General features: G+C 35.9%; 1 protein-coding gene and 1 long non-coding RNA gene across 2 annotated transcripts; both read right to left on the reverse strand.

Annotated features, from left to right (window-relative positions):
• Positions 1-26,460: 26,460 nt before the first annotated feature.
• Positions 26,461-45,960, reverse strand: LOC101885896 (uncharacterized). The gene is made up of 13 exons (XM_073922371.1): positions 45,782-45,960; positions 41,995-42,157; positions 41,777-41,808; positions 41,616-41,681; positions 41,406-41,477; positions 41,192-41,281; positions 40,977-41,048; positions 38,874-38,945; positions 38,652-38,729; positions 38,442-38,513; positions 32,101-32,206; positions 28,119-28,558; positions 26,461-27,835 (listed from the first exon to the last, which is right to left on the reverse strand). Exons 2-12 carry the CDS (start codon positions 42,044-42,046, stop codon positions 28,500-28,502), a joined length of 771 nt encoding a protein of 256 aa, XP_073778472.1. The 5' UTR covers positions 42,047-42,157; positions 45,782-45,960; the 3' UTR covers positions 26,461-27,835; positions 28,119-28,499.
• LOC141377636 (uncharacterized) lies at positions 44,231-45,356 on the reverse strand. Its single transcript, XR_012390076.1, has 3 exons — positions 45,247-45,356; positions 44,419-44,435; positions 44,231-44,307 (listed from the first exon to the last, which is right to left on the reverse strand). It is a non-coding gene; the product is annotated as an uncharacterized lncRNA (long non-coding RNA).
• Positions 45,961-72,089: the final 26,129 nt, after the last annotated feature.

The raw sequence follows: 72,089 nt of genomic DNA on the forward strand, positions 1-72,089 counted from the left end.
TGAATCAGTCAATCATATATTATTTTTTTAAACAATGTTAATTAGGTTAAAACTATTTTTTTTAAATTATTGTACAATTTATGCTGAATCTATACACTGTATGATTTTAAAAATTGTCTGATTACATCAGTTTTCACAATGTATGACTATCTGGGCATTCAGTTGTTGTTGTGTTCACACTTTGTGATGGATTAGTGACTGAGGTTACAAACTAATTGACTACAAATCAAAATCATCAACAACTGTGTCTGATTCACAAAAACATGCAAAAAATATATAAGAAAATAATGTGACTACATGAAAGATTGGAAATGATACCCTGCAATAAGCATTTTAATGAATAGTCATTGAAAGGTTAAATTAAAAAAAAAACATTATCTGAGTGATTTGTTTATTTATTTCTGTATTTTTCTTTAGTTTGCGGGCTTTCTCTTCTTTTTTCCAGACCAGTTCTAAACCTAATTTATATCTTCTGATTTTGAGGTGAAATACGCCCCTCATATGTCCTTGACATGTTTTATGAAATCCACCCATATATATTATATATGTTTCAAAGTAAAAGTGTCTTTCTTTACAGAGACTTTAATGGAACATTAGATCCAGCATCATCTGACAGCTCTCAATATGACAGCCTTTAAACACGGAAAATCATGGACAGAGTTCAGCTCAAGTTCATCTTCTGACAGTACTGAAATGATGCCAGGTCCTCTATAATTTATATCACTTTTCAATAGGATTGTGAAATTGTGTCCTTCAAATGTTCTTCTGAAATCTCTGTGCAGCACAACATCCAGATTTCAGTTGATGACCCACAACATCACAAATGAGACTGAGACAAAACACTTGGACGCTTATCAGAGAATCAATGCCAGGGCTCTGCTCTAGGGAATTGTTTGTTTGTTAGCTAACCCTGTTCCAGTATCATGAGCCCAAAGATGGGCAGATGAACAATGAACACAAGGTAATGCAGAGTAAAAGAGACATAAAAACTGTTGAAATGAAAGTAGACGAGTTTGACATTTGTGTAGTTGATGGTAAATTGCTTGAAGCAGAAAGGATTTTAAAAAATAATAATAATGAGACTTTGTTCAGAGAAGAGCAATATGTTTCCACCCAGAAAATAAGATTTTTTAATAAAAAATAAACTTATATTTCTCTATTATTTTCTTCACAAGTCTATATCTATCAATTCTAACATTTATCCATAGGGAAAAAATTACTCTCTTTCATTTTAAATGTATTATTATTATTAATTATTTATTAATTTGTTCATTTTTCTTTGGCTAAAGCCGCCTTTCCACTGCGCATGGCATTTGGACACGACTGTCGGAATACGCCTCCTTGTGGCAGTCGCACAGAATTTTCAGTTTTGCCATGCACCATGGGAGAAAAGCTGTTCTCACAGGGTCTGAAATAAAGGAGTGCAAAAGCAAGAGCCTTTATTCTCTGTGCATTGAATAAATGAATAATAGAAACTCATAGTCTGCTAAAAATTTTGGAGGGAATGTAGAGACGACATAAAAACTATAAGAAACGATTCATTTATGAATAGAAATGTTTTTTTTTTTAATATAGATTTTTAAAAAAAAATTTTTTATGTGATTTAAAAAATAATTTAAAAAAAAGTATTTTGCATCTTGCGTGCACAGACCTGCTTGAGCAACATTGGAATACATCACATCCTGTCGGCCAGTCGTAAACGCTCTAGTCGCAGGTGTTCAAATAATTTGATGCATCCACAGCTCAAATTGGATCTGAATTTTCCGCATACGGAGATGATTGGAACTCCAAGCAGCTCTGTGACTACTCTCCATTGAAAATGAATGATTTCCGCCATGTTGCTTGTCATGTGCAGTGGAAAGGTGGCTTTAGTGCGCAGGTGTCAAACTCAGTTCCAAAAGGGCCGCAGCTCTGCACAGTTTAGTTCCAACCCTAATTAAATACACCTGATCAAACTAATTGAGTCCTTCAGGCTTGTTTGAAACCTACAGGTAAGTGTGTTGGAGCAGGGTTGGAACTAAACTGTGCAGGGCTTGAGTTTGACACCCCTGCTTTAGTGCCTTATATATCAGGGATTGCCACAGCGGAATGAACAACTTTTCCGGCATATGTTTTACGCAGCAGATGATGTTCCAGTCACAACCCAGTACTGGGAAACACCCATACATCCTCACAGTCACACACACACACTCTTGCACAACAGTCAATTTAGTCCAATTCACCTATATAGCACATGTTTTTTGGAGAAACTAGAGCACCCTGAGGAAACATGAACACATGAACACGGGGACTTTTATTATTACTTTACTGTAGCTATTATATCTCACAGATTGTAATATTTTCTTGTAATTGTGAGTTTACATGTCTATTTTATTTTCATTCATTCTTTCTTTCATTCATTCAAGTCAGTTTAATAATTAAATCTTATTTTATTTCTTCACAATTGCTTCATTCATTCATTCATTAATTTTTTTTTTCGGCTTAGTCCCCTTATTAATCTGGGGTCGCCACAGCGGAATAAACTGCCAACTTTTCCAGCATTAGTTTTACGCAACGGATGCCCTTCCAGCTGCAACCCATCCCTGGGAAATAATTGCTTCATATTTCAAATATTTACTAACTGATTGTTTTAAACCACTTCATTTGCATTATACTGTACATGAACATCAGGTCTCTTTAGATATTTAGCCAGATAAATATCTCATATTTCTTTAGTATTGTGTAACCTTGCCACTAGTCATGATATTGAATAGACCTTTTCGCCTGCATAATGCTCTATGAAGCCGCAATATTTAACATCCTGTGGCAGCGATGACAAGAGTCACTGCAAAGAAAATAATTTACAAAATCCTTTTGCGCTCTCTCAATGTGACACTGCACAACTCTACTGTATATTATAGTGTCAGGATAGATATTGGTTTCAGGGATCAAGGATCATGTGCTGCAAGGGCTGGATTCAAACTGAATTTATTTATATTTTCAATTTATTTGTAACCATTATTTTCACACCTTGTTAGATTTAACCACATGAATGTGTTCCACAATATGCATTTTCTATCCGTTTTGCCTCAAGCTCAATTTTGGAGATATTCTGGCCTGCTTCGTTTGACAGTCATGAGCAAAGTAAATTAAGCCGTAATGGATGTCAAGTTGAAGGGTACTTACAGATATACAAAATGTCACTGACAGCTGTCTGTTTAGTGTACTTCTGAATGTACTCAAGGGAATGAAGCAGAATTTGACTTTGATCTATTCACTCTGCTATGGAGTGGTGTGGTTTCACTTAAGTAACCAAACCAGAGATCCAGTTACTGGAAAATACTTTCATACAATAGAAGATTGGTTTAACAGTAAGGTCAAAATGTTAGAACATCTAGCAATGTCTTTAATCTTGTGGTCGCTGCTTTTACCTATTTAATATTAAAGCGCCTGCATAATGCTCTATGAAGTGGTTTCACTTAAGTAACCAAACCAGAGATCCAGTTACTGGAAAATACTTTCATACAATAGAAGATTGGTTTAACAGTAAGGTCAAAATGTTAGAACATCTAGCAATGTCTTTAATCTTGTGGTCGCTGCTTTTACCTATTTAATATTAAAGCATGACTAAATAAATAAATAAATTATTATATTAATAATAAAATACAACATTATTTTATGTAGTGCAATTATACAGTAAGTAGTGAATGAAATTTTGTTACATACAGTACATATAGAAGTATAGATGTAAAGGATACATTCAAGGATACGTGCAGTCAATAATAAAGATAATAAAAACAAATACATATTTTAATTTATCTAAAAGATATGGTCATAGTTTGTTTTGATGAATTTAAGGTATATTGCATCTATATGCCAACTTATTCTCATTAGATTATAAGTAGACTTTTAGGTTGGGGTTAGGGTTAGTGTAAGTTGACATGTACTTGCTAAGTTTCCCTTTGGTTGGGGAACTTCAGTGCTATACAAAGGATTTGATCTTGGAAAATCCACGTATGGGAGGATTCGGTTCAGAAGCCGCTTGTCTGAAAGAGTATTGAACGGGCCAATGAATGCAATGAATTGGCAGCGTAAGCTTGCGTAGGTGTGCTTCATCGCCAATTATCCCACCATATAAGCACACCTGGAGCAAGCAAACACCATCCTTTTCGCTTCAGAGACTTTCTGATCGAGTCGATGAGGGTTCCTCCTGCTGTGATCCAGCGATTCAGAGCGAATGAGAGCATTCTCCCTTTCCAGAGTGTGTACACACAGTGGCAGACGGTCGAGCTGGGTTTCTCCCTTGCCTAGCGTTCTTTGGGTCCGGTCCTCCAGAGCGGTGCGTATAAAGTTGCAACTTCACAAAGAGAGCAACACAGTCGTGCAGCATGTCCTTTTCAGGACGGCGCTCTGATTGTGCGTTTCTGTATGCGGTGGTTTCCTGTCCTCGGATGATAGGCACGGGCACTGCGTTGCATGCCTGGGGGGTCCAGCATGTTAATGCGCTGCTCGCGGGCAGTTTATGTCGTCATTGTGATGCCATGACTGTTGCGCAGTAAAGATCGCGGCTAGCCTTTGCAAAAGGGCAAACCACCCCAGTTGTCCCCTGCTCTGCAGCGGGCACTCGGGCAGATCTGAGGGTTTCAGCAAAAGATAATCCGTCGCCCACGGGCCCGCGGACCTCCCGCTCCTCCAAGCGATCCATCCAAGCTTCGGGCGGGGGAAGAGATCCGTCTAACAGATGGTAGACCTTACGCTCGATGACACTGGAGACCAGACATCCACCGCGGCATCGGAGGGTGGGCTTTCATTGTCCGATGATGATCCAGACCCGCTCGCCCCCTCCAGGCAGGTGAGCTCTGTCAAAACGGATCCTGAAATGGACATGTTAGCTGTGCTTTCCCGGGCTGCTTCTGCCGTGGGTTGGAGATGGTTTATCCCCCAGCTCCGCGGCCACACCGACTAGAGGGGCGTCCCCTTCTTCCCAGAGGTGCACAGTAGGCTCACGCGATCTTGAACGGCACTTTTTTCTGCTTGTGCTGCGTGTCCCTCCACCCTCATTACTCTTGACGGTGGAACGGCCAGGGGGTATGTGGCAATTCCTCAGGTTGAGTGCGCGATGGCGGTTATTCCGCGCGGCGCCTCTTCTTGGCGAGGTCCGCCTCGTCTCCCATCCAAAGCCTGTAAGTTATCTGCCTCCCTCGGAGCTAGAGCTTACAAGGCTGCGGGCCAGGCTGCTTCCGCCTTGCATGCGATAGCCACCTACCAGCGCTACCAAGTGCAGGCACTGGCCGAGCTGCACGAATGTGGGTCCAACGAATGTGGGTCCAACCCAGGCTTATGAGCTTCGAACCGCCGCCGACTAAGCTCTTTGGACTACTAAGTCCGCTGCGTGTGCGTTGGGGAGGACGATGTCCACACTAGTGATCCAGGAGCGCCACCCCCGGCTGATATGCGTCGACAAAGTCCGCTTTCTTGACTTTCCCCATATCCCAAGCTGGCATGTTCGGCGACACCGTCTGTGAATTCACCCAGGAATTTGAGGCGGCGAGAGAGCAGTCTGATGGGTGATGTCTTATCGTCGGGTCCGTAAGCCGGCGGGCCAGCTCTTCGCGGTGGCTCATACGCACAATCAGACTCGGTTCGCGATTTAGTTCACGAATCGGCCCCCAAGTTCACGGGCGTGTATTTCACCAGGGTCAACCCCCTATCTGCCCCTGTCTTGCGAGAGGAGATTGCTGCCCTCCTGGCGAAGGGTGCAATCGAGCCAGTTCCTCCAGCCGAGATGGAGAGTGGGTTTTACAGCGCATACTTCATCGTACAAAAAAAGGGCGGTGGGTCACGACCAATCCTAGATCTGCGCGTTTTGAACCGCTGTCTGCACAAGCTGCCGTTCAGAATGCTCACGCAGAGGCGCATTTTCCAATGCATTCGTCCTCGGGATTGGTTTGCAGCCATAGACCTGAAGGACGCGTACTTCCATGTCTCCATTCTTCCATGCCACCGCCAGTTTCTGCGGTTTGCGTTTGAACGTCGAGCGTGGCAATACAATGTCCTCCCCTTCAGGCTCTCTCTGTCTCCGCGGGTCTTCACCAAACTCGTGGAGGGTGCCTTAGCGCCCTTCGGCTCTCGGGCATCAGCATACTCAATTATCTCGACGACTGGCTGATTTTAGCCCACTCACGGGAGCAATTTATTATGCACAGAGACAAGGTGCTTCGGCATCTCCACCTATTGGGTCTTCAGGTCAACCGAGAAAAGAGCAAACTTGCCTCCGTGCAGAGGATCTCTTTTCTTGGGATGGAGCTGGACTCGGTCACCATGGTAGCACACCTCTCCAAGGAACGCGCTCGCCTGTTGCTGGGCTGTCTGAGAGAGCTGGACAGCAAACTAGTGGTCCCACTGAAGTTCTTTCAGAGGCTTCTGGGGCATATGGCATCCGCAGCCGCCGTCACACCGCTCGGATTGCTCCATATGACACGCTGGCACACACCGAGTCTCTGTTATTGCACTGTGTCGCCGCGCCCTCAGCCCTTGGAACAACCCCTCGTTCCTACAGGCCGGTGTGACTCTAGGACAGGCGTCCTGCCATGTTGTTGTTTCAACAGATGCTTCCAACACGGGTTGGGAGGCCGTGTGTCACGGGCATGCAGCTGCGGGCCTGTTGAAGGGTGCCCAGTTGCATTGGCATATCAATCGCCTAGAGCTGTTGGCAGTGTTCCTCGCTCTCCACCGCTTTTTTCCGGTGCTGGAGCGGCAACACGTGCTGGTCAGGATGGACAGTACGCCGGCGGCAGCGTATATCAACCACATCGCAGGTATGCGCTCTCACCGCATGTCTCAGCTCGCCCGCCGTCTGCTCCTCTGGAGTCACCCGCAGCTGAAATCGCTGCGCGCCATCCACGTTCCCAGACTCGTCAGCGCTATCAAGCCGACCAATCACAGAGCTTGAGCTACACGTCATTGCGACGTGTAGTTACAATTTTTGAGAGGTGCACGTCAGCGACGCCGACGGCTACGGCGAAGGGCTATGCGTCAGCGCCGTAGCATACACCGCCGTTTGCGCAGAAGTATAAATCAGCCTTTTGGTAACCTACCGAGTGCGGTGGTTAATACCATCACTCAGGCTAGAGCCCCCTCCACGAGGCGCGCCTATGCCCTGAAGTGGAGTCTATTCACTGAAAGGTGCGTCTCTCGCTGATAAGACCCCCGAATTTGCCAGATCAGTGTTGTGCTCTCTTTTATCCAAGAGAAGCTGGACAGCAGGCTGTCGCCCTCCACTCTTAAGGTTTACGTGGTCGCCATCTCCGCTTATCATAACGTGGTAGCTGGCGGCACCATGGGAAAGCACAACCTCATCATCCGGTTCCTCAGAGGTGCTAGGCGAATTAATCCATTCGCCCCCTTCTCATGCCCTCTTGGGATCTCGCCCTCGTTCCTCCCTATGAGCCTCTCGATTCAGTATCTCTAAAATTTCTGTCCCTGAAGATAGCTCTGCTGGTCGCGTTGGCCTCCATCAACACGTGCGCCCCACTAGGCGATCCCATATGCTTATTCCTGCCCGGTTAAGTCCCCCCCCTGGGTGGACCCGTGTCTTCCCTGTCCGCTAACCACTTTTTCTATGCGCACTCCCCCTTCTTAGGGCTAGTCCATATGTAAATTTTGCCATCTTCTCCCCCCTTGGGTAGCAGATGGCCTCCGCAGCGTCCTCCCTATCGGGATTGCACGCTTCCCAACCTACTGTCGTATTTTCCTAGAATTATCTAGACGCTCATGACTTCCCAAAAAATATATCTAAATCTATAAAACTTCTGTTGAAGTGGGATAAATTAGGGCCAGGGACACGTTAGAGGACCACGCCTCCCATGATGTGGGTGCGTCACGTTTGCTTGACTATCCCCTCATCGGGGGCGTTGGTAAGGTGCAGTCATTATGGCGTTTTCCATAGTTCTCTCATATGTGGAAGATCAAATCCACTGTATAGCACTGAAGTTCCCCAACCGAAGGGGAACGTTTGAGGTTACAGAAGTAACCCTTCGTTCCCCGAGGAGGGGAACAGAAGTGCTATACTCCGTCGCCATAATGACTATGCTGTTAACATAATGATGTAGCTGTTAGAAAGTCTCTTCAGCTTAAAAGGGTGGCGTTTGCTCGCTCCAGGTGTGCTTATATGCTGGGATAATTGGCAATGAAGCACACCTGGGCAAGCTTACGCTGCCAATTAATTGCATTCATTGGCTCGTTCAATACTCTTTCAGACAAGCGGCTTCTGAACCAAATCCTCCCATACATGGATTTTCCAAGATCAAATCCACTGTATAGCACTTCCGTTCCCCTCCTCTGGGAACGAAGGGTTACTTCTGTAACCTCAAACGTTTCTCATAGTCAGTTAAATGTCTGTTGAAGGAGCATATAAACAGATATTAAGCAGACAGTCTACTAATAGTTATATGTACCATCAAAATAAAGTGTTACCAAAGATATTATTTGAATGACTTCTTTTAAAACACTCAAGGATTCTGCATGATTTTAGTTGTGTTCACTTAACAGGTAAAAGACAAGTATCAGATGAGTGTAAAGCACATACAAGTTGTAAAAGTTTAAAAGCCATATGCTGTATGTTAGCATGATATTTAAAAGTGCAATTATTCCAATAAAATGCATATCAATATAAAAAAGAAATGTATTATAAATAAGCAAATTTAATAAATTATCCAACAGACTACAAATTATCAAATTATGTTAAAATTCTATTTATAGATTTTAGCTTTGTATTCTGCATTAAGAATATGGCAATTAAAAGTTTTAAGTAATTTGTTCTGTAAAAGGTGTCATTGAATTAGAAAGCAGTGACTGAATTTTTTTTTTTTTTTATGATCAGTGTCATCTAGTGGTCACATTGTGAAAAGCAGCAAGTAACAGGGACTTCTAGAACAAGTTCGATGCTCAAGTATTCTGGAGATGGTATACAATAACTTGTTTGAAAGTGTTATGAGTTTAACATGATTGCATGGTATAGACCAGTGGTTCTCAAAGTGGGGGTCGGGACCCCTTGAGGGGTCGCGGAACAATGAAGGGGGGTCGCCTGGTGATTTCCAAAAATCTACTTATTATTATTATTAGGCCATAAGAATTACCATATTTTATCCATAACCAACTGAAGAGAAACAAACAGTCGTTTATAGTTACTAGTAGCTTATTTACTTGTTCTATACGATTGCGACCCCTGGGGTAAATACATTATATTAAAGACAGCAATAGCTTCAGATGCAGCAGATTGATTTTATAACACCAGGTTAAACTTTCTGGCCCATTTACAGCACTGACATACATAAAAAAAATAAACGAAGAATAGACTTTGGTCTATTGGAGTGTGTGTGTTCGCCATTGCATGCAAGTTTTCTGTATTTTTAACCACCTCAGAGGATATTGGGGGTCGCGAGTCACTGGCATTGTTATTTTAGGGGTTTGGGAACCCCTGGTATAGACTGCCATACCATGCAAAAAAAGGAAAAGCAAAAACCGTGTTGAGTAGTAAAATTGCCAGTGCAATTGTGGGTAAAACACAAACACGACCAAATGAATTTGAAACATAACAATTTATTTGTCAGTTAAATGTGTATTATGCCAATTATTCAGTCAATTTATAAACAATCAATACAAAACATCAAATTCTCAAAGATAAAACTAAGATAAAAATATGCATACCTGACATCAAAATAAACCTAGTATGGAGCATAGGACCGCCACACTATGGCAAACAAACAAACAAACAAAAATTACATTACTACCTATACCTATAGCAAACAAACAGTAATTTGATTTGAAGCCTTCTACAGTAGGTAAAGGCATACCCTTAGCAATGGTTCAAAAGATACCTGAAGTTATATAGCTATTGTTTTGATTGTCTATTTCTGAGGGAATGAGACCATTGTACCAGTCACATTGATACATTTCAAATGATATCAAACATGTTAGATAAAGTCACTTGGATTGACATAGAACACTTATATTTTGAGATGACTATTCTGTGTGAGTTGAATGAAGAGAAGGGTGAGTGAACAGAAGGGAGTGCAGGAGAGGCTTCAAATGTAAATGAAGGAAAGGAGAGGAGTAAACTTTCCGGCAAAAAAGATAAATTTCCACTTAAAGAAAGAAAGCAAAGGTATTACAGACATATATTCTAAAGATCATTATAAAAATTTTTGTTTGTGGTACCCCCCTCCCCCACCCCCAAATCGCACGACAAACCTCATTTATGTGGTAGCCATACTGTACTCTCCAGTTTTCATGAGTAGGGTATAAACAGAGGTTGGAGTCAACTTCAATAGGCAGGTCAGCTCCAAACGGGCTGTACAAACCTCCTGGGGCTTTAGATTGATTTATTTATGTCTTGTTCATGACACAGAGTTCAACCTATTGTGCTTTAATAACGTCTACACCTACCCCAGCCTTAAACCTACTCCTTACAGTAATGAAAAATAAAACTGTATGTATCATTTTATAGTCACATATGTTATGCTATGGTAATGTTCAATAGTCACAGATGTAAATCTTTCCGGTCTTAACCTTATACCCGTGGTGGAAGTCCTTTCCACTTGGAGATATCCCAACCTATTTTTGGCGTAAGTCCCTGCCACCTGGAGGTCTTTGTGCTGCAGTGATATATACATGGTTTTCAATCATTTTGTAAGATGGTGAGCCATTCTAAAGTGGCTGAAACCCTCCAACAGTAGATTGTCCAGATGTAGGCCAAAGAAATCAGCCTTTCAAAGATAGCAAGATAGGTTAGTCATTTCACTTTTATACTATTACAGCCCATTTAAGTCCCCCAAAAAAGGCCGGCTGTTTATGAAAGACAAAAAGGAAGAAGACAGTGTAATGTGGAGAATCCCAATGGGCAATTGGCCAAATACAGCAGCTGTAATTGATCGCCAGTTCAGCTCTAAACAGAGAAAGCATATGTATCTTGCCATACAGTGTCTCAATATTTAAGAAATTTTGAACTGAACATTTTCTCTGCAGAGACCAAACCTCTCATCAGCAAAAATAATCAATGAGACTAGATTGATCTTTCCTGGTCAAAATGTAGTTTGGAAAGAGATCTGATCCAGAGTTTAATGTTAAGTGATAAAGGCAAGTTTACTTTATTTGATGGGAAATCTTTTTTTTTTTTTTTTTATTCCATCCATCTATTTTATACACATTTTAAAATGTTGCCTGAATAACATATGGGCAGGATAAACTTTCTATTCAATAAGAAACTATTTGGATTAACTATATTGAAAGCACTTTTGCCAAATAGGGCACAAAGGTCTCGGGTGCAAACATTTTTTTTTTTAAACAAATGTTAAATCACTGTCTTTGATGAAAATAAAATATATCAATTAATGTTTTTTTTTTTCAGATTGTTTATTTATATGCCTTTAAAATTACTATATGATGTATGTAAAATATGCCGCGTATGTCTGCTTTATTTAACATTTATCTTCAAATATCGCATTTTTTAATTAATTGTGATTAATCACATTTAATAAACTAAAACTTGTCATTTTGCCTTTTCAAGTGTAAAATTTATGTAAACGCCAGACAAAAACTATTTAAATTCAAAACATAATTGTTTATTAGAATTTTTGTTCAACTTGGAACACAGATTTCTTCAAGTAAACAACATACCCACAATACACCATCAAGATCCTGGCTTGACAGCCATATTTATTAGAGAAATTAAAACAGGCATGTTAATGCAAGTTGAATTTCAAAACAATCAATGCCAATAAGGGGAAAAAAATGATTTCCAAGTTGGCATTCTAAGTGGACTGTTAAAAAAAATTTTAAAATACAGGCATTACATATATGGAAAATGGAAAATTACAATAATAAAATATTGAATACAAACAACTGTACTCATTGTAAAGTTGTATTGCTGTGAGTAGAGAGCATTATTTATAAAGTAGAAACAATTTTGCTTAGTCCTCCTTTACATTCAGCCAGTTGCTAAAACAGTCCAGTCTGTTGACATTATCGGGGGCATTGTGAATCTTTTCTTTTGAATGAAGTGAGCTCAGAGTGCAAAAGCAATCTCACGGCAGTTTGTAACTTTTTGACAGTGGCTACGGAAAACAACGTTTAGGCAGGTGACACACACACACACACACAACGCGCACAGGACAGGGCAGCCGGAGCGACTCCCTTCAGATTCAAAACACATGATCGCATTCATCAAGTTTGCTTAAACTAAGCGTTCTAAAGTATGGCTATATTTCACAAGGATTCTGACACAATAACACGAAGCACACACTTCACAAAACTTGCGTTTAAAGGGGAAACATGTCAAACTTAATAAAACATTGGAGTGCTCATGCTTTGTCAGCTCGCAATTTAAAAATCGGTGACGTAATGCAAAACTGAAAGTGAAGTGATGACGCGTCGGTTTCTCGTTATTATTCTTTTTTTATAGCAAAATTTTCTTGTCCTATGAGAAGAGCCTGCTTCTTAATTATTCATGAGCATACGTTCTTACCGAAAGCAAAGCAGACCTGCCAAGCTGGGAGACCCAGTGGGTGTGGCCGCGGTCGTATGTTTTTTTTTTTTTTTTCCAGTTCTATAAAAATGACACCATAATGTAAATTATATTATTTCTGAAAAATCTATCAAATCATTTTAAATTGTTGAGTTTTTGACTGGCAATATTATATTCCAGATTTCTTTAAGGAGAGCATGTTGATCCATTAGTCCCATTTCAGACAGCAGTGATGTTTCAATAGATGTAGACCGTATTAGAGAGTTTCCTGTGTTCATTTACTGATGTCATGGAGGCAGAAAAAAAAGTGTGCCTTCTCAACAGTTCATAACAATGGAGAGTGTCATTTTTTAGGGATGTAAACACTGCCCAGTGGTCATGTTTGGTTTTGGACACCTCATCCACCCTGCAGAGCAAGCGGAAAAAAGTGTCCAGCTGACTCTGCTTCTCTGGTGACCTTGCCATGAGGCATTCACAGTACCACCATGATAAGCCTGGTGAAGCTCATGTGCAAATACATTTGGCCTCAAATTGGGGGTTATTTTCTTTTTTAAAAATTTAGTTATTTCTGAAAACACTTCTTCATCAGTTTCTTGCATAATACATTTTGTCATTTGGCATTTAGTATAAATAACTTGAGACCTTGCATTAGTTTGACAGTTATTGGCTTGCCATTACTATAATGCAGAAGTCGGATATGGCTTCAAGGCTGAAATAAAATTAAATACAATAATGAAAAAAAATGCATTATTAAGACAGTGAATAAAGAAATATATAATTTATTTTCTACATGTATTTATAGTTTATTATAAATACATTTCTACATGTATTATAGTTGTTATAATAATAATAATAATAATAATAATAATTATTATTATTATTATTATTATTATTATTATTGTTGTTTTTACAATTATTATTATTATTATTATTATTATTATTATTATTATTATTATTATTATTATTTCCAGATGATTTCCAGATAGAACATTTGCAACCATGTAATTAAACAATGTAAGTACATAGAACCTCTTAATTAAAATAATAATTTAAAAAAAAATCATAGAAAGACAGCTGAGAAAACAGGGTAACTGCTATTAAGTGGCTTCAGTATGATTAGGATGTAATGAAGTTATGACATATGTTTGATTAGCAGCCATTCTTCTCTGCATTTTTTAGCATTCCTTATCACACATAAAATAAGTGAAGTGCATTTTTCTCATAGAGTTTCATAGAGTGTTTGAAGATGCATCATCAATTGGCTGTTATGGACAATGTCACTGAACTGAAGAAAACTCACATATTTACATATGTTGGTGATTATTTTGCTGAAAATGATTTATTTATGACATGTTTTGTGCTTTACCCGAAGGAAGAAAATATTTAGAGTATTATAGGCTGCCAAAAATTGTAACAAATCAAGTCGAAAAGAAAGAGGAAAATGTATAAGAAACAAAATGGGTTTATGGTTGCCAAATCTGAATTCTCAGGGCAAAAAGCTTGACAACAGCTTGACGAATTTATGTTTGTTCTGCTCAAGTAAAAAAAATAAATTAATTAAAAAAATTAAAAAATTATATATATATATATATATATATATATATATATATATATATATATATATATATATATATATATATATATAATAAATTTTATTTTTTTTTTTTACTTTATATCTTTTATATATATATATATATATATATATATATATATATATATATATATATATATATATATATATATATATATAAAGCTAATATCCAACACTGGGTCAGTCTAAAAAATGTCCCCATATATACATTACTGGAGATCATGAATTTTGTAACCAAAACCACAAATGGCTGCATTTTGTCTTTAAAACGAATGCTATGGGAGTGGTATGATGCCAATCCTTTTTGCACTTACCAGCTAACTGCTTACCTCCATATGGACTGCTTTTCCGCTGTTACCAGTTTGTTCAGTGGCTCGCCGCGTATGTCGGCGGACTTGAGAAGCAGAGAGGAGTTGAACACGATCATGAGGTTCAAGTTCGAACGAAGAACGGTTCCAGAAAGTAGGTAAGAAAAAAATGGCAAAAAAGTAAATAGCCAGGCGAGAATGTGGTAAAAATCAGACGGCTCTTCTTTTTCTGCATTGCTTTTAAAAACATTGACGGTTGGGTTTAGGAAAGTGGGTCGGCGCTGGTCAACTGGTGCTTTTCAAGAAACTATCAGATGGGTTTAGGGAAGGAGAAGGGGTGGATCAGTCAATTAGTTGGTCAGTCAGTTAGTCACTCAGTCAATCGACAGCAGCTTCTGGTGGATTTAAAGGGCCATGAAACCCCCTCGTTTCAGCAGGGTGTTTTCTCACCTCTACTTTGGAAAAAGTCAGAAAAGTGGGCGTGTCCCGCTTTGTTTAGGTGGGAGTGTCGGTGGAAGAAAAGAGGCATGGTGTGGGAGAGTCTATTTGGGTGCGCTGAGTTTCAGAGTCAAAATACACAAACACAGGGGACAAAGTGACTGTGTTTACATGGATATCTGTAGTCGAATTATTTGCCAAATTATTAAATGGTTGACTTTAACTGCAGTTTGGCTCTTTCATTCAGGGATTTCATTCATGTCCTCCGCGACAAATGAGATATTTGATTCGAGGAACTGCTGTAAGCGTGTGTTTTTCATGCAATGTTTGATACCGCACTGCGAATGAGAGAAAAAAAAAACTCAACATTTGCCGGATACTTAGACACGGCAGGTAGCGTCAGAAAGCCTCGTGTGTTATTCCGGTCACAAAATGCGGTGAAAATCCTACACGAGGTTAAAGTTTGGTTGTAGTGCTTTAGTTTTCACTCGGTGCAATAGTTAACTTAGTTCGATACGAACAAACTAAATAAACAAAGAGCACTGGTCGCTGACTTACCAAATATGTAGAGACAGGACAATCACCAGCAACTAGAGACGCGTCTTTATTAAGAGGAGACTACAAACGAATCCGGATCTCAGCGTTTGCAGATGAGAACAGCTCTCAAGTAAACAATAATCCTCCTTAGACACGTAAGTTATTGTTGTCGAGCATCGCGTACACTGTTAATCCACACGTGACTCCAGCTGCGCTCTCACAGAGAGAAATTAAAAACAAAACTTAACGGCAGCAAACTTTAAAAGCAACACTTCACGCTTGTTTTGCCAACACAATGTGGCGTCTCTGTCGTCTAAACACTGTGACAGTAATGAATATTAATGAAGTTGCACAATAGAGCGCGCTGATTGGTTTGAACCAAGCTTTTCTCATGCATTAATGCATCACACTGTAAGTCGTAACAAGACACACTCTGGCACAGATGCCCAGTCTGTTCGCTGAAATACACACTATTATGTCATGGCCGTGACGCAGCTTCAAAAATTCGTTTCAAACCGGTAGTATGAATTTGCTTGAAATAACGCAGTGAAATTTTAGTGAAATATAGTGAAATATAGGTGTGAAATATAGGTGTCCTAATAGTGTTTTTAGCAGTGTGGGACACATATACTGTCAACAGCTCAAAAAATGTGTTTTGGTGTTTCGTGACCCTTTAAGTGAGAACAGCAGGCACGAATGGCACTCATGAGAGAAATTTGACATCTCAAAAAAAGCTTACACATTGGCCTCTGGTGGATTTGTGAAAACAAAAACTGCAAAAACATTTACCTCCTTTGGCGTATTTGGCGCTCTCCAGAAATGTAGGTAGCCGTACATTTTCACAATGAGCCTGGGTTGCAAATATCTTAATTGATGCAGCTATAAATTATTTAGTCAAAATATTACCCTTTTTTGTTTACTAAGTCCGGATATGTTAAATGATTTAGAAGCCTCTATACATTTGTTAGTGTGGTTTATACAGCATAAATAAGCAGAACAATGTATTTGTTGTACATTAACCTTGCAATCTATGCTTTTGTTTACATCCGACTATCCACAGTATGGCTGTTAAAACGAGTAACTGACCACATTTTGACATAAATAAGATTTAAAGGGCACATATTTCACCCTTAATTCAAGATTTAATACAAGTATTTTGTGTCTCCAGAATGTCTCTAAGGTTTATCTAAGCTGTTTTTGTTGCTTTTGCCTTTAATGCACATGAGCTGGTTTGCCCACCCACCGTTCTCATGTGCTTGTTACCGCTTGTAGCTTTCACGTAGATAAACAGCATAGGGACAGACAAGAATGAAGCAGATCTTCCTTATTACAATAATAACTTTTCCAACTGTTATTTGATGTATTTGTTGTGGAATTAATTCATCCATTCTGCAAAAATGAGTCACAAGCAATGTCAATGTAAAGTTTAAACACGCACGCACAATAATAATAATAATAATAATTCCTTACATTTATATAGCGCTTTTCTGGGCACTCAAAGCGCTTTACACACAATGGGGGGATCTCCTCATCCACCACCAGTGTGCAGCATCCACCTGGATGATGCGGTGGCAGCTATTTTGCGCCATACCGCACACCACACACCAGCTGATTGGTGGAGAGGAGACAGTGATGAAGCCAGTTGGAATATGAGGATGGTTAGGTGGCCATGATGGACAGAGGCCAGTGGGCAGATTTGGCCAGGATCCTGGGGTTAAACCCCTACTCTTTTCGAAGGACATCCTGGAATTTTTAACGACCACAGAGAGTCAGGACCTCGGTTTAACGTCTCATCCGAAAGACGGCGCTCACTGAGCAGTATGGCGTCCCTGTCACTATACTGGGGCATTAGGACCCACACAGACCTCAGGTTAGGCGCCCCCTGCTGGCCTCACTAACACCACTTCCGGCAGCAACCTAGCTTTCCCATGTGGTCTCCTATCCAGGTACTGACCGGGCACAGCCCTGCTTAGCTTCAGTGGGCGATCATGTGAGAGTTGCAGAGAGCTAGCTGCTGGCAAATAAAAAAAAAAAAAAACATTTATTTTTGCAGTGTTTTTGCAACATAAGGGAGACCACCCATCCCCCCCAAAAAAAATATAAATACGTTCTTCTGTAGCTGTTTCATTTTAAATAAATTGTTCAAAAAATTAGTAATATGTTTTATTATTTTTATTATTATTATTATTATTATTATTATTATTATTATTATTATTATTATTATTATTTACAAAGCATATAATAAAATTTACATTACAAAAAGCTGCAAACAAATGAAACAGTTAAGCCTATTAAGATTAATTGCTATTATAAAAAAATATATATATTGTTATTAATTCTCATTAACCTTTTCTTCACTGTATAATTGAAACATTCTGATTGAAGAGCAGCAAATTAATCTGTCATTTAGATTTTTAATTTCATTTGATTACATTGACAGAGGTGTCATTTTAAAAATGCACGGATCAATAATGAAAGTAATTGCTTTCGTAACTGTTAATGCTAATTTAGGACAAAATTTGATTATTTGCTTAAAAGAAAACCCACCTAGATCGACATGATAACATTATTATGTGTATATGTCTGTCCAAACACACACCTAAAACCAGAGTATTCACTTTTCCTCTGCTTCTAATTGCATGTACCGAATCCATTTATGAAACAGCATCTATTTACCAATATGGAGCGCGTCTGACAGCGTACTTACACTTTGTACAGTTGCCTTGTTCTAGGCCAAAGCACTCTTGTCCCCCTCCCGTCTCCCCCGACGGCCACTTACATTACATTCAGGCATGGGCACGCTTACATCATCAATGATCCGCTGTTCAGTAAGAACTTTCGCTCAGCACAGTGGATATTTTTTTCAGTTATATAATTATAGTAATAATATATATATATATATAAATATATATATATATATATATATATATATATATATATATATATATATATATATATATATATATATATATATATATAATATAATAATATATATATATAATATAGTCGTTTGGTATGCAGTCAATTATTTTGCCGAACAGATCAGCCACTTTTGACGCTTATAAACAATCAAAAATTCCTCTTGCTGCAGGAGGTTTGCTGAAGGTGCAGCTGTGGTGCAGTGAGAGGTTTGCGTCTTTAATAAACTATAACAGTTTGCGTTCATTTAACAGTAAAGAATGACTAATAAATCCATATCAAACAGTCCCTTAAAAGTCACATCTCGCTTTCAGTTTTAGGCTCAAGCACGTTTTGCACTCACACACATGCGTACCGCGCCAAAGCCCAAATAAACCGTGAGCCTGATTCAGAGCACTCACACTTCTCAAACGATTCAGTTTAGATAGCATAGTATGAGTACGCCCTGACAGTCACACAGTTCTTACAGTTGAAGTCAGAATTATTATCCCCCTTTTTAATTTTATTACATTATTTAAAAAATTCACAAATTATGTTTAACAGGCCAAGGAAATTTTTACACTATGTCTGATAATATATATAAATATATATATATATATATATATATTTTTTTTTTTTGGAGAAAGTCTTATTTGTTTGATTTTGGTTAGAATAAAAGCAGTTTTTTATTAAAACAATTAAAAATAAAAACATTTTAGTGACAAAATGATTATCCCCTTTAAGCTATTTTTTCGATAGTCTCTACAGAACTAACCATCATTATACAATAACTTGCCTACTTACCCTAACCTGCCTAGCTAACCTAATTAACCTTGTTAAGCCTTTAAATGTCACTTTAAGCTGTAAAGAAGTGTCTTGAAAAATGTTTAGTAAAATTTTATTTACTGTCATCATAGCAAAGGTAAAATAAATACGTTATTAGAGATGAGATACTAAAACTATTATGTTAAGATTTGTGTTGAAAAAGTCTTATCTCCATTAAACATAAATTGGGGGAAAAAAATAATAGGGGGGCTAATAATTCTAACTTCAACTTTACATGAACTTTCGAGTGTTGCAGAGGAGGGGCAACGGTGCCTGTAATGGAAAGGAAGGCAATCTCGCCTTTTTTTCTGTTTATTTCAAAGTGTTTTCATGCCTAAATAAAATAAAAGCACATTAAAAAAATCACTTTTAGGAGCAAGGGGCGTCTCCTGAGGGTTCGGCGGTATGGGTTACATATAGGGATGATTGGCTGTTTAATGTTTATTGCCAGCCTTTGTTCGAAAATACGTGAGAAATGTGATAAAATATCTTTACGGGATGATAGCTGGATAGAATTGTGAAAATTCATTAGAGTTCCAAGAAAAACGGGTTGACAGGTATGGTCAGTTGTGACTTTTTTTTAAAAATACGTTACAATATTAACAACTTACATTAATTGAACAGTTTTGCTTGAGAGTTGTGGCATTCAGTTCACAAAAAAAAAAAAAAAAAAAAAAAGATTTTCAAACCAAACAGAATGATTTTTGTACACACAATGCCCATACATTTACCCAAGAACACTGTCTCTGCATAATCAGGCCCATCGGTGTCAACAAGTGTTGATAGATGTGCCTTTAAAACCTTAAGAGAAAAAAAATATTAACCTAAGGCATTAACATGCATACATAATTTACATATTAAGCACTGACACTGACTCATCTACACATATGCAAACATTAATTAGCATATTCTGCCATGGTGCTTCTGCTACTAATGAGCAAGAAAAAAAAATAGACTGCTCTCAAACAATGATTTATTTTTATAATTATGTTTCAAATCCTATCTGCGTGTTTATTGATCCAGCCATCAATTGACCTTAAACCGCACCAGATCAAGAGAGAAAAATACTGCTAACTATAATTGTAGCGGAACATAAAACACTGTATCCTTTCATGCAAATCTTGCCTTATCTACAGAAGCACACGGTAGCCGATTATCGTTGCTGCCTTTTCTTTATGCCCGGCCATGCATTAGGCAACCCTCTTTATTTATTTAATTTCAGTCGTAATCTAGTAAGTGAAACAGTCTGTGATGAATGCCACCGTCTGAGGACTATAGCCGAGACTCAAGTAATTTGTAAATTGCGCTAATCAAACAGATTGCAGCCTGTGGGTCCCTCGCAGTGCCCACATACTCCCATGAGTTCATTACAGTAATGAGAGGTGGAGTGACACGGATATGCTGAGGACACTGGCTGTGATTTACCGCCCACAGCATCCCCCCACACACCCCTATCCATCATCGGATTCTCATTTACCTCCACACTTCCAACTGAGACCTGTAATGGAGCAGGATTCATGCAGAGCTTGGCCTTCTCCGCTGATCTGGGAGCAGGGTCTGGCCTGTGCGCGTTAGTAGAGTGATTAGAGAGGGAGGGGGCGAGGAGGTCCTGGATCAGGGTGGTTGGTGGAAGTGGTGAAGGTGAGGTGAGGATGTTCTTGTGGCCATATGGAGGCTCTGTCACTGAATGGTTGATATCTTACAAAATTTGTTTTCATCAAGTTGATAATTCAATGATGATACCACATTAAACTTTTGCAAATGCTTTGAGGTAACTATACATATTCAGTTTGATCATGGACTTTTGCTTTCAGGTGTTTGCATAATTGTTTGTACAGTAAGCAAATTGCATCATCTGTTTTTTTATGTGTGTGGATTTTTTTTTTTCTGGAAAATGTTTCCTTAATAGTTTAAGCACATATCTAATCTCTGACCTAGTTATATAAACATAATGTATGCACATTTTCTTCCCAAAAAAAATCTTGCCATTTCCATCCATCTTTTAAATGCATTGTCTTAAAATTTTATTTAAAAACAGATAGATGGACATGTACACTGAAAAAAGGGTAGACTTAACAACCTTTATTAAAGTTATATTGATTAAAATTAAATAAAAATAGTTTACAACAGTTTTGGGGTTTACTTAAAATATATTAAAAGGTCATTAATAAATGCATAAATCAATCGTCTCAAATATGACAAATTTTACTGTAAGCAGCATGGCCTACAGGAAAGTGAATTTTTATTTTTTTTTTAAATGAAAGTGTTTTGTTTCGGTTTGAGCTGTTTATGCATTACATTGCAGCCTCTGTTAAAATTTAATCAAATTTGATTGTACAATGGTCCCTCATTGTTTGTGGCAGTTACGTTCTAAAAATAATGCAAAGTAGGATTAACCCTCACCCCCTGTCTCAGCAGGGTGTTTTCAAACCTCTAATTTCATGTCAAGAAAGTCGGTGAGTCCAGATTTGTTTAGGTGGGAGTGTTGTATTGCGAAAAGAGAGAAGGGTTTGCATGAAAAGGGCAGTTTCAGTATGTTCACACGCTGATTTTTCACAGGGGCAACACAAACACAGATGCAGGGGAGATGGACAGTGACAATGTTTACATAAAAACCAGTAATCAAATTATTTGCCTTAATCTGAATAAGACAATAATATGATTGAAGTGTTTACATGAGTTGCATTTTGAATGTCCCTTTTATGATCCCTGTTTTACATGTTAAAGCACAAAATTTGATTAGCATCATTGCATCACCACACTATTCACATTTTTCTCTGGAGTTTCATATAATTTTGGGTGTTTCATTCCTAATTTGTCAACTTTTACTGAAGTTTGGTACTTTCACTTTCTTTCAGGAACATTTCATGCATGATATTGGACAAGATATTGGATGTGAGGAACGGCTAGAAGAGTGTAGTTTTAATGGAATTTTTGATACTACATGCCTTATGGGAGAAAAAAAAAACTGCGTTTCTCGGTAGATGCAGAGACTCAGTAGGTGCAGAGAATAGTGTCAAACATCTGTGCGTGTATAGGCTATCCTGTCACAAAATGCAATGAAAATCTTACATGATAGTAATAGTTTGATCAAGGTGTTTACACTCGGAGAGCAGCATTTTGGATCTTTCAGTCCATAATATTATAGTGATATTACCCTAATGTAAACTTAGTAACTAAATCATTTTGTCTAAGATATGTTTTTAAAAACTGAAAGAGTACTGCTGACGATACTAACTACCTTTTCCATCTGAATAAACACAAACAAAGAACATTGATTACACATTTGCCAAACCCGTGGAGTCTCCGCTGATTTCAAGACGAAGGCCAGTTGTTACAATGAAATACTGCCTTTTTCCTGCGCCCCTCCTCATCACATGATACCTGTCTGCAAGACTACATTTCTAAGTGTCATTTGTAAGTTTATTCTTTAAATAATTACTGTGAATACCGAATGAGAGAATGATAACTTGCGCCAAAAGCTGCTATGATGCGCGCGACTGTTTAAAAGATTTCATTATCGCACATGGTGTGTTTTTCACCTGCTTTCTTTTGCTCACAATTATTTTTGTCAACATGGATTAATTATCATTCTTTAAAATAACATTGCTCTAATATGAGATTACCAAAACTAACCCAGAATCGTATTATTATAATTTATAATAGTTAATAAACTTATACTATTCCATATATTTGTAATGTATTGTTTTTTAACCAATTTAAGATGTTTGACAATATTAAGATAATATGTTGCATTTTGGCATGTTTTTTGACTTATTTATAAATAATTTATAGACATAAAGTTAAATAAAAAATATCCTGGGATTGAAAAATACTGTGTTCCTGGACTTCTCTGAGCTTAATAGTTTAATGTATAAAATTGTGAATGAGCTTGACTATTGATGTCTCAAATAATAATGTCAAAAAACCAACATTTCTCAAAATGGATAATTCTCATTTTGCAACTAAACTCTTCATTTACAAAAAAAAAAAAAAAGTTTAAAAGTTTGCAGAGTTTTATATAATGTACTGACAAAAGTATATCCAGTTATTTTGTCTGATAAATATATTAAATAAACTTTTCTCTGATTCCTTCTTGAAACTCTTCCCTCCTAGTCACATTCTGTTACCTGTCTGATGGCTCATTATGCAGCTCATTATGCAGGTCTTTGTCTTCTCAGGTGTAACTCTCTGCATAGTAATGATAGTTCACGCCTTCCTGAATAAACCAATTTCACTCAAAAAGTGACTTAGAAATTTTTATTCATTATATTGTTTTCTGTGAGCAAGTGAACAAGATGATTCTCACATCATTTTGAAGCAAAAACACTAGACTACCAGATCTAGTTCTCAAAAGTCTTGTGCACAAATGTTCTCTGTGTGTTTCACGGCTTGTTTCGGTGATATCAAAATTTTAGTTTTTCACTAACCACGCATAAACGTTTCTTTCTCAAAAACACAAACACATACAAACATGCTACTTAGGTATGATTGTAGCCCAGCTTGTGCTGTTTGCAGTGTTATCACACTTTAGCTATTAATATGTTTTTAAGATACTGAAAACAACACAAATGTCAGTGCATGTCAAAACTTCTCCAGAGCCCCAAAACACCCTCAGACCCCAGAGGGTTAATTACCAATGGCAACACATCAAAGTGTCTCTCTGCCATCTGAACACTGTTACAGATAAAACTGTCTTCAAAGCTATATCATGCATAGTATTATAGAATAAAACCAAAGATCAAAACCTGTTGTCAGTCGCAAAGATTAATTGCTGTCAGCAAAAGGTTCGTAAAGCTTTTTTTAGCTTCTACGTGGATAATGTTGGCATTCAGTGTAATATTCTTTTTCTTGCAGTCACTGATCCACAAAACTAGCAGACTCTATCCTTACAGGGGGTCACACACACTGTATGCGCTGTGAACATGACAATTGGAGGTAACACACACACGGCTCTCACATTATTATTCAGATGGCGTTCTGTGGTGCGGCAGAAATATGAACAGTGTCCTGAGTCAATTTCCCACTAACATTAAGGCACTGTTGAGCTCGTTCTTAAACACTGATGATTTGCCATAGTATTCACCAGTGCCCAATAGAAATGACTGTGATTGGCCATGAAGGTCATCAGTTCACTGCACTTCACCGATGTTTACCGAGTGCAAACACAGATGAACAATCGACTGATCATCGCAGCTTTAAAATGCTCCAGTGTCCCTATATCTGTGTTTGCACTTGTTGAAGGGCGATGAACTGATGTCCTTCATGGTCAATCACAGTCATCTCTGTTGAGCACTGGTGAATACTATGGCAAATCAACAGTGTTTAAGAATGCACTCAGTGTGGCTTTAAATGTAATTGAGTTGCTTCTCCCCGCCCACTGCTCTGCTGTTTGTGTTTGCTTCTCATCATGCTTTACATTTGATAAACAGCACAGTGACATAGACAGACTAGGATGATGCTGTAATACAGTTTCTTAAATAGAGTTAACAAATAGAGTTTATTCAAGCTTTTCTGAAATGATGAGTCTCACACAAATGTCGTTTGCAGTACACACACACACACACACACACATACGGGTTTATGTGTGTTACAAGGACACTTCAGCTCAAACCAGTTTTTTGGTGTATTAGGGGAGCACACTCTTCCACTTACTCTAGAGAGTTGTGGTGCATATCAAAAATTTTATTTTGAGCTGTACAACACAGATTTCACTTTAAAGTTTGATTACACACAACACAACTTAAAATACAACAATCTGACTACATACTTAATTATGAGGTCATATGATAATTACCTTAAAACCCCGCCCATAACACAAACCGTTATTATAAGGACAGTAGCTATACACACACACACACTTCACAAATGTGTATTAAAGGACCAATTGTGATTTAATGGGACACAGCTAAACACACACACAAAAGTAAACGCCTTGTGTATTAAAAGGACATAAGTGATCTAGGAGGACGAATGGTTACACACACACAAAACTAAACGCCTTGTGTATTAAAAGGACATAAGTGATCTAGGAGGACGAATGGTTACACACACACAAAACTAAACGCCTTGTGTATTAAAAGGACATAAGTGATCTAGGTGGACGAATGGTTACACACACACACAAAAGTAAACGCCTTGTGTATTAAAAGGACATAAGTGATCTAGGTGGACGAATGGTTACACACACACACAAAAGTAAACGCCTTGTGTATTAAAAGGACATAAGTGATCTAGGAGGACGAATGGTTACACACACACACAAAAGTAAACGCCTTGTGTATTAAAAGGACATAAGTGATCTAGGAGGACGAATGGTTACACACACACAAAAGTAAATGCCTTGTGTATTAAAAGGACATAAGTGATCTAGGAGGACGAATGGTTACACACACACAAAAGTAAATGCCTTGTGTATTAAAAGGACATAAGTGATCTAGGAGGACGAATGGTTACACACACACAAAAGTAAATGCCTTGTGTATTAAAAGGACATAAGTGATCTAGGAGGACGAACAGTTAAACACACACACAAAACTAAACACCTTGTGTATTAAGAGGACATAACTGATTTATGAGGACATGGTTAAACAAAAAAGTCAATGTTTTGAACTTTTTCCATCTAGATACAAAGTAATTTACAAATATGCCCTTATAGTTACTTATGTGGCATCCTGATCAGTTTGTTTTTACATTATACATACACACTAATGTAAATCTGTAGAGTGTATTCAAGCAACTGTAGTTTCTTTGGTATGACAACTAAAACAATCTAATAGAACAAATGCAGAACACAGCATATGAACAAAATGCAAAGTTTAGTTTGTGCTCGTTTAGAAAATCGAATTAATACAAATAAAACATTAGCTTTACTAAGTGTATTATCCCTCTGGCGTCTGAGGGTGTTTTGGGGCTATGAAGAAGTATTGACATGCACTGACATTTGTGTTGTTTTCAGTATCTTAAAAAACATATGATTGGTTAAAGTGTGATAACACTGTAAACAGCACAAGTTGAGCTACAATAATACCTATGCAGCATGTTTGTATGTGTTTGTGTTTTTTGAGAAAGAAATGATTATGCGTGGTTAGTGAAAAACTAAAATTTAGAAGTCACTGAAAAAAGGCCATGAAACACACACAGAACATTTGTGCACAAGACTTTTGAGAACTGGATCCTTTAGCCTAGTGTTTTTGCTTTGAAAGGGTGTGAGAATCATCTTGTTCACTTGTTCACAGAAAACACAGGTCTTTCTCACCCACCAATTTTAATGCTCATTTTGGAGATGCGCATAAAAATGATTGATGGAAATGTCAGATCCACATAACTTTTGAAAATATGCATAAAAAACTTGCACATAACTGAGTAGGATAAACTTTTATTCGATAGAAAAGATGTGCATAAACTACGATGGAAACACTTTTACTGACAAATTACAGTATGTACATTAAAAAAAGATTTGTTATAAGAGATCATATGCTGATCAAACTGTGTAAATGGACAAACCAGCAGGCTAAGCACACAGTAACATCTCAAATGTTGTTTTGGTCATTCTAAAATTTCTTAACTGTTTCAATATTAATGTTATTATATTATTAATGATCTCCAGAGCGTCTGGAGTGTATCAAGAGCGTCTGTTCTACTAATTCTAATAAATAAGTACATTTATTAAATAAAGAAAAGCTTGACGCAGCTTCTTATACCGCAGTAAATTCTATTTTTACAGTTGGTATTTGGCGCCTGTTTAATCAGGAAGTGGCGATTTAGTTCTCTTTGACTCGTTGGATGGAAACGCTGCTTTATTCGCATCTTTTATGCAATATTTTAGTTTTGCACATACATTTGATTAATATTATTGGATGGAAAAATAGCTATTGCCTACATTTCAGTCACACAAAGAACAAAGTCACGTACGAGAATGGCTAGTCCTTTTTAATAAATAATTATCTTAAATTCACTGACCTTCAACAGGGACATGTAGCCTACTGTTACTCAATTAATGAGATTATTATTCTTTCTAAAAACTGTTTAGTTTTGCTTACATTCTAAATTTCATATCAACCTCTACCAATTGATCAATAATAGAGGCAGACACACAAGTGCACTTAAATTTATTAAAACTGATCAACGAGTATAATAGTGGGAATGCGTGTAAATTATTATTTTTTTTTAAACGTTGCACATAACATTTATTCATTCATTCATTTTCTTTTCAGCTTAGTCCCTTTATTTATCAGGGATTCGCCAGAGGGGAATGAACCGCCAACTTATTCAGCATGTTTTTACGCAGCGGATGCTCTTCCAGCCACAACCCATCTCTGGGAAACACACATAACGTTACTTATTTTATTATACTTAAATATTTAAATACTTTAAATGTAAAATTACGCATTAACTTGAGCTGTTTTCCCATGCTGCCTCTGTTTCACTGATGCAGTGGTGTTGCTTTTTTAAATATATGATCATATTTGCTATAACTTTGCATCTCTTTTTTAAGATGTTGCCATAGTCACTTGTAATATCTGTGCTCCATTGACAATGCCTTTTTATAGTCTCTGAGTGTGCTTAACTCTGAGTTGTCCTACTCAAAGTTTATTGACATACCTCAGATCAGCTATTTTGAAACCGAAAACTGAGTTTTTAATCTCTCGGTAAATCAACTAAGAGTTTAAGTTTAAACTCAGAGTCGTTTAAACCTCCTTACTGAAACAGGCACCCAGTCTTTGTCATGACAACCTGACATAATCAAAACAAGTAGTTTATGGTTGCCATGAGACCATTATAATTATTTCATGAATATTTTTCTAATCACTTTTTAATTTTTAATTTATTTATTTAAATTACATTTTTAAAAATGTTTTTTTTAAATGTTATTAGAAGTCAATCACAACATTCTAACAACACATTCAGCTTTTACCACTGTATTCGTGATCAAGAAAAATATGCCCTCATGACAATCATATTTGACCGATTTATTAAATGCTTTTCTCTTGTCTTGGTAATGTCAAGTTGTCATGACAAAAATAAAAAAAACGTGTGATGTATTGGTTTGTTAAGTTGTCATTTAAAATTGACATAACGAAGCACATTACATCAAATTACAACTGTCATAAGCATGCATAAAATCTCATTCATTAGTCATGACATTTGTAACAATTATATAGTTTTTATTACAGTTTTATAAACACATTCTTTAAGTCAAGTGTTATCAAAAAGACTACTTCTACCTGATTCCATTTCAGCATCAAACCTGTTTCTGACAAAGTCCCTGATGTTTTGAATGGAGCGATTTGCCAACATAGGATGCTCTGCGGATTTGCATTGTTGGCATTCTATTTTTGTGGCAAGTTTACCCTTGGAAACATGGCTTTGGAAATGTCTCAATACTGCAGCAATTTCATCAGGAGACCATGGTCTTTGTTTTTCTTCTTGCGTAATTTTCAGAAGATTTGAGAATGACTGCAAATAAGAAAACAGATTCATGGGATCAGCACCATGTTGATCAGAGCTCATCTCCATTTCCCAACCGCACCCTTTTCTCAATCATTCTTTATTTAACTTTTTTTGATTATTACTAGAAGTAATTGTATTTTCACAATACTCAAATTTGGAACTGATCAGTACTGGAATTTAAAAACATCTATTTCCCGATAATATCTGGGCTGAGCTCATTCTTAAACAGCGCTCATTTGCCATTGTGTTCACGTGCTCAACAGAAATGACTGTGATTGGCCTTAAAAGGTCATCAGTTTACCAAACTCACCAATGTTTACTGAGTGTAAGCCAAGGTTATTATAGTTAATGAAAACGAACAAAAAACGAAAACTAAAATGTAAAATAATTGTCGTTAACTAAAATAAAAATGAGTTTTTTTTAAAAACTAGACCTAACTGAAACTGTAATGTGTACATACATAACTAACTGAAACTAACTAAAGTTATAGCAAAAACCTCCTTCGTTTTCATATTTGTAAATGTATTTAATACATAATCTTACTGTAAGCCTTTTAGTAGTAAATATAATCTGCGCGCAGGTGTTTGTTTTTAACCTTTTCGCACCTGAGTCTCCTGCCGCCATTGGCCAGATTGAGCCGGTTCTTCTCTAGTCATCTTTACTGTTGCTCCCGCGACAAAAGCAACGAGTGGACATGACAGCAGCACGGTGACAGCATTAATTACAGAGACTTAAAACTATTACTTAAACATATTTGTGCTCAATAATGGATTTTATTTCAGTATCGCAAACTAATCTTTTTAACCGGATCTTCTAAGTGAACCAATTGAACAAGCTCACCAAATCAAACTGAATAATTTCAAACGAATCGCGTCTCAAGTAAGCACTTATCCACAAACTACTTACTTTATAACAAGCCTAATACCCCCCTCTGACCGTACGTTCACACCGAAAGCGGCGAGAGCATCCAAGGTCGCCCTGGCGACAACGCTGTCTGCCTTCAGCTCCGGCGGTGAGAGCGTCAAAACTCGCTACATTGATCTCGTACTTAAAGGAGCCGTTGCAGCATATCAGTTACATTCCTGCATAAGACATGTTTTTAGCGTGAAAATGTTGCGCACTTCTTATCAAATTCATATAACAATGGAAGATCAAGTTGCATGTGGTGTGGCTTTGCTCTATTTATCCAATATGTGTCCATATGTCTGAAATATCCTGAAGCAGCTATACTGTTTTGTACTGTCACATCGCGTGAGATTCCCGCTTTTTAAAGATAAATTTACATAACATTGATGAACATCAGTAACTCGCCAGTAACTTATTTAATGTATGTTCCTGTAAGAAAACATTGTAAATAATTGGAAATCCGGCGACCGCAATAATCAAACCCTTGGGAACAACTGTGGTCGGAACCAAAGTTCACAGGTCTGTGTTCCCTGAACTGCTATCAAGCGGTGGATGTCTTTATTCTGATTGCTTGCCGCCGAACCGCGTCCTAGCTCATTACCATAAAGTTGACTTCATTTCAACTCTCCTCGACGCTCACGCCGGCGAAGACGCGCCGCGCTGCTCCTCGCCGCTTATCGTCGCCTATCGCCGCCGGCTCTCATTGAAAATGAATGACTTCCGGCTATTTTGACGCTCTCGCCGCTTTCGGTGTAAACGTACGGTGACTCTGAATAATCCAATATATACTCATTCAGTTTTTAGAACAGTAACGTTACATTGAGAAGCGGTGAACCGATAAAACTGCGCATGCATGATTCAGTGAACCAAACACAAAAGGTACAGCCTGCTGTATGACTGAACTGAATTTAAAACAACTACAGCTAAACCGATGGCTTAAATGAGAGGATCTGGTGAAAAACGTAAGTTTATTTCTTAACAGACAATCGTAATGGAATTTAAATCAGTGAATCATGATTCAGTTGGTTGCAAAACTTTACTGTAAGACATTTTTCATATCATGGTGATGTTTTAACTGACTGAATTACTATTGCTGACTACATAATGTTGAGTCATAACATCCACGTTAAAAATCTATACCTCCCATCACCATGCCCGGATTAATAATTCAGAAGCCCCTGGGCACAATGTCTTGTAGGCCCCCTATAGCCGCACCCCATAGTTGAATTAAAAAATAAGATTAATATAATATTTGTTAAATAAAATTAATTTATAATGTATTGCCCACATTTTTAAAATGAATGATATACACTACATATATTTCTAGTCTACAAAGATTAAACTTATTTTTAAGCATTTAAAGCACACTTTGAAAAAAATACTAATACAACTAGGGGAAATTAATGGATTTTAATATATTTGTTCAAGTTCACTGAAGCAGCACAAACATTTATATTTAAGGGTATTTTTAGTGTATAACTTCTACAAACTTATAATGCACATGATTTAGATATAACACCTCTCCAATCCAGTTCTAGGAATCTGAGTCCTCCATAATACACACATATTAATGATTCCTACTTCTCTTGCTCGTGATGAAGAGTAGGCAAAATCTAAATGCGTACTGGGCCTGTGCCCATAATGCCAATTGGTTAATCCAGCCCTGCCCATCACTACTGTGTCTAACCTCAGAAGAAGCCTTGCACACATATTGTACTTAAGACTGCTGTCTTGTGGGCTGTTGTATTTGAATTTGAGGATGGTTTTTATGCTGTTGATTTTGAATCTTGCACCTAACAAATGTCCTTATTTAGAAAAAACTTAAATACTGGAACTAATAAAAACTAAACTAAAACTAAGACATTTTTAAAATATAGAAACTAATAAAAATTAAGAAATCTACCTCAAACTAATTAAAACTAACGGAATTTGAAAACCAAAGGTCAAAACGAAATAGAAACTGAAACTAATAAAATATCCAAAACTATTATAACATTGGTGTAATCACAGATACAAGGACACTGGAACGTTTTAAAGCTGTGAAGTTCAGCTGGTCTGTCTTTGAGCTGACATATGAAAAATCCCCTGATGAATCGACTGATCTTCACTGCTTTAAAGCACTCCAGTGTTCGAATTTTTGTGTTTACACTTAGTAAACGGTGGGGAGTTGATGACCTTCACAGTCAATAACAGTCATTTCTGTTGAGCATGTGAACACAACAGCAAATCAGTGCCGTTTAAGAACACGATCAACAGTGCTTAAATTTTAGTGGGAACGTTTAGCGGACGTTTTTCAAATTTCAGTACTGACTGGACCGCATACCGCATCGTGAGAGCACTTAGGTGCAACAATTTAATTAGTACGATAAACTAATTGACCATACTTGGCACTACATTGTGCCTTAATAAAAATGTAAATAAACAAAATGAAATAACTTGATTTATGATATTGGCAATATTCCTTTTAACAGGTTCTTAGAAAAAAGAAAGAGAGAGAGAGAGAGAGAGAGAGAGAGAGAGAGAGAGAGAGAGAGAGAGAGAGCAGTAAATCAAAACATGACTTTAGCTGGGTTTTCACAGAGAGGGTTACAATTAATTTTTTATTGTTATTATTTTTTAATTTATCAAAGCACAATACTTACTTTTACATTTTACCCTAACCCACTTGAATGCATTGTAGGGCCCACTGCAGCTGGCACATTTATCCAAGCTTGACACAGCTACTGATATTACATAAAGTTTACAAATCTGTTGAAAAAAAAAAAAATCATCAGCAGCAGTAAATACACAAGGACACAATACACAGCCTATATTAATACACAATATACCACCATAAGTAAGTAGAAAGACACACAACACCTAACCCATGTTAAATACACAATATAACACTGTAAATAAATATCAGGACACAACACACAACCTATTAGGCATGGGATGATAGTCAGTTTCAAGGTTTACAGTTAAAACAAAAACAAAATGTTATACCATTCCTAAGGTATATGTACGTTTTTTTTTTTTTTTAGATGTTGTCAAAGACCATCTACAACATAAACTACAATTCAGCTTAAATTCATCCCACAATTCCTCAAACATTTGAAAAACAAATCACTTGTGCACCACCATTCAGCATGCTGTGCACCTGAACAGTGCAGTGGCTTATTATTCAAAGAAAAGAAAGATCTCCAAAGATGTATTTTCATGTTGTAAAGAAATCTGTGTTTTTAAAAACTAATGGAGATAACAGAAGTCAATTACATGGTTTCCACTACATTCATTCTTTCATGGCGGGGCGCCACACCAAAATTTACCCCACCACTGCTACATTACTACTCATTCAAAACATTTAGTCATTGTTTTTTTAATAGCGGGTTATAAAACGCACCAAAACGCATTAAAAGTTAAAGGTGCAGGTGATTGTCTTCAGAAACATTTGTTGTTGTGCTGGTTGAAAGTCTCTTCACAGTCCAATATAATGATTACAGTAAATGATCTAAATGTGTTTAAATGTAATTTTATATTCTGGGCAAGGCATAAAACTAAAAAATGTTTACCCAATTAAATAGAGTCGGACCGACATCTCCCATAACTCCGATAAGCAGCTCAGACTGTCTGTCAGCAAATGTAGATTGGGACTTCTGCGCATCCGTTCAAGCCATTAGGATGTGCCCGTCTGCATAAGCTGCCGGGCCGTCACGAGACGGACCAGGAGAAATCAAAAAATGAATTGAAACTTTTAAAAACCTATATCAATATTGGAGTAACTTGAGCACGCTGGAAGAAAGACAACACCATTGCTGAAGTATTACTGTTAGACAGGTAATGTTCTGTTTTAAAACTATTTTAGTCAGGCTAAGCTAATGTTAGATTGTGTTCTGTTGTGAATGACTTATATGCACAGACGTGTTGTTCAGCCACTGAAATCTCCCAGTGAAAGATTGATGTGATTATTTTCAGTTTCATAAGGTCCTTTTACAGCATCGATAATGTAGATTTATATTTAGTTTAACAACAAAACATCAGTAAATAGCTCTATTCCGCCTAACTGCTTTATTGAGCTGAAGTTGCTTTTATATTCACATTGGGTCATTTTTGAACAATGCCAGCCTTCCTATACCGTTTACCGCTACTCTGAATATTCGCTCTGAAATAGCATGTAAGTATGGCTAAGTAATATGTAATTCCTGCACGACGCTGGCTAAACACTAAGTCTAACTGGCGAATGACATGAACTAGTGGGTTGTCTGTCTGTTGTTGTGATGCGGTGCGCGCGCTAGTTACTTCAGGGGTTGTGGCTTTGAATCACAGTCCCTCCCCGCCGTCCAAAGATAATATGCTAAGCGGTTAGCATTTTGGCACATCACCTACTGCACCTTTAAGTGAATTATAACAGAGTGAACTTTTCTGTAACAGTAGTATTGCTGTGCGTTATTTGTTTAAGTAGTTGGTAGATCCGTGTAAAAGGCCCAAGAGAGTCTGCCGCCACATCTGAAAAAAATTCTAAAGAAAACACTGAATTATATATTTTTATTATTTAGCCTGACATGTTGAACGTTTTAAAATAATTTAAATGTTTCTTAAAAAAAATATATACTTTGATTTTTTTTTTTTTATCCAAAGTAATCATACTGTCAGAATCATATACCAGCCCATGCCTACAACCTATTGTATAAGTGAATACAACAACAGTGAATACGAGAACACACAACCTAATTTAATACACAATATAGTACAATCAGTAATTATGGGGACACTACACACAACCAATAGGTCCAATTTGGCTTTAGTAATGGAAACCTGCATCTTCTGTCCCTCCCCCACAATACACAACATGACAACAACAGTAAATACGAGGACACACAACCCAATTTAATACACAATATAGCACAATCAGTAATTATGGGGACACTACACACAAGCAATAGGTCCAATCTGGCTTTAGTAACAGAAACCTGCATCTTCTGTCCCTCCCCCACAATACACAACATGACAACAACAGTAAATACGAGGACACACAACCTAATTTAATACACAATATAGCACAATCAGTTAGGGCTGCTCGATTATGGGATAAATCATAATGACGATTATTTTGGTCAAAATCGTTCTCACGAATTATCAGTTGAAGTCAAATATTATTCGCTCTTCTGTGAATTTTTTTATATACAAATATTTCCCAAATGTTGTTTAACAGAGGAATTTTTCCACACTATTTCCTGCTTCTTTTGGTAAAGGCTTATTTGTTTTATTTCGGCTAGAATAAAAGCAGGTTTTAATATTTTGAAATCTAATTTAATAGCTCAATATTATTAGCTCGTTAAGCAATATATATTTTTAATGGTCTGCAGAAGAAACTACTGTTATACAATGACTTGGCTAATTACATTAATTAGGCCTTTAAATGTCACTTTAAGCTGAATACTAGTATCTTAAAAAAATATCTAGTAAAATATTATGTGCTGTCATCAAAGCAAAGTTAAAAGAAATCAGTTATTAGAAATGAGATACCAAAACTATTGTTTAAAAATGGGTTGAAAATAATTCTTTCCATTCATAGATATTGGGGGGAAAGGGTCGCTAATAAATCAGGAGGGCTAATAATTCTGACGTTAACGGTATATATGCAGTTATTTTCCTTCCTGTAAATAAGGAAAGGGAAATAAATACAATAAAAAAAATATGAAACAAACTGAGCTTTAAGCATCTTCACTGCAAGAAAAAAAAAAAAACTTTAGCTACAAAAGTCCTTCAGTCAAGAGCAGCGAGAGATTTTCTCCATTTGTTTGATAAAAAATTAATTCCTTAAGCAGGAATATTGCATGCTGTCACTTAAAAGAATAGTGCGGCTCTGATATGGTTTCTCTTTCACATGTTTTTTTATTCTCAACTAGTTTATTACAAAAATGAGGGTTAAAATGAATAATCACTAAACACCGCGCTCTGACACGAATGTGCATGTATTTGACCATTAAAGCACTCACTTTAAGATGACTTTCGATGTGTGTGCTCTGCTCGTCTCTGAGGCCAAGCACGAACACAAAACAGCATGCGCTCGTTTGCACGTTTAAAAACATGAATGATTCGAATGTACATAAATGAATGATGCTCATCCCGTGCTGCAAAAGTTACATTACAGTAGATGCTTTTAGTCATTTTTACGTGGAACTGAGCTTTGCAGAGCAACAAATGTGCAAAACTGGAAAGGGGCGGTATATGATGCAATAATCGTTTATCTTGATTAATGTTTTTTCATGATTGTTAGAAGTCAAAATGGAAATCGGATTATCGATTAATTGCACAGCCCTAAAATCAGTAATTATGAGGACACCACACACACACAACCTATAAGTCCAATCTGGCTTTAGTAATGGAAACCTGCATCTTCTGTCCCTCCCCCACAACATGACAACAACAGTAAATACGAGGACACACAACCTAATTTAATACACAATATAACACAATCAGTAATTATGGGGACACTACACACAAGCAATAGGTCCAATCTGGCTTTAGTAATGGAAACCTGCATCTTCTGTCCCTCCCCCACAATACACAACATGACAACAACAGTAAATATGAGGACACACAACCTAATTTAATACACAATATAGCACAATCAGTAATTATGGAGACACTACACACTAGGGCTGCACGATATTGGAAAAAAAATTGACATTGCAATATTTTTTTTCCTGCGATATATATTGCGATATTTTTTTATATATATACTTAAGACTAGTGCTGTGATGGTCACCGTGACAACTGGGTCACCACCGTGGTTAGTTGCCACCACGGTTGTCCATTGTCAAAAAAGAGAAAGTGATAAATGGAAGACATTGATGAGAAATGGAGCAACATATTTGGTAACTAGTTAAGAACGCGCCGCCCCGCAGCAGAGAGAAACCTGCTTTGCGAGAAATGCTGGCGGCGGAACAGAAGCAAGAAACCCTATCGCATGGTTGTGAAAAAGTAGCCTGTCTGTGCATTTTCGCTACAAGCACACCGTCTAACAGTGTATTGCTGGAAACATTATAACCCCATTCTTCACTTAAACCGGACAAAGTCAACATGTTAGTTTTTCTGGAAAATAATTTAAAATACGAATACAAAAGGTGGAGAGAACCTACGCTGTTTTTTTAAACATCTGACTTACATTGTTACTAGGTTAATATTTTCTTTTTACTTACAATTATTAATATTTATATTATTATTACACTGATGAGTAAAGTGCCATTTAGGCTGTTTGCTAAGTAAAGTAACATTTAATTGTTATTATTATAAGGTTTCAAGCAGTTAAAGTTTTTTAATATTTAACTACAATATTTATAAACAGTTTTGTGTTGTTTTATTAACGAAAGTTAAACGCGTACGTTTATACCGAGGTTTTATTTATTAATATTAAGTTAAGTTATTCCTTAATTTTTACATTAAAGGTAAATTAACTTAGGTAGGCTACTTTATTTGTTTATGTACGAGATCGAGGAACAAGTTTGCCAGTAAATAATATTCTCACCACTTTAAAAAAATAAAATATAAATAATCAGCGAAAAAGATGCAATAAAAAATGCGAGCGCTTAATCATTCTTCACAATCAGATTTGTACGTGCAATAAGCCTAGGGTATATTTAGCATACAAGAACAAGCCCTAAAACAAAGTCTAGAGAGAATTTTAATATTAGTTAATATTAATGATTATAAACACGAATTGCGTTGTATGATAAACGCCTCACAATGTCGTGATCTTTTCTAAAGAACAGATAATCCATGTTATCGCCGTCTCCCCAGCCAGGTTTTCATCTGCTTTTTGTTTCTTCTTCTAGCTACAAACAATAAACTATCAGCGCCAGACCAGTGGTTTAAATGATATTTCACTCTCCTGATTTTTTTTCTTTTTTTAAAAAAAAACATAAATGTTTAAAGTTTTGTATTGCATATATATTTTTAAAGATTATCATTCAGTCTACCTGCAGCGCATACGAGAGGTTGCAAATCCCCTTTACTCATGCTACCTATTTCATTTATGACACTGTAAACTTGACTTGGCAGGCTGATCATCTTTAAACTCAAAAGGTATTTTTTTAACTTCTGCATAATGTGATGTTTCTTATTACAACTGTTAGCGGTGTCAAAATGAAAGCAAACATTAAAAAGGGTTTTGTTTTATCAATTGTATAGTTTAGTTTTAATAATAATGAATACAATAAATTATAATATTGATTATTGTGTAGACTACGGTGTCCAACAAAACATTTTTATTAGGTTACTCTAATAGACCTAATCCCTAACTGAAAAACGAATGTGAAAATGACAGGCAGTTGCGTCCCTGCTAAAATTAATTTAACGACAAATTTCTTTTGCATTTTTTCCCTTTTAGAGATCAAGAGAGCTGTATTTAAGAATTATTTAACTAAAACATGAATTGAATGCCCAGTTCTTTCCCGTGTGAGTTTAGTGCGCCTCCTGATCTTCGTTTTAAAGGTTACAGGTGCACCCTGACCTGACGCGGGGACCAGATCTCTGTACTATTGCTTTAATTTCACAATTTTCATAACTGCATTGCATTTTCATATGGTAAAATATCAAAATTTATGTTCTGAAAGTAGTAGGAATGACAGGAGTGTTAGTAATTAATGACAGAAAGAACTTGCGCTTTTGAGTGAACTTCTGTCAAGTGTTATTTTAGTATGATTAAAAAAAATTATTTAACAAAAATAGTAATGCAGTATTTTTTTGCTCTGCCAAGCCTTCTCTGTTGCTGTGGGGCGCAGCAGCATGCGTCAGTCACCCTTTCCCCCAGCCCCACCCCACCCCCGACTCCTGAACAGCATGCAACACACAACCTATTGGTCCAATCTGACTTTAGTAAGAGAAACCTGCATCTCCTAACTATTCCCATTTTAAAAATGACATAATATCCAATTACACAAATAACCCGGAGAGCAATTCTGCTAGGTATCAAACACTTGTAGGTATCAAATACATTTACCTTCTGTGTTCCAGTATTGTCTCCTGCACAGCTGAGTGAAGTACTGGTCTGGATTTCAGTGTCAGAGGTCACCTGTTTAGATGAACAACACTATTAACACAAGTAAACCCTTACAGAACTGACAAACTGTATAAAAAGTAAACTTTATGAGAGTTTCAGCATATATAGAGAGCTAAACTAAGAGAAAATATACAGTCAGCGTTCTCAGACATTTATTTTCTGTGTTCCAGTATTGTCTCCTGCACAGCTGAATGAAGTACTGGTCTGGATTTCAGTGTCAGAGGTCACCTGTTTAGATGAACAACACAATATTAATATATGTAAATCCTTACACAATTGACAAACTGTATAAAAAGTAAACTTTGTCAGTTTCAGCAAATATAGAGAGCTAAACTAAGAGAAAATATACAGTCAGTGTTCTCAGACATTTACCTTCTGTGTTCCACCATTCTCTCCTGCACAGCTGAGTGAAGTACTGGTCTGGATTTCAGTGTCAGAGGTCACCTGTTTAGATGAACAACACAATATTAACTTGGGTTGGGTACCAAAACCTGGTGCCATTATAGCACCGGTACCTAAGTAACCAAAGTGTACCGGATCAAATCAGCATATGAATTTTGGGGCCTAATTTCAGTGCCACTGGTGCTGCGACAAGGACGTATGAAGGACGTAAACATTTAATCCTAAACAACTTTGAGGAATACGGACAGGCAATGTAAGTGATTGTTACTGTCGCTTAGGGAACGGACGCACGCAATGCGCGCAGTAAAGCACATTCAGCCTGGTTTTCGGTCAGCGAGAGCGACACTCCAGATCAACACGCATGACCACTTTCATCAAAATTGCTTAAACTAAGCATTTTAAAGCATATTTTACAAGCAAGGATTGAAACATGTCAAACTTAATGACACATTTGAGGGCTCAAAGGCAGAGGAACTCTACTTTCGCGGCACTTGCTCTCTGTAAAGGAGCTGCGCGGATCAGTTCCCTGCATTCGTCAGAAGTTGACGCCCAAATTGACACAGGTAATAAAAAGATTGAACTGCAGTCATGTTCAGGTTGTGAAACACTATCAAAATGTCCACTGTTGATGATATTAGACTTCTGTTTTCAATAGCGATTTTAACACTTTTATAATAGGAAGTCCTCGGCTATGCAGAGACCATTATTAATTAGAAATCTAGTGTACAGAGTTTAACGTTAGGAAATGCAGTCTTGAATTTACAAACAGTCGGTAAGTACCAAAGAACAGATGTAAGACATTGATCAGATGTAGTTTTCAGTCACGCTCATGCAAGTCATATTCAACTTGTTTAGTTTTGCCTTCATTCATTTTTGATTTCCGTCTTCAACACATGATTTATTTACAACACTTTTTTAAACACAATAGTTTAACTTATAACTTATTTCTAAAATCTGCTGTTTTATCTTCCCCATGCTAGACAGTCAGTGCAGAACATTTTACTATTTATTTTGCAAGACAGTTGTATTCAGACAAAGTCCCTTTAAGTATTTTATAGTCTTTTATTCAGATTAAAGTGTAATTTAATGACTTAATCAGTTTACTACGAAAGTTAAAATTATTCAAATTATTTTGTAACTGATTTTTTGTGTAAATCAAAAATATCCAGCAAATATTTCTTGAAGAGGCTAAAAATACTGACCTTATTTTTATTTAAATTAAAAACAGCTTTTATTTATGAAATAAACAATAAGATATAGAACTTATAATAACTCTGGAATAATTCTTTTTTTTTTAGGAAACACTTTGAACATTTTCAGAAAAATTATTTTAAATGAATGGGAAGGCAAAATAAATTGACTTCAACTGCAGGCCTGTTAAAGTTTACAGATGCAACAATGTGCCTTGATGTACTTGAATGTTAGAAATGTGTTCTCCTACACCAGTATAACGTTACTCGTCAAATAAATGAACAAGGAAGGTTATTTTGAGTTTAAGTTATTTAATTATCTTGTTTATGAAGACTGCAAAGTAATGCAAGAAAAAAAATGACTTTGAATCATTTTTTAAGTATTTTGTGATATACATGTTAAAATGTGCCTCCAAAAGTACGTGGCCCCTGCCTGCTCCCCCACAGGTTAATAGTAAGCTAATGTAATTTCAAATTGCAAATCCTAAATTCATGCTAACCAACAAATGATCAAAGGAAATGTATTAATGCAACTCAAATACAAAAATATGAATTGATGTTTACTTGAAACTTTAATTATATTGTTCTATTAAAATTATTATTTTTTTAATTGTCAAATAAAAGATTTTTCTAGAGTCATCCACCATAATTTTGTGGCTAAAAAGTATCGGTTCAGGCACTGTTTTGGCACCGGTTTCGTTTTAAAAGTATCGATTTACAGTAGGTATCAAAAAAAAAAAAATGATACCCAACCCTTATATTAACACATGTAAATATTTACACAATTGATAAACTGTATAAACAGTAAACTTTATGAGAGTTTCAGCATATATAGAGAGCTAAACTAAGAGAAAACATACAGTCAGTGTTCTAAGACATTTACCTTCTGTGTTCCACCATTTTCTCCTGCACAGCTGAGTGAAGTACTGGTCTGGATTTCAGTGTCAGAGGTCACCTGTTTAGATGAACAACACAGTATTAATATATGTAAATCCTTACAGAACTGACAAACTGTATAAACAGTAAACTTGACAGTTTTAGCATATATAGAGAGCTAAACTAAGAGAAAATATACAGTCAGCGTTCTCAGACATTTACCTTCTGTGTTCCAGTATTGTCTCCTGCACAGCTGAGTGAAGTACTGGTCTGGATTTCAGTGTCAGAAGTCACCCGTTTAGATGAACAACACTATTAACACAAGTAAATCCTTACAGAACTGACAAACTGTATAAACAGTAAACTTTGTGACAGTTTTAGCATATATAGAGCTAAACTAAGGGAAAATATACAGTCAGTGTTCTCAGTCATTTACCTTCTGTGTTCCAGTTTTCTGTCCTGCACAGCTAAGTGAAGTACTGGTCTGGATTTCAGTGTCAGAGGTCACCTGTTTAGATGAACAACACAATATTAAACAAATGTAAATGCTTGAAGAATACGGTATTTTTCAAAGATTTAAGTTTATTTTGGCTTAATTTTATATAACCAAATAATTTTTAAGAAAACAACTTTAATCTCTGCATACCTTGTTCCTCCATGGCCATTCTGAAACATCATAGTTATAAGTGATCTCTTGCCCTGGACTGATGTCCTTTGTTGCGAATAAGCACAAATAGGGTTTTCTATCAACATTGATTATTTTCATTTTGCTGTTTGTGTTTATATGATTGTCATTAATAAGTCTACCCAACGAGCCATCTTCTCTTGCAGCATCAACCCTGAATCATAGAAAACAATGCCACCTCATGTAATTACAGTAGTTACTAAATTACACAGTAAGTAATTGCAGATCAAAAAAAATTATCAAGTTTTGGAAAAGACAAGTTCCTTTTTTATATATATATATATTTAAGGAAAATACAGAAACATAAATGTTAGCAAATTTAATAAAGCAATATACATACCATAACAGTCTTCCATTAAAAAGCAGTTGAAACAAAAACACTTCAAGTGCATTATGATAAAGTCTGCGTCTTCTTTCACATTCTTCTTTGGTTATTATGTCTCCTCTATATTCAACTAGAAAATCTTCTTTTCTATAGTGGCTAGAGCTGAATACTCCCCGACCTAGCAAATGATTTTTCAGATTAGTCATGAAAAAGAACAATTATTGGAGATCCCTGACGTAAACAGACTTTTTTTTCTTACCTTTGAATAAGCTTATGTATTTTATTTCAAACCCAGTTTTATCTTTTGAAGTCAAAGCATAGTACACTGCTTCATCCTTTGGTTTCAGTTTGAGTCTCTGCGACCTTGCTGTCACCATTTGTCGCAAGCAATGCACCAATGTCACTGTACATCAATGCATTTTTGTAATTTTTTTTTTAATCATATTTAGTTTATTTATTTTTTCAAAGGGTACACATGTTAAAGTTTGTGCTTAGTCTGTAATATGCATGTCAGTATGACATGCCAGTGAAACAGGAAAAAAAATGTAATGTAAGTTACTTAAAATTATTTGTTTGCTTTTTCTTTGTCAGTAAAATGTCAAATACACACAGACTACATATTTAATAGGATGAAACATCTGTATACACGTTACCTTTACAGAAATATTCACATGTGCAAAATACAAATGTGAAATGTGTGCTTCTGGAACACTTTTGTGTGAATCCCATGTTAATTCATGCCAAAACCACCAAAAGTGTTTTGGAACCACGTTTCACATTTAGATTTACCATATGTGAATGTTTTGTGACCATTTTGTAAGTGTAAGCAACATTATTCATAAATAAAATGAAAATGAGGACAAAATAAAACGATTAAACTACTTCATCAGCACGTGCTATGAAAAATACAGTTAACATAACGTTACAGTTATGAAAACATATTCGTCTTGTATCTTGGGTGCAGTAAAAACGTCTAATAACAAGTTAGACCATAACGTGTAACTTATCATTACATACATTAGTGATATCAATCTGACAATAACGTTATGACTTGATTAGCAAATACTCATCTTACAAAATTAATAACCCAACAAACACATTTACGTTGTAGCGATGTCTGCACAACGTTGTATTTTTTCAAAGGCAACGTTGCCGCTTACGTGCTCGCTACATTGTCACAACGTAGAAATGTAAGACGTGAGAAGGCTGTAGCAACGTTGTCGTGCGACATTCAGCAACCGCGAGGCGGCGTTCTTACTACTTGTATTAATATTTTTTGTGGCAGTTTATCAATACTGCCTAGAATACAGGATAAGCAGCAATTCTTTTCCAGTATTGCGTAATATGAAATATTGTTTATATATTTTTCCTATTTAATTTAACAACTGCATGTGTAAACTTTAAAGTGTAAAAATAACACACAAATGAATCTAATCAAACTTTTTATTATATATTTCACAACATTTAATACATACAGTACACATCTAATTATAAACAAACAGTATAAAGTTTAGATTATATATATATATATATATATATATATATATATATAATTAAACTAAAGGGTAAACAAACAAGAAAAGTAAAAAAGAAATCATTAAAATGTAAATATATATATATATAAATAAATATATAAATTAAAATTCAGACACTGGGCAGTGAAGCTGGACTGGAGAATACAGCAGACTGGAGAGCGCAGCTGAAGACCAGGCATAGTTGTTGGTATGGAGAAAGCTGTCAGAGGAAAAAAACAAATTCAACAGATAATCCAGCTTCAGAGATCCACAGCAGACACAAGTCAAAATAGGCAGTGAACAAGAGAGGACAGATGGAAACGACTATGACTAGCAAGTTATTGAAGTTTCAGACATTTATTTTAATTTCATTACATATAAAATCTCCAGTGAGTAATTATGTAGCCTACTTTATTTTAATGCTTTAATTAGTATATCATATACCAAAATCACATACAATTAAATAAATTTAGAGATACAGGGAAAACAGGTTTGAGTTAACAGAGTTAGTCTCCCAATACTTACTTAAATTATGAGAAGAGAAAGAAGAGGTCCTGTAGTTGTGGCGTTGCTCACTGTAAATGGAATGTTAAACTTAGTGTCATTTCAATAACAGCTGTACAAAATAATAAAGTAATTTTTCATAAGCATGATCTATTTTCCACATTATGAACATGCTGTTTCAAGTAACATAACTACATTTATTATGATAGTAAATAGAGTAGTATACTTTTTACCTCATTCAATTATTCTTTCCATAGATCGGGAATTACAGCAACACTGATCTGAGGTGAATTCAACAGCTGAAACCATTCTGAAAGACAAGTTACACGAGTAATTTGAAAACAACAGTGAGTGGTTAAGCAATAGAGTTTTATGCAACTTACACATACTTAAAATCCAGAAATTATCAATAGAAGATTACCTCCATGTGAAAATAGCCTGTTGAGCAAAGAAAAGAGTGGGTTTTAAATAAAACATCAAAAGACCAATCAAAATAGAAATTTAGACTAGCAGACCTTTTTACTGATATCTATATTAATTAGGCATATGAACATCAACTTATATACTTTAACTTATAGAGATAGCTCACCCAAAACTGACAATTCTGCCATTTAGCCTCATCCTTTATTTGTTCCAAACTTAAGTTTTAATTATTTAGCTTTTTTTCTGCTAAACAATAAAGATGTATTAAATAAAGCTGGAAAACTGTAACTATTTAATTAGTGTTTTTTACTATGAAAGCAAATGCTTACAGTCTTTAGTGTTCAACAGAATAAAGAAACTTAAAGGTTTGGAATCACTTATTATTTACAGGGCAAATAATTCGTGAGTACAAATCATTTTTGAGTGAACTGTCCCTTTACCGGGACGCAAACTGCACAGAGATGTTTTGTATTTAAAAGTTATTTTGTGTGTTTTGTAAAAAGTGGGTCGGCTCGTGTGATGAAGTATCATACTGACTGATCACTATGGATATGGAAAAAACTGAACTTCAAAAACATTATTTCCTATTTGACTAAAGACTAGGCGTAGGTAAATAATCAGGAAATGTTTTATCGAGAGATTTAATGATTTTAATGTTGTCGCCGTCCGTGAACGGAATGCTGAAATGTTACTCGCTCGTAACAACTTCATTACGGCTTTTGTGAGTGTGTAATGTTGGAACAGATTGTTGTCGAAATCGTAGGTTTGTTTGAATATTCACGATTTACGTATCTTATTTAGCAAGAAGAAATAAAGCAATACTCACGTCTCCTCGGTCGTTGATGAATGAGACGACGGCTTGTTGAAATTTAAACTGATTCAGCTGTGACCAGTAAATGTTGTACAGTGGTTGTCCACGCCACCTAAGCACAACCTAAAGTATGCGGCCCTCATGATGTTTAAATGGCAACCTTATGACATCGTTGTGACAACGTTTAGCAACAACGTAGAATCCTCAACCTTTTTGCAAGGTTGGTACAACGTTGTAGGAAGGTCGCTACGTTGAGGCAACGTTGTGTGTTTGTTGGGAAGCACACTATAAACGATTACATGCAACGCATCTGTTACTTTGGTAAGCCATGACGACATTGCAAACATAAACGTAATACTAGAACAATAAATCATCATTTTAAAAACGATAGTTCATCATTCTTGACAGGAAATGAAAAGTACGCTAACTTACAAGGTTAACAAGGTTACTTGGTTTACTCGCTGTTAAGTTTAGTCAAATAATGCACATTAATCGTGTAACGTTAACGTTAGTACACTTAATTATCTGGGTGTTTATTTAACAGTCTTACCTTAAAGGTCTTGAAACTGATGATTGACACCCATGTGTCATCGGATCTTCCAGCATAAAATCGCTTGAGTTCAGTGGCTATCAGTTTCCATAAATTAATTCACATTTAATCAATCGTATGCAATCAATCGTCGAATAAACAAGCTCCGTGCTTCTTTGTGTTGTCTTCAAACGATGAGTGATATCCATCTGTCCAGCGCGGAATTGATTGAGTCAGGTGGTGGCGATTGGCCAATAACAGGCATTTTTTTCTTTATTGATCTTATAAAGGTAGTGGGGGATTTTTATTATTTAATTAGAACGTAATTCATATTTATACATATTTAAAACTATTTTTTAATCATTATTGTTTACACAGATGTTTGACAGATACAGTTATTATGAGGACGTTTGATGGTCAGCCAATCACATGCCGCGATTTCATACACTCGCATGCATAATTAATGAGGGGATGCAGTACCCAGTCCGGGCTACAGGGGCGCATGTCGAATACACACGTAATACACAAAATCAGGTTTATGTGAACTATAAAGTCATGTGGAGAAATTTTGGATTTGAGCTCTTCTACATTAAAGAAGCACTTCTACATTGCTAAAATTATGAGGACTCCGACCATGTCCTCATAATTGAAAATGTCCTCATAATGTGGCGTGTATTCATATGAAATGTCTTCGTAAATCACATAAACCAACACACACACACACACACACACACACACACACACACACACACAAACTAGATAGCAATTATACTGTCTTTACTACAAACATGTTGTTTTAAAACTGCTTCATGCTAATAAATCAAAAAATCACAGATAATTGGAACAATTATTTTAATCCCAGTTTATTTGCAAAAAAAAAAAATTATGTGGGTATGTGTATACATGTCATTATAAAATCATGATGTCGGTCAATCAATTTAATGGGCATCACATTGTGGTGGGCCTCAAATTAGGAGGGCTTTGTGTCCTGTTTTAATGTCAGGAATTTTATATATATATATATATATATATATATATATATATATATATATATATATATATATATATATATATATATATATATATATATATATATATTTTTTTTTTTTTTAAAGAGACTTATTGTGTTTATAACGCTTCAATATGATAGTGGGCACACTATACCCACACACAGTTCTGTCCAAACTGCTTCCAAAAATGATTATCATCATAGGTGCCCTTTAAAATACTGACAAGTAGCTGTTAAACATTTTTGTTTTCCTCTTAATGCAATCCCATGCAAAGCATGCTGGAAAATATATATTGAGTAGTTACATCAACACAATTTGTTCATTTGGTCCCAACACACACACAACACACACACACACACACACACACACACACACACACACACACACACACACACACACACACACACACACACACACACACACACACACACACACACAATAAATGGTAATCCTTTAAAATAATGGTCCATTAGTTAATGTTAGTTAATGTATTTACTAACATAAACAAACACTTATTAATACATTTAATACAATAATTGTTCATGTTTGTTAACCTTAGTTAATGTTATACAAGTTAAATTACATTAGTTTATATTAGCTTATTTTAACTCCAAGTGTTCATATTAACAAGCTCAAATTTAGATTTGAATAATGAACTACTTCATGTTAAACTATGATTAATAAATGCTTTACAAGATTATTCATTCTTGATGTTAGTAAATACATCAACTAACATTAACTAATGGACCCTTAATTTAGTTACAAAATAAATATGCTGACCAAGTCAATAATTTTCTATTAAAATGTACTTTATATTACTAGGTTTGTTTTTAGATTAGAAGATTAGAAACGTGTAAATATCACAAATGGAATAATAGGGGTGGCACAGTGGCTCAGTGGTTAGCACGGTCACCTCACCTAGCTGGGCCAGTTGTTGGCATGTCTGTATTGAGTTTGCATGTTCTAAATGGATGAACTAAATGGGCCATAGTGTATGGGTGCGTGTGTGAATGATAGAGTTTATGGACGTTTCCCTGTACTGGGTTGCAACTTGAAGGGCATCCACTGCATGCGTAAAACATATGCCAGAGTAGTTGTTGGGGAAGTGGCTGAAGGCAAATTCACCCTGCTATGACTGAACTTTTGGACTTTTTAATTAACTTTTTCCTAGTGATCTGAGTGATCTGTTAGGTTTGTATTCAGTGAGCTTATCTGTAATGTATTGAGGTCCTAGGCCATTTAGTGATATATAGACCAGTAATGATACTTTAAAATCTATTCTGAATGTACCTGGGAGCCAGTGTAAAGACCTGAGGACAAGTGTGTTGTGCTCTGATTTTCTTGTTGTTGTTAGAATCCTGACCGCAGCGTTCTGGATGAGCTGCAACTGTCTGACTGTCTTTTTAAGAAGGCGGTGAGGAGTCTATTACAGTAATCCACCCTGCTGCTGATAAAAGCATCAACAAGTTTCTCTAAGTCTCTAAGCTGATTTACTAAGCTAAAGGAAAATGAATAAAGTGACTGAATACTGATATTTAACTTATTCCAAGTAAATGTGTTGTCATTCATACTTCAGCGTATCCCCTGATTTACCAGAGGTTGCCACAGCAGAATGAGCCGCCAACTGCTTTGGCACAGGTTTTTACGTAGCAGTTGCCCTTCGAGCCGCAACCCAGTACTTGCAAAAGTAAATGTAAATATTTTTTTTTCATACTAAAACAAAATTCTAGCTATCCTTGTCATTAGATATTTCAGTAAATAAATAACTGTCTTTAGAACCGATGACAGTACATTTATTAGAAATTTTCCACACCAGTGTTTTTTATTTTATTTTATTTAAAATAGATTAAATGGTAAAATGACTTCCTATAATGGGTGGCGCAGTGGATAGCACTGTCGCATCACAGCAAGAAGGTCACTGGTTCATGCCTCTGCTGAATCTGTTGGCATTTCTCTGTGGAGTTTGCTTGTTCTCTCTGTGTTCATGTGGGTTTTCACCGGGTGCTTCGGTTTTAGCCACAAGTATAAAGACATGCACTGTAAGTAAATTAGGTAAGCTAAATTGGTCGTAGTGTATGTGTGTGAATAAAAGTGAATGGGTGTTTCGCAGTGATGGGTTGCAGCTGGAAGGGCATCCGCTGGTTAATTATGCTGGATAAGTTGTCGGTGAAAATGAAAAAAAAAATGAATGAATGAATAATTGACTTCCTATAAAATTGTAAAATTTAAATTCAATGTTTTTATTTGAGTAAACTACCACATCACTAAACCAAACTGCATGTGTCAATTTATTCCTAAATGATAAGGGCCTGTTTTAGAGGATGAGGAGGCGATGAGGTCCTGGATCAGTGTGGTTGATGGGGTGGTGAAGGTGAGGTGATGGTGTTCTTGTGGCCATATGGAGGTTTGAGTTGCCCCGTCTGTCACCTCCCACCTTCCAGTCCAATGAGCTGCGTCTTCATTATCCTAAAACGGGAATTTGATGGCACTGAACAGTGGGAGAGGGGGCACAACAAATGCATTTGGTTCATCCTACAGAAAAAAAGGGGTGGACCTTTTGATACGCTAAACACTCATTACAGGATCCTGTGCATTTTGAAGCACTCCCTTCTCACTCCCCACCTGCGCCTTTCATTTCTTTCAGCAGCTGAGAGTGAGAAAATGGCATGGTGTCATAAAGGGGAAGCAGAGGAGGCAGTCATCTGTGATTACTGATGTATTGACACAAGGCTTTCTGCAAGCGCACACATACACTGACACTCCAGATTTCATGTTTAACTGCAGCGTGAGGGAAAATAGCTCTGTGGTTTAGATGGAAGCCAGTAACAACTCATTGTCAGCACTCTCATGTACTGTAAGTGTTCATATTTTTTTCCCCAAATTAAATATAATAAAGCATTAAATCTATAGGACATAGAGAGTTTACACTAAGGAGCAGCCAAATTAATCTCAAGGGTATTTTTGTGAGTGTTTGGTGTCACTTTGTGGTCAATAAAAGTAGCATTTAAACATTCAGGATGCAGATCAAAGAAAATGGTTTAATCATTGAGGGGAACCTAATAATAGACCACTGCTTATTGTTGAAATACCTTTAGGTCTTGTTAAAGAAAATTAAAAACATGTATGTAGATTTAAATCACAGTGGTCGATGTTATTATTTTTCTAAGCAGAGCCTTGTTTTGTTCCTTCAAAAATGTTCTTGTCAGACAGTTTTGTCGTTCTTGTCAAACTAGGAGAGATGCAGCAAGATTCAATTTACCTGTACATATCGAATCATAAAAAATGGGTCATGATGTAACACAATCATAAACAAAACACAGTCAGGAGTGTTTCCCAAATGCACAAATAACCAAAATAGTTACAAGTTAAGCAATTCCAGCCCAATCTCACAGGGAAACATTTTACAGTATTGGTAATTAGTGGCTAATTTGTATAAATATGTGCAGTCTCTTGTATGAAAATGGTTTTTGAAAATGTACAAATGAGTTACTACAAATTAGCCATTAATTCACCTAAAGTGCAAGTAGTACTTACTTCTAACATCAAACAAATGTTTAAAGGAAGATTACAAAACAACATCACAAATTTGCCTGGAACTGCAGGCTATCACAGATCATAACTTATCACATTAATTTGCCATGTGATCTTACAGCCTACACCTTTAATTATATGTTTTCCAATATCGCTGAAGGATGGTTCAGCTATGCAGCAATATTGCTGTTTCTGGAAAATCTTTGTATTAAATGTATGACTTTTTTTTTTTTTTTGGTAAGTAATATAGAACTCCTAAACATAACACTGACTAGGGTATGAGCTGACAGTATAAAAACAAATACATGAAACTGTCAAAATTTATCCAAAATATACATTTATATTAAGTATGTTTTCCACTATTTACGATGCAAAGTACAATAAATACAATTTAATTATTTATTTATTTATTTTTATTTTTATTATTATTTTTTATGACAATATTGTTTCCAATCTAATTCAATTCTAAAATGTGTGACTGGAGATGATAATTGGCAGAGGTGGAAAGAATACTGAAATTTGTACCCCAGTAAAAGTACTGTTACATAGCGTTGCTAAAAGTAAAGTACAAAGAACTCTTCTAAAAATAAATACTCCGATTTTTTTTTAAACTTTTTTTTTTAACATGATTTAATTTTATGCATTAATTTTATTTCATGAAAACTAATCATTTTCCATACCACTGGCATCACATATCATATATAAATATATATATATACATAAATATGTTTATATATATATATATATATATATATATATATATATATATATATATATATATATATATGTGTGTGTGTGTGTGTGTGTGTGTGTGTGTGTGTGTGTGTGTGTGTGTGTGTGTGTGTGTGTGTGTAATATTTCGTTTATACAACAGTTTGACGGCATAAACCTGTATTTAAAAAAGGAAATAAAACATGGAGTCTTTTTGTATGAGGAACTATTTTCTTCCATCCCTTACCCATTTGTTAATGATTTGATCAGCTGTAGCTTGGAAATATGCTGATCTTTTTTTCCTCTAAGGGCTTATGATGCAGTTTCTGTCGCCATCTTGTGAACATCAACCGTCTTTGCTTTGCTCAGTTGGACTGGCTAATGGTGGCCGATGCGCTGTATGTCTAAAATTATAAATATTTAAAATAGGCACTATCCTTATAAATAAACTGCATGGATGCAATCTAAACAACTACATTATTGCCTTAAAAGCCTCAAAAGTACATCATGTTGTCCACCAGCTGCAATATTTGTCAAACTGTATTGTTTATTGATCTGCTGTCACTCTCTGTGGGCGGAGTTATACAGAAGAATAAAGTGAGGAGGCTGTACTGTACTGGAGGGTGCTGTTATTGCAGAATATCGCAGAGCTATAAGCTAATCGGATTTGGGAACCAAACAGAACTGTATATATATATATATAAGGGTTAGGGTTAGGCATACAAAAAGAAGATTTTCAAATCATTAATTTTTAATAAAATCAAAAAAGTTAACAAAAAAATAAAACAATTAAATCAATTGAAAGATTAGTAAATTAAACAAAGAAAACAAAACTGAGTTCAAACCAAACTAATCATGTCTAAACCAAAAACAGAACTCCATGAAATGACAAGACAGAGCACATTTTTACCAGAGGGACTAGTCCACACTAAACAAGAAGGGGGAGACAAAAACAGATAATATACAACAACAATAAATTAAGCAAAATATCTAACTAATTATCTAAATAATAGTTAAATAACGTCTTAATAAAAGCAAAACTAAATATAAATCTGAACAAACAAACACTGCAAATCATTAATAAAGTTAAACTAAACATCAGCTCTCCCTCCAAGCCATTTAGCCAATGGTATCGGCTGGCAGAACCAAAAGATGGCACTTGGTGGCACGTTGGCCCTTTAGTTTGTCGGACCACACCCGGAAACTCTGTTCCTCGTCGGCTCAAAAGAAAACTAAATTAACAAAACATACAGTACACATAACTAATTTTGTGTGCACCCAAAATAGTAATGAACGTACTGTGAATAATAAAGAAAAGTAATGAGAAACAGAAATGGTCTATGTGTCTTATTAAAATCAGATATGAAAGAGATGAAATATAAATAACTTCATTTAACTAAACGAATAAATAAGCTTAAATTAATGTGTATAGTGTGCGTGTGTCTGTGCTTGCCTTACTCTCAATGTGTGCCACACTGGCCATCACAATATATATGTATATTTTTCGGCATGTGACCTTCCAAATGTATCCAGTCTTGGTCCGGTATTCTCATGCGATCCTGTGCCTTCCTGTAGTGAACCCAGGTATTGCAATTTATATATTGCACAAAATGAAAATGTTTGACTATTGCGCCACACTTTCCATTGCATTTGAAACATAAAACAACACCTGCAGTTCACTGTTTATTATGGAATTATTACTGGTCTCTAAGCTCTAACCATCTGCTGGCAGAGAAATACTTTTTTAATTTTTTTATTTTTACTTTTTTGCATTTTTATTCAGCCTGTCAACAGTTTTCTGCAGGCTTGTTTTATGTGGCATAATTTCCCAAAGCAAAATGATAATGTTTGCAATTCATATTGTCACCATGTTATAACTTTAATTTAAATAAACAATTAGCTGACGCTAGTAATGAGTGATGGGAATAACGGCACTACAAATAAACAGCGTTACTAATGGCGATAATTATTTCAGTAATTCATTCATTAGTTTGTTTTCTTTTCAGCTTTGTCCATTTATTAACCAGGGGTCACCGCAGCGGAATGAACCACCTTTTTCAGTAATGAGTAAATTAATAAATTACTGTTTCCCTAGTTACAACACTGGTGCCGTTACTGACAACAATAGTGTGTTACTATAATTGAGAACACTAAAGCAATTTTCATGCAAGCAGTATCTCTCTCAGCCATAGGATCTCTCTTTCACTGGTGTGCGTGTGTTCAGGGCTGGGGTGGGACATATAACCAACCAGTGATGATGATTGATGTGTCTGTGAATGTAGTGTAACTGAGAATGTGATGATTAGCTTAGATTAGATTAGATTAGCTCAGAGGCAGAGTAGTGAGTCAGTCACACACACCAATGACCAGGAGTCAAAACGATGGAAATTCTAACACGTTCAAAGGTAGCTTTTGCAAACTGTAAATATAAGGAATACTTTAAACTATGTTCTAATATTTTTAATGTGTTGAATTCGATTATTGTCTCTTATATTGTCCCACAAAAATCTTAGTGTAGACGTTTTTTGTTTATTTATTTAATTTATAATTATTTACCAAATTATATTTATTTTTTTAAAGTAACACAATAATTACTTTCCCTTGTAATTAGTTACTTTTATAATTACAGTATGTAACCTACTTTACTAACCCAGTTACTATTTGTGAGAAGTATCTAACTATAACGAATTACTCTATTAAAGGAACATGGCCAACACTCCTACAGATCTCTCTTTTTTTTTGGATTACAATTACTGTGCAGAGGTTGTTTCTAATTTCATTTCCAATGCATTTGCCGCAGCGCATGATAAACAACTATATTTTCATTTTTTTATGTGTGTTTTTAGTTTAATATAAAGGAAACAAATTCAATAACAGAATCCGGTGAAAAAAATCTGAAATATCAGATATCAATATCAGAAAAAAAATTAAGATTGTACTAAAAAGTTTGCTTTTGTCATCAACAACAGCTTTGTGGTAAGAGCGTCAACGCATTACACTACGGTGCTCATTGGGACCCAAATTTGATTTTTCCCCATACCTTGGGCCAAATGTGGACATTTTTCGCTATTTCTGTGAAGAAGATTCTGTGGAAAATTTTTTTGTAAAAAATCTGCGGATTTTTGTGGAATGATTATCTTAACTAAAAACCTAATATATGAAATAAAAAAGAATACCTTTTATACTTATATTGAATGTTTAGAATGCAAATTCAATTAGTTCCACTTTTTTTTAGACAGAAAATATGACTTTACAAACATTGTAAAAAAAAAAAAAAAGAACATTTACATATTAGCTAGTACTATTACTAAAATAATATATAAAAAAACTTAATAAATATAAATTTACACACATTTACACAAGTTAATAAATAGACTCAATGATAGGCTAAAAATCTACAGATTTATGTGCGGATAGACTTTGTGTGAGCTTACCCATACACTCAATCACTATTACTTATATTAATCCAATATTATACACCACTAGGTTAATTAAATGAAAATGAGTGAGTGAATTTTGAGTGAAAGTACCTACTTTATAATCTACTCCACTCAATTAAATGTAATCTGTCACATACTGAATGTCTGCTCTCTGATCTATGAACTCTTGTTGTTTAGAGAGAAAGAAAAAAACACAGCCAATTATTCACACTTTTTGTTCCACAGAAAAGAGCTGATGGGGTAAAATCTTTCTTCAAATAAAAAGCTCAAAAATCTTGTCAACTTGTGCAGAAAAGACTAGATTCTTGTTCCAGCAACATGTCTTACTAGGCAAAGTCGGCAGTCAGCAATACAGTATATTTATATGTGCTGCGAACATCTCTAAATTACACACTGTATTCTGAGATTCTGCTTGTCTCTCATCACTTATTCATAAACCTCTTCTTCACTGATTTCCCAACAGTCTCTCTTCTACTCACTTTCCCCTTTTGCGCGTGCATTTAAGATTCGCCTTAACAAGAATTCACGTGTCACATGCAGGCCCTTGGCTTTCCTCTATTCCTCATTTCATCATTGCACTCTCATCCATTCCTTAAAGCCATGACAGAACGAGCCTGTCATAGGATATTACAGATTTCACCTCCTCTGTAGAAGACCGAAAGCTTTTTGAATCTTTTTAATAGTGAGAGCAGTAATTCAGCATTGTAAAAAAATTAAAATGAAAGCACAATAAACGCCAAACAAGAAAAGATCGATGAAATGGCAATCCCATCAAATCTTTACAGCAAACTTAAGGAAAACACTTACAAAATGAAATGCTTTCAGATGGACTGCAGATTGTAAAGTCAGATCTGATAAATAGAAACATCAGTTTGAGCCGTTCGTTCTATTAATCTTAAAGTGCACTGTAGTTTTTAATAGGAAGATTGGGCTTTGGCAGAAAAAAAAGAATCTCTTTTTTAAAGATTTTTTTATTTGCGATGGTAAGAGCTGTGGCCTTTGTTTTACCCCCGTCTCACATTTATATGTAAGTGAATTATTGTGTTTGTGAACAAATCTTTGTATATAATGAGCTGTGGGAGTAAATCATGCTCTATTGTTTTTTCCTTCTTTCTTTTTTTTATGCTGGATGTTCTGCTTTGACGCTAGCCAAGAGAGATGATTTGGTCTTTCATAGCTGGGCTGACAGTTTTGAGGAAGCCGAATCCCAAAGACAACACAAAAAAAATATACATTATGTTCCTGGTGCATCAAGCGTTTGCAGAGGACTGAGTGTTTGTGCTTAAATCGCCTCTGGTGCTTCCTGAACAAGGAAAACAATTTGGCCGCAAAATTTGCTTGCTTTCATCAATTAGCAAAAGCCATTTTGAAGGCACAAAGACAGAAAAGGATTAGCCTCAGCACAGCATAGATGAACAGATGAATTTGGCTCAAAGCGTATACCGTATAATTGAGGACAAATTATATCAAGACAAGTAGACAAGCACTTGAATGGCTTTGACTAATGAGGATTCATCAGTGACCTGAAATGAGGCGAGCACGGCTATTAAATAACATTATTACGCAGCTCTTTGTAATGCTTTATTTTAATTGATCAGTCAAAACCAAATATTTATTTAGGTCTTTGGTGGAAAATAGAGTGGTTTTATTGTTTATATGAAATATTTGTATGTAATGTCCCAGCAGATAAAAACAAGTAAAAAATGCAATTTTATTTGATGCAAAAACCTTGACATCCATTTGACATCTACACATTTTATCAGCAGTACACATTTTCAAACACACCTGAATCAAACACACCTGAATCAACTCATCAGAACATTAGAAACTCCAAAACCTGAAATGAATAGGTCAATAAGGGAGACATTAAAATGTGTACTGTTGGTGTGCCTACAGAAACAGGGTTGGTGAACTGAATTAAAATATAAAAAAGGAACTATATAATTTACATTCACTCATTTTCATCTACTTTTTCGGGTGCTGGGTTGCAGGGGCAGCTGTCTCAGGAGAGAACCCCAGACTTCTCTCTCCCCAGACACTTCCTCCAGCTCCTCTGGGGGTTCCTGAGGCGTTCCTATGCCATCCGATAGACATAGTCCCTCAAGCATGTCCTGGGTCTTCCCTGAGGCTTCCTCTTGGTGGCAATACTTCCCTAGGTAGGCCCAGGCCACCTCAGCTGACTTCTCTTGATGTGAAGAAGCAGCGGCTCTACTCTTCCTGAGAGACGGAGCTCCTCACCTATCTATAAGGGTGCGCCCTGCCACCCTGCAAAGGAAACTCATTTTGGCTGCTTGTATCCGAGATCTCGTCCCAAAGCTCATGACGATATGTGAGAATAGGAACATGGATTGACCAGTAACTTGACAGTTTTGCCTTTTGGCTCTAAAAGGTGCATGTTTGATGAAGCTAACAGAACAACGTTGTTTGACAATAACAGTAATAACAAATAGATAGATAGATAGATAGATAGATAGATTAGCAGTCTATGGATGGATTATTTTCCTTTTCTACACACACACAAACTAAAATGGTTATTTAAGTCACTAATTCTGCAAAATGCAAACAATTTGAAAGTTATCGCTTTATAGTTATTCGATAAGCTTGGGAAATTGGCACAATTCTACAAAAATATTTCATTTACTCTATTATTTATCTATTATTCATTAAACCTGCTGTATTATCTGTTCTAAATTACAGTCAGCTAAGTACAGGTCATTATCACAAATAATTAATTGAAATAAATAAATAAACCGCTCAAACTGTTTTACAGATGATTGATTCTGGCTCATTGATCTCTCTCCTTCCACTATGCTTGGCATGGATATAACCTCAGTGATAAATTATATATGTGTGTTCAGTTGACGGTAAAACATGCATTAACCAAACATGACAGCTTTATGAAGCATTTATGCAACATTGTGCATGGCATTGCATGACAAAACAGCAGACTTTATGATTTTTGACACCATTGCCGCAGCTTTATTATTGCCACATGATCCAGTCTTTATTTTCCAAAGCTGTTTATCCCAGTGTTTCTGGCCCCAACTTGATATTTGCTACCCAACTAGTCTTTCAGATAAATACCACTATGCATGTATAATTGAACATCTTGCAGCTATAACTTTACCTTTTGATTCAGGAGACAAACATAGGACAAAAAGAGGAAATTAAGTTTAGAAAGAAAAATGTGTTTTTGTGCAGAAAATATTTATAGCCTTAATGCTCAAAAGTAAATATCCGTGGCTTTCTCTGCAACACATTTCTTCTATATAAATGGATAAGTGCATAAATAAATAAGATGCAACTCAGTTATTTTAAAATTAATATTAACATACCAACTGCATAATTCACAGAATAATATGAATTTTAAATAATATTTGCTATGTGCTGCTCCTAAAATAACACAATTAAACCATTATAAACCTAATATAAATTAACAATGTTAATTAATTATAAACTTGCTTGGGTATTAGAATGTGTCAATAATCATCACACTTATTTTTTTTTTTTTTTTTACTTTTTTACTTTTTTTAAAGACATGCCCTGCCACAAATCCTACCATTATGTACCATACACATTTTTCAATTTCATAAACTTTGTTTATTTCATGAATTTATTTCAGTTCTTGTTGGGTGAATAATGAATGGCATATCCTTCTTATGTCTATTTGTATTTTTATTAGAGGTGTAAAGAGTACTGAAAAATCATACTTAAGTAAAAGTACCATTACTTGCCTAAAAATGTAGTGCAAGAAGAGTAAAAGTATCTGTTGTGAATATTACTCAAAGTATGAGTAAAAAGTAACCTTTACAAAAGTGCTCAGGAGTAATGAGTATTATGCTCTAAAAAGCTTATGCATTTACTTGTTATTTGGGGATGTGTGTAATGATTCATCAGACATTTCTGGATCCATTTGCACACTTTAATAACAGTAAGATATAACAGGTGGAAACTCAAAAACATAAGATTAAATGGGAACTTTCCAGTAGAATAGTCGAAGAGCATGCGTGGGTCGAGGTTAGGAGAGAGTAATCTTTAACGAGAGACAGGCAGAGATTCGGGGCAGGCGGCTGGCAGATGGAATCAATATAACTACGCAGTGGTCAGGGCAGGCAGATAGCTTCAGAAACGGTAACCAATGTAGCCTCTGACCAATGTAGCCATTCCTCCAGTGCAAGCTTGATAGCTAGGAGTTCCCTGTTACCGACGTCATAGTTACGTTCAACTTGATTGAGAAGAAGGCGCATGGATACATCTTCTCGGGGATGTCCTGGTGCTGAGAGAGTACCGCCCCTACTCCTGTGTTGGAGGCATCTACTTCCACCACAAAAGGTAGTTCGGGATTAGGATGATGTAACACTGGCGCGGAGGTGAATTTCTCCTTTAGCACTGAGAAGGCCTGTATAGCTTCGGGTTGTCAGATTAACTTAGCGTGACTGCGTTTAGTCATTGAGGTGAGGGGAGCCGCTAGGATACTGAAGTTTCTAATAAATCCTCTATAGAAGTTTGCGAAGCCCAGGAAGCGTTGTAGCTGCTTTAAAGTCTGGGGGAGTGGCCACTCCTGTACGGCAGTTACCTTTCTCTCATCCATGGTAACTCCTTCCGTGCTGATAATGTAGCCCAGGAAAGACACTTGTCAGATGGAACTCACATTTTTCAAATTTTGCATAAAGGTCATGGTGAATAAGCCTCTGTAACACTGCTCTTACATGTTGGATGTGTTCCTCCATAGTATTAGAGTAGATCAGAATGTCGTCTATATAGATGATTACCCACCGATCCAGCATGTCACGGAAGACATCATTCATAAATGCCTGAAAGACGGATGGACTGTTGGCCAGCTCGAAGGGCATCACGGTGTATTCATAGTGCCCCCTGGTGGTGGAAAACCCGGTCTTCCACTCGTCTCCCTGCTTTATCCGTATTAGATTATAGGCACTCCGCAAGTCGAGTTTGGTATAGATTTTAGCCTGACGTAGTTGTTCTAGGGCTGCTGGTACCAGAGGAAGGGGATATTTATATTTGACTGTGATCTCATTGAGACCACGATAATCAATGCATGGACGCAGATTACCATCTTTTTTCTAAACGAAAAAGAAACCGGCCGCCGCCGGTGAAGTAGATAGGCGAATGAATCCTTTTTTTAGTTCTTCCTGGATGTAGGAGTTCATGGCTTCTGACTCGGGCTGAGACAGTGGAAATATTCTTCCCTTGGGGGGTATCATACCTGGCAGCAGCTCAATTGCACAGTCATAGGGGCGATGAGGTGGTAGTGAGTAGCGCTTTGCTGGCTGAACATCTCGGTCAAATTAGAATATACTGTTGGTAATGTGGTAAACTCTTGATCTTGAAGGGACTGTATACTTATTGTCTGGACAGGAAGCTTAGTGATCTCATCAAGTCATTGATGTAAACAAGTCGAGCCCCACTGGAGTATTTGCCCCTTCTAACAGGAAATGTGAGGGTCGTGCTGGCGCAGCCAGGGTAAGCCGAGAATTACAGGATGTCTAGATGGTTGAATTATATAGAAATTGATCCTTTCCTTATGTAGCGCCCCGATTTGTAAATTAAGGGATGTCGTGACATGCTGGATCCTTCCATTTCCAATAGGACGTCCGTCTAGCGCTTCCACTGCAAGCACAGATTCACATGGTAGCAACGTTAACTTATGACATCTAGCAAATTCCCATGACATAAAATTACCAGCGGCACCTGAATCAATGAGGGCTGTACAATCAATACCCCAATCCACCTGAGACATGCTTACTCGAATAGTTAAACTTGATATGTTAGAAGATGGTAGACTCACCAATCGAGCTGGACGGACCGTGCAATTAATGCGTCGATGCCCAGATTCTCCGCAATATAGACAGAGATGGTTCTGCAATCTGCGTTCGCACTCCTCCGGAGTTAACTGAGTGTAACTGAGTTGCATGGGTTCATTCTGCGTCGGTTCGAGATCAGGGAGGCGTCGCAGCTTTGGTACACAGCGTGCTCTGATGAGATTATCCAGTTGGATTGTGATTTCAATCAATTCACTAAGAGTTTTGCCCTCTTCGCGACAAGCCAGTTCTGACTGTAATTCAGCAGATAATCCCTTACGAAAAAACAGCTTAAGAGGGTCCTCACCCCAGTTGTTTGGGCTGCCAATGTACGAAAGGCGAGTGCATACTCAGCTGCTGTTCGCCTCCCTGAACAAGTGTCAACAGCTGCTCTCCGGGGCTCTTCCCATCGGCGGGGTGTTCAAACACTGCTCGAAACTGTGTCAGGAAATCCTTAAAGGATATAAAAGTGTTACCCTCCGGCTTCCATATAGCTGTAGCCCATTCCAGGGCTTTTCCAGAAAGCAGAGCGTATACAAAGGTGATTCGGCTGGAATCAGTGGGGTAAAGAAACGGTTGTTGATCAACAAATAATGAACATTGAAGTAAAAATCCCTTACATTTGGAGGGATTGCCGTCAAATTTATGTGGGAAAGCCAATCTGGGATCTACTGCAGGCTGTGGCATGGGATCGAGGGGCACACTGAGAGGCGACGGAGGAGGGGGAGAAGGAGCGGTCGAGGGGTTAACAGGTGCGACATGTAGCCGTTGTAGAGCTTGAACAAGCTCCTCGGTTAAAGTGGTCAGTCGTACCAGTTGTTGTCGATGAAGGGCTAACTGGGCTCCCTGAGTGGTTAATTCGGACGATAACTGTAGTAGAGTTGCTGGATCATCTTGTGGCGAAGCTTTCAGTAATGATTCATCAGACATTTCTGGATCCATTTGCACACTTTAATAACAGTAAGATATAACAGGTGGAAACTCACAAACAGTCGAATAGTCGAAGAGCAGGCGTGGGTCGAGGTTAGGAGAGAGTAATCTTTAACGAGAGACGGGCAGAGATTCGGGGCAGGCGGCTGGCAGATAGAATCAATATAACTACGCAGTGGTCAGGGCAGGCAGACACCTTCAGAAACGGTAAGACAGTCCAGGTCGATACACAGATAACAACAGGGTAACGCTCAGAGATGATGGCCGGGGCTAATCAAAACTTTGCACCGAGTGAAGGATGTGTGCATTTATATAGAGAGTCTGAAATGGGTTTCAGCTGTATGTAATCAGTCCCAGTCGAGCATTGGGGAAATTAGAACTCAGGCGATAACTCTCTCTGGTGGTCAAACGAGGAACGGTTATGAGTGGATTTCACAACAATGTGTGTAAACATGACATTCTGTAGTGCATTTAGTTATAGCTCAGCAGGCACACAATGGCATAAGACATTTATTTTAGGTTAGATTTAGGTTGTGACATCAAGTGACAAAAAAAAAAAAAGTTTGTCAGCGTCTATAAGGACAACATTATTTTAATGTCCAATAATGACGTCAAATGACGTTGATAATTGGTTGATTTTAGGTTGTGCTAAAAAGTGATGAAAATACAACATCTTAAACAGACGTCATATTGATGTCAAATACTGCCATTTATTTGTTAGGTATGGCAACTAAAATCCTAAGTCTAATAGACATCTTGGTGGTAGCGTCAACACAATGTAAAGCTGTAACATCATTAGACATTGATATTTGATTGATTTAAGGTTGGGTGTTGGACATTGACATCAACCTGACTTTGACTTCAACAAAATTTTAATTTCCAAACAAAATGCAACGTCCCCATGATGTTGAGGCACATTGTCAATTTAATGTCATGTTGATGTCTTGTGCCTGCTGGGTGTTTAAGGCAATTTCGTTCATAAAACAATAAACATCCGTCATCTTCTCATCAGTGATTCTCTGGGTCATTGTGTGTAAATATTTGATATATTTTGTAAATATTTTTGGACATTTTCTTTTTGGACTTTGGACTTTTAATGCTTCCAAACTGTTTGCTGCAATTTTAAATTGGCCATGTCTTGAGGTAGTTCATTATGATTTTACGATTTATGTTACGATTTGATTAGACAGAAATCACAGAACTGATTTTTCTAATCCTCATAGACAAGAAAAAATAAAGTAGTGACTGCAGCTGGAAGGAAAAAAGTGGAGTAAAAGTACCAATACTGCAATTAAAAATGTACTCAAGTGAAAATAAAAGTACACATTTTTTTAAAACTACTTAGTAAATTACAATTCCTGAGACAAAAAACTACTCTATTACAGTACTGTGAGTATTTGTAGTTTGTTACTTTACTCCACTGATTTTTATATATATTTAATTTGTGTGTATATAAAAATAAAACAACAACTAGAACCAATAGCCAAACAGATATCGGTGTACAGCCTATGCAACTCAGTTGTTTTAACAATGAATCCACATACCAACCATGTTGGGGGTAACATATTACAATTAACATAAGTTATAATATTACTTTTCTAAGTAATGCGTAAAGCAATGCATTACTTTTTAAAAATAAGAAGTAATATTTGAGTTACTTTTTTGAAATCCAAAAAAATATATTGCTGTATTAAAATTAAAGTAGTCACAGTGAATCACATTGAGAATCAGTCATTGAGAGAAGGTGTTAATTATTTTGAATGCATCAAAGAAATTTGACTTAAGAAAATATTACAAAAGTAGCAAACACTTATTTTTACATTTTCAATAATCTGTATGCATGGCATGTTTAGCTCTGGGGTTAGGAAGTTTTCAGTTACAATTATCCTATTTTTTATGTGTGTTTTTTTAAAGGTAAATGTAAATATGGTTATACAGTGCGTTGTTAATTGCAGAACTCCTTTATTTAAAAAAAAGAAAGAAAATAAATTATGAATAAGTCCTGTCTAGGTAATAAAAGTAACACAAAAGTAATACAAAAGAAACGTAATGCATTACATACAATAAATAAGTTAATAAGTAATGCAAAGTAACTTTTTTGGGGAGTAATTCAATATTGTAATAGATTACATTCAAAAGTAATTTTCCCAAACACTGCATACCAACAACATACTAACATATCAACTGTAGAATTTACAGAATAATATATATTTGGAATAATAATGTGCTGCCCTGCTCCGGTTTCCCCCACAAGTCCAAAGACGTGCGGTATAGGTGAACTGGGTAAGATAAATTGACCCTACGCTTAGCCAAACCTGAAAACCGGCACACACCAATTGTGGCTTAGCAACCATAGCGATGTGCAGGAGCTCTGTCAAGCTTTTGAGCAAATAAAACAAGCCAAAGCATTGTGCATATAGATTGTGCAAATCTTATACCGGTATCCTAAAAGTTTGGACCTAGTGGTGAAAAGTTTTTCCATTCGAAAACATAAAACCCAAGGGGAGAATTGCCAGCAAGGATCAAGCTGTGTGAGGGGCGCTAAAAGAGCGAGGTTAAGTGGGTTTTGTTATTGATATTCCTGACATATTCAGTGATAGACGACAATAACTCAAAAACCTCTAACCCAAAAAAGTTCTAAACTGTGTTTCCTACAAAAATACAAAGCAGGTTATGTCTCACAGCTGCTTTTTTCTTTTTTCTTTTTTTGACTCGATATTATGACTACTGCTTCATTTAAGCCCTCGCAATAGTGGTCATACTAATAGTAACAATATTTCCACCTTTTAAAGCTACGAATATTTGAAACTACATATCAACAGAACAAAACCAATATGTGATCACAATCTGAGCACTTGCGATCAATATATTTCACCAGCAGCTATTTTTCAGTCATTTATAACCCTCATGCCCATGTCAGAGCTACAATTTACTGATGTTTTTGTCCGTCTTTTAGAGATTTAGTCATTGGTGGTGACGTTATAGCGGATTAGTGTCTGCTTTTATATTTGGTGTTGGATTAATATTTGCTGATAGGAAAAATCTATTTGTTATCTTTTGCTATTTATACTTTGATATGCATTTGAATTTATTAATTTTATCCACTTACTGTAACTGCAAATTAGAATAGAAACTGTATAAAAAGCAGACAAACTTACTGACAGTTTTAGGTACTGTACATTGTTATGGGTCAATAATATTTAGCACAAATCCATAAATTTACCTTTTCCTGACAGCTCTTTCTATGAATGAATGATGTAGAAGCACTGTCCATGCGTGTTTCCTCATCATTTAGTAACACTATATTTTATTGCTCTACAATTAATCTATCAGGCTTTTTGGCAAAAAAAAAGGGAAATTGCGGTTTAATTTGTTATTAATAGATTATTTTTAAATTTCACCTATCCTGCTGTGTATAAACTAAGCTGTTGAATGGTCAGCTTATGAGGTGGCCAGGCTTACCTAGCTTTAATTTTGATGAAATTATTTTCTAATTAGTTGCCTATTATGTTGTGAGTATACCCCTGTAATGCATTCTGCAGTCCTTTTTTGCCTGGCTTTCTTAGATATCTCACCTGTTTGCCAAAAATTACTAAATATATCCCTGGCAATGTCTGACACCACCTCATACATATTGTAATAGACGTGCCAGGCACGAAGCTTGACAGGCGTAACAACAGTAACTAAGGAGGGCAGGGCTAAGTGAAGCGTCAATTGTCCATACTGTATGTGTGTGAATGAGAATGTATGGGTATTTTCCAGTAATGGGTTGCAGCTTGAAGGGCATCCACTGTGTAAAACATATACTGAATAAGTTCATTTATCTGGTTCATTCCGCTGTGGCGACCCCACTAAGCCGAAAAGAAAATAAATTGAATGAATGGGCTGCCCCTAAAATGACCCCAAATTAAACCATTATCAGTCTGAATGCAATGTAAATTACAAATGAATAACAAACTTGGGAAATAGAGTGTCAATAATCATCCCACTCTGTAAAATGGTTCTATGCAAATAACCAAACTGACTTCTAACCTGCAATATGCTAAAAGCTTCCAAAAATAGACATCATCCAATTATAAATGTTACAATAGAGTCCCGGTACAGTCCAGTTCATTAAGTGCCTCAGCCTCATTATCTGTGTTAATGCAGGTGCACGGTGACTCATGAGTCCAGTGCTCTTAATTGACATCCACTGCTACACTGTTCAGGTCACCGAGTTTGCAATATGTCATTGAGTTTCCACTTAGATATAAACACTAAGTGGGAATGAAAAGATTGGAAAGAAGGAAAAAAAAATCCATATCTTCCCCCATCAAGGCTGAGCAGGTCATCAAACTCAAAGAGATCTAAGCGCCAGCAGCTGTAAGACATTTAGACACAGCAGAGTAACAGGCCACACGGGAGACCTATAGAATCAGCATAAGAATTTAATTATCTCTTTTAAAGAGCTTTTCACTTTGACATATTCCATGTGCGCTAAATAACTGAAGACAGGTAATAGAAGAACAAGTGCTTTCTTTTAGCCTACACATATTTATATTCATAGGAAAAAAATAAAAAAATAAATACAGTCACGCTTTGGGTAGTTTGCTTTTTACAGTAAAACTAATATCATCTCTGTACACGCAAGGAGATGTCGAATTTCACAGAGCAGTTTGTTTGTTTTTAGCTGTTTCTTGTGATGTCTATAAGTCTAACCCCTAAAACACTGGAGGATTTCATCAAACACTAATTCCACACCAGGGATGCATTTCCCAAAACCATTGTTAGCCAACTAAGGTTGCAAGTTCCGTCGTTACAAAGATAGTTTGTTGATTTGCCGTTTACCAAATCGTAACTCAAATTAACATTCACAAACTGCGTCACAAACTTGACCACTTGCAACTACAGCTCTGGAGCTGTCGTTAGAAACATTCCTGGCTGTGTTCTATTACCACCTGCTCTTCATGTTTACAATTGTGCTCCCTTTGAAACATTGATGTAATTTTGAACACAGTCTCAAGTAAAAGCTATAGGTGACCTATTATTTAAAAGCCGAATTTATGTCACATCTCCAAAGCGTGTGAAAACAAAAAGCATATGTTATTTATTTTAATTTACAGTAGGTTATGTATTAAGTATCTGTCCTGTATATAAAAAAAAAACTTTTCTAAAAAATAAATAAAAAATACCCTACTTAATAATAATAATAATAATAATAATAATAATAATTATTATTATTATTATTATTATTATTATTATTAAACTATGTTTTTTTTTCATTTCTAATACATAATAATAAAAAAATAATAATTATCATCATCATCCTCATGATCATCATTAGTATCATTATTATTATTATTAAATCAGCATATTTATAATTTCCTAATATATAATAAATATTAAATTGTATTTTATAATAAATCGCCTCATTATTTATTTAGTTATTTATATGATTTATATATGATTTATATATGATAATAGAATACATGTTAGCTTTTGTAAGTGAATTGTTTTAGAATAGGATATGTCATATTCTCAAAAAAATTTGTAAAGGAAACATCCCAGCAAGCAATAGCCATCATTTCACCGGCTAGGTAAAGTATAGACCAGATTTAGCCCGGCTACGTGTAACCCAATTTTATCCCTAATAACCTTAAATTTGTTTAAGGTATGTTGTTTTTTGCTAAATAAAGCTTATGATATGTATGATGCTCCATCATGCAAAAAAAGTCAATAACGTTTATGAGGTTCCTGCAAGTTATAGACATACTTTCCCTGTGAAGTATAGACCCAATCTAGTCTGGCCATGTGTAACCCATCTCTAGCCCAAAAATAAAACTTAAATTTGCTTACCTGTCTTTTTTGGCAAAATACTTTGTGATTTGTATGATATTCCTTAAAGTAAGGAAAGTCAATCGCATTTACAAGGTGTTTGAGTTTTTAAAAATATATGTTATTTTTATAGCCTGACCGTTGCCTTGAATTAGCTGGTTATCGACTGGCTATTTATAGCCCACTGATAGCCTAAACATATTCACTGTAGTATTTGGCCATGCAGCGCGTGCATCACGTACGCATTTTCAGTAAGTGTTAAGGTATAATTTCAAGACATTTTCTATTTATAGCCATAATTTAGCTTTAAATTAGATGGGCTTTACCCACCTCACAAAATTGACATAAAAAAAGTAATTGTTGACTTACTGCCTTTTTATTTTTAATTAAAAAAGAAAATGGTATACTATATCTTATTTTTTATATTTTACATTTATCTTACGGTAAAACAAGCCAGAAAAATTGACACAGTTCCATACTCCACACGATAGATGGCGGTATTGCATATTTGTCAAGCCGACTCGGCTGAAATGGACCAACAAATCTAGTGGAAGAAGCTGTTGTGGTTTGAAATTTGTAGCGCATTGGACTGCGAGTGCAAGTGGCCTGCAAGGTAAATGTAATTTGCTTGAATATCATGTTGTTTGGCATTGTTTTTTTTTATTTTTTTTATTATATTGCGAGTTTTTATATATTTACTGGTAGGCAAAGCGAGGCTTTATGAAACACTGAAACAGTCGAAGCACATGTGTCGAAGCTTCAAAATGTTTTGAAACCCCATTCTACGGTGACACCTAGTGGTCGTTTTTTATGTATTGCACTGGAACAGCTTCAGAAAAGAACAGTTGAACAAATTGAGGTATTAAACCCCACTTTGTCATATTGAACCATCAAGCAATATAGTGGAGCGGTTGAGGTTTCCGACTACCATGTGTGGATAGTGGGTTTGAATCCAGGCTGATACAGCTATTTTGAAATCCTTTAATACTAGTTGGTAATGCTTTGTTCCTGTATCATTTTGTTTTAACATTGGTCTGATGTCCAAATAAACACTTTGTGAAAAAATATGGCTTGTTTTGGTTATAAAACAGGGTTGTTGCTAGATCAGAGGTTAACAAGACTTATGTATATTTTTCCTTAAATTTTTCCATTTATTATATTTAATTAACATGTACCCAAACCATAAACCCAACCATCACAGTAATGTAAAAATATTAAACATTGTTTTACAGTGTTACAAAAATTATGCTAAATTGATGGTGTATCCGCAGCTGTATCCTATTTGGACTACACCATAAAACAGAAACATGATTAAAATACATAAAAACCATGATTTCGGAGTATTTGTACAAGTCATGATTCAAACCCAAAAGTCATTTGAAGCACAGTAACAGCACAGTCTACTAGGCCATATAAGATAGATAATTTACCTGACCCTGCCAGTCAAATGCAAATTTGTCAGGTCTCAAAACGCTTCTGAACTGATCAATGCTTTGTATTGCTTTAGTCACATGACCAGGTGTTTCGAAACACTTTAGTCACGTGATTTGGTTGTTTCAGATCATGCTTTGGTGCAGTGTTTTGAAACACTATAGCGCTTCAGGACCTCGACACTGTGTCGAAACTTCAGTTTCACGTCAGCCATCCCAAAATATAGTATTACGTTAATATTAATGCACAGGCACCCTTTGTTCCAAAAATCTTAGACAAACATAAAAACGATGTGAGGGAGTGTTACTACATTTTAAACACACAAAATGAAACACTTATTAAGCAAAGTTCGGTGATTAAGAGCATTAAGTGTGTACATTGCGAGTCGTCTTCATTAAATTGCCCCATAAAGTCAATTAAAAAGTCAGTCATGAGATGAAACTTCTGCAGTTCTAGCTTTTGAATCATGTTTGCTTGTGATTTCATAACAAGAGACTTTTAAACACAAACACCAAATTTTTTAAATTATTTTTTTAATGATTTTTTAAAATGATTTAAATTTATACACAGCAAAATCTAGTGTAATGTAAGCTTATAGTTATTATTATTTATTTATTTATTTATTTTTTATGTTTATAGGTGGTTTCTTTTTTCTTCTAGTTTTAATACGTAACCATTAAGCGTGATTGTGTCCTGAATACCTACCTCATTTGAAGAGTGTGTGCCTCTAGTGTGTCAACCCGCCCTTCTTTTAATAAATGTATTTGTAAACCACAGTCACATGACTGAGTTTGGAACACATCTCAGTATTTTTTTTTTTCCTTTTTCTCCAGGCATGAAAGTGGTGGCTGAATTTCAAAATGGACACACAGCAGTGGAGATCTTTAATATTTGGGCTGAGGATGCTGGTGCTGGGGACAGGCCTACAGATGTTGGTGTAGAAGTTCTGCAGAACCTGCTGAGTGTCTCATATGGATTGGATGGACTTTTTGGGTTCATGTACACTTTATTTATTTATTTATTTATTTTAACTAGAAATGAAAATGTTTATTTATTTATGTTGTACCAAACATTGATTTGTCTTCAAAGTACAAATTAAGATACTTCAGGTGAAATCTGAGAGCTCTCTCATTCTCTATAGACCGCAATGATCCCAACTTGTTTAATGTCCAGAGTAATGCCTAAAACATCCCTTAAAACAGACTACATGCTTTTAGCTGTTCAATCAGAATATTTTTAATCTACAAGAATAATTTTGAGTGCATATAAAGCAAAAATAACAGCCTTTGAGTTGAACACAAGATATTTAGAAGAAAGTTGAATACCTGTAACCATTGACTTGCAAGGTATTTTTTTTTTTTTTTTTTTTTTTTTTACAGGCTTTCAGCTTTCTTCAAAATATCTTCTTCTGTGTTCAACTGGAAAAAAAAAATCTTAGTTTATATCTTATATATATATATATATATATATATATATATATATATATATATATATATATATATATATATATATATATATATATATATTAGTATTATTTAATGTTTTTAATATTGTTAATGATGTTGCTTTTATTAATAAAAGATAAAAGCTTTGTTTAATCAGTTTGAATGGATTGTTGTTTTGAGAACCTGTTGATCACAATTGTTGATATGTATGTGTATTTTTGTTGTTTATTAAATGTATAAACATAATCATTCATTAGCTAAAATTTTGATCACTTGTTTTTGCCTGTCAATTTTTCACTGAAAGCCCAAATTTAACCATTATTTAGCCTAGATCAAAATTCACTGGCTATTAGACATATACAGTTGAAGTCAGAATTATTAGCCCCCCTTTGAATTTTTTCTTTTATTTTAAATATTTTCCAAATGATGTTGAACAGAGCAAAGTCTGATATTTTTTTCTTCTGGAGTAAGCCTTATTTGTTTTATTTCGGCTAGAATAAAAGCAATTATACATTTTTTAAAGGACAAAATTATTAGCCCTTTTAAGGTATTTTTTTTCTGACTATCTGCAGAACAAACCTAATTTGTTCTAACCTGCCTAGTTTACCTAATTAACTTAGTTTAGCCTTTAAATGTCACTTTAAGCTGTATAGAAGTGTCTTGAAAAATATTAAGTAAAATATTCTGTACTGTTATTTTGGCAAAGATAAAATAAATCAGTTATTAGAGATAAGTTGTTAAAACTATTATGTTTAGAAATGTGCTGAAAAATTCTGCTCTCCATTAAACAGAAATTGGGGAAAAAAAATAAACAGGGGGTTTAATAATTCAGGGGTGCTAATATTTCTGACTTCAACTGTACATGTAGTCGTTAAAAAGGCGCCTAAATCACGTCTAGTCTATTTACACTGACAACCCAAATTTAGCCGTTATTTAGCCTAGACCAAATTTCACCTGCTATTAGATGTAAATATGTAGCCGTCTATTAGCCGTCTAAATTAAGACTAGTCTAAACCTGGGCTATGCTTAGACTTCTTTTCGATTTTCACTGACAGCCCAAATTTAGCCGTGATTTAGCCTAGACGTCTAGGCTATGTTTAGACGTCTAATAAACTAACTAATATTTATATAATTTGTATATATATATTTATATAATTTGTATATATATATATATATATATATATATATATATATATATATATATATATATATATATATATATATATATATATTTTTTTTTTTTTTTTTTTTTTTTTAAATGCGTGTTTGTGTGAAACAATATAATTTGCACAAAGAAATTATGGGGTTCTTCTGTAAAGAAGTAGTTCCTCCGCCCCGTTTAGAGCATCATTATGGACGTTTTACGTTATAACTAACATAGTTCAAGCGATGGATCTAAAACAAAGAAAACATGCATTTTGGCAAATACTCGTTACTACATTGTTCTTTTCCCAAACGATACATAGTACTATGATAGTTCAGCCGTGAGTTAAGTCGTTGTTTGGGAAATGCACCCCAGAGTATTTATTTTGAAAGTAAGAAAGAAAAAAGTAAGAAAGATATTCTGCATATTCAGGTACAGTCTTACAAAACGTGTGTGCTCTTTCTCCTGTGCAGACTGTAATTTATGCGAATTACAGTAGTGTGATATTGAAATATTCAAAAGCCACTCTAAAAAAAAGTGTCCTTTTAGTAAGGGCTTATTTTGTCTCGCAGTGTGTGATGGGAGTTCATGTAAGTAGTTGTGATGGTGTGCATCCGATGGCAAAGTCTGAATTCAATTGCATATATTTCTGAATGCGGTTGGAGGTTTGCACAGATGGGTTTGTGGTTGATAGTTTTCGGTAAATGTGTCTTCAGGCTGTCGTTGGAATGAAAATACAATTCTGTCTTTTAAGCACAGTGGAATCTAGTGGTGTTTTGAGAGGAACAGCAGAAAAAACAGGCTTTATTGTTCTGGGAAAAATGTTGATTTTATATATTCATGGCTGAATTGCACTGAAAGGCATCATATCTCTGCATTGTCACTCCTTTCACAGTTACTTTTAGAAATCGAATGGCATCATATCAAATGTCTAGAAAGGCCGATGGCTATATCCAAAGCTAGCCTCACAGGGAACAAATGTACCTTTACCTGAGCTACAAAAAATACCATAGTAGTTTATAATTTGTGAGCCAATGAATTTTAATAATTG

Source organism: Danio rerio, chromosome 14, assembly GCF_049306965.1.
Source record: "Danio rerio strain Tuebingen ecotype United States chromosome 14, GRCz12tu, whole genome shotgun sequence".
Taxonomy (NCBI): domain Eukaryota; kingdom Metazoa; phylum Chordata; class Actinopteri; order Cypriniformes; family Danionidae; genus Danio; species Danio rerio.

Excerpts from the sequence above, each read along its gene's own strand:
- LOC101885896 (XM_073922371.1), bottom strand. The coding sequence starts at position 42,046 with ATGCACTTGAAGTGTTTTTGTTTCAACTGCTTTTTAATGGAAGACTGT. Across the intron at positions 41,682-41,776 it reads AAGAGAAGATGGCTCGTTGG|GACATCAGTCCAGGGCAAGA; the intron begins GTAGACTTATTA and ends TTCGCAACAAAG. Across the intron at positions 28,559-32,100 it reads GGTTAGGGTAAAATGTAAAA|TCATTCTCAAATCTTCTGAA; the intron begins GTAAGTATTGTG and ends TCTTATTTGCAG.